General features: G+C 47.8%; 1 protein-coding gene and 1 pseudogene across 2 annotated transcripts; one reads left to right on the top strand and one right to left on the bottom strand.

The window, feature by feature from the left end:
* Positions 1 to 543: 543 nt before the first annotated feature.
* Ston1 (stonin 1) lies at positions 544 to 43,185 on the top strand. Of its 2 annotated transcripts, none has more exons than XM_028893072.2 (4): positions 544 to 643; positions 35,382 to 37,340; positions 41,732 to 41,934; positions 42,654 to 43,185. In XM_028893072.2, the coding sequence occupies exons 2-4, from the start codon at positions 35,429 to 35,431 to the stop codon at positions 42,726 to 42,728; spliced, it is 2,190 nt and encodes a 729-aa protein (XP_028748905.1). In that variant the 5' UTR covers positions 544 to 643; positions 35,382 to 35,428; the 3' UTR covers positions 42,729 to 43,185. The 2 variants fall into 2 exon arrangements, with proteins under 2 accessions (XP_028748905.1, XP_028748912.1); XM_028893079.2 differs by lacking the exon at positions 544 to 643 and adding an exon at positions 26,980 to 27,365.
* Positions 1,910 to 10,723, bottom strand: LOC114709372 (annotated as a pseudogene).
* Positions 43,186 to 60,948: the final 17,763 nt, after the last annotated feature.

The following is a 60,948-nucleotide window of genomic DNA, read 5'->3' as shown; positions in this document are numbered from 1 at the left end:
GGAAACCACGCTGGGGTGGAGGCATCTCTTCTCATCTTTCTGCCCTCTCCAGGAGACACGCAGGAAGGCAGGAAGCGCTTGCTGCGGTATTCCAGCCTCGGGGCACACAGCGTGGCCCTTCACTCACTCACCTGGTCATCTGTGACTGTGAATTTCACCCAGGGAGGAGGATTCTTAGCACGACTACCCACCCTTCGCTGTGGAACCGGCTGATTCTACTTTGAAGGAAAAAAAAAAAAAAGAGGAGGCACTCATAGGGGCCCCCAGAATAATTTGGTGACCCCTTTCTAGCTTCTGCGGGTGAACCTAGGTCTCTTCCTTTTGGAGACTTCAGACTTGCCCGGGGCAGCTAGCTGGCTTGTGGAGAGAAGCGAAGGTCCAATCTCATACCAGAAAAACTTTAGGGGATCCAGGGTGGAGAAAGGAGCAAGAAGGGTGGATCCTGCAGAGGAAGAGGGGGGCGGGGACAGAAGGAATGCCCGCGCGATGCCTCTCCCCACAACCCCCCCTGCCCAGCAGTCGCCCGGGCCCTCCCTCCCCTTCTCCCTCCCCTGCTCCCTCCCCTTCTCCCTCCCCTTCCTCCCATCTCCTCTTCCCGGTGTGGATGGCCGCGGCCAGAGTCGGAGCCCCAGCCGCGCTGCCCGTGAGTGAGGGACCGGCCGGAGGAGGCTTGACCCGAGCCCCTCTCCAGGGTGGGGGTCCCCGGGGCTCGCTGGAGTTTGGGGGCGGGGGCAGAGGACATCTCCTGGGCTCCCCCTCCTCGACATCCTACGGGCGTCCAGGGCCCGCGAGGGGCTGGGCCCCGCAGACTTCTCTGTGCCCTGGGCCTGACTGCAAAGAAAGAAAAGTCCGACTGCAGGGACAGTCGGGTCCGCGGGCGGGACCGGGAGGGACTGTAGGAACCCATGCGCGGTCCACCCAGACCTGGGCACCAGACCCTGTCGGGCCGAGCGCCTCGGAACTCAAGATCCCCACGCCTCCGATACCCCCTACAGTCTTCCTAGCTCCTGTTCTTGGTGGTCCTGTCCTCCTCTCACTTCGCGGGGTTCACTTCCATCCCCTCTTTTCCTCTGAGATGACCAGTCAGGCCGAGGCAGCCAGGCCAAGGGGTCGCGCACAGGCGTCGGAACACGGCCTTAATATTCGCTGCAGTAATGACACGCGCCAGGATTAGGCAAGTGGACCCTGTGGGTGCATGTGTTAATGAAACTGTATTCCTTGTTAGAACTCGACTACATGTATGGTTCGGTAGCACCCATCTGGGATATCTAGTTGTCTATTTGTCTCTTTTCTTTCCAACTGTTCATCGCCCCCCCCCCCAACAATGACAGTTAATCTAATTAGACTGCAAAGCTCATAAAGAAAAATAGAATGCTAGCCAAAAAATTCTGATCAGGGCCGGTGAGATGGATCAGGGGGTAAAGGTGAGTTGGATTGCCGGGGACCCTAGACAGTGCGAGGAGAAAACCCACTCCCTCACATGGTTCTCCATATCCAACCCATGGACCCTGGCACATGCCATGCCCCTCCCCCTGCTGCCACTTAATGAAAAACAAACAGAGAAGCAGCTGTTAGTAAATAAAATACAGAAGCTGGTCTCCCGAAAGTAAAGACCTCAGTCTCCACTAACAGTGTTTAGTGGGAGCTTGCTTTTTCAGACCGCTCTAACCCAGCTATTACAGCCTTCCCTCCGGCTAGAAGTTTTAATTTGCCTGACGTGCTTGGGCAGGAAGGCTGTTGTCTTTCCCCACGCTGGTCTGCCTGTCTGCAGCCATGCAAACAAGTGAAAGAATAATGGAAGAGACTAAAATGAGGAGGACCACAAACAAAACAAAAAAAGACAGTGCACCTAATCTGACTGCAAAGAGACCCTGGCTTTAGCTGAGTTCTGATTGGGTGGAAAAGCTGCTTAGTCTATTTGGGTGGTTTTTATGTCAGGTCCTATTATGGCTGAATCAGTGTTTCCATGATGGACTTGGTCCTCTGGGTGCTTCCAGAAAGCCTGCTGAGTCTTGCGTGGGACTGTGCAGACGGAGGCAGAGTAGTTTTTGTTGTGGTTCTGTTTGTGTTTTAGGGATTGAGTGAGGCTGATTGTCTGCTTCACCGACTCAGAGTTGCTGGAGGCAGCCAGGACCTCATCAAAGCTGAGCTGTGTGGGAGGAACTTCAGGGGAATGCTGCACTTCACTGTATGAGAGGAATACACCCTTTTGTCTATGTCTTGAGGGTGTGTTTATGTGTGTGTGGTGTATGCCTGTGTGCACGCATCTGTGGGTGGCAGCGGAGGGTATTGGGTATCCCTCTCAATCATCCTCTGCCTTATTCCCTTGAGACAGGGTCTCTCACTGAACCTGGAGCACTTTGTGTTTTTTGTTTGTTTGTTTCCAGTTGATTGGCAAACCCCAGCATCATCTTGTCTCTGCTCAGGCATGCCCCATTTTTGCCAAGTTGAATGTTTTATGTGGGTGCTGAGAATCTGAACTCAGGTCCTTGAGCTATTATCCCCTAAGGAAGACAAGCTTCTGAAAAACTTATTCTCTTTTTGTACAAACAACAATGGGATCATAACACATGTTGCAGACAACCTTTTAAAGCAGGTCAGGGTAGAAATAAAGATTTAAAGAACGTGGTAATGCAGAGACTCATAACTGCTTTCAGTACTGAGAAGAAGTAACTGCTGATACAGTTACATCCTCCCCTGCGAGGCTCAGGGAACATGGCCGAAGAGAGGGCGGATAGAATGGAAGAACTGAAGGATGGGAAGGCATGCCAAGAAAACCTATTTTTCTGAATGTGGGATGGATGATGCATCCATGAACTCATAACAACTAGTAAGGCTTCCTGCACAAAACTGGGCCATCAGCCTTCCGTCATGGATGGGGGAGGGGCTCATGAGGCCCCACCCTTCCCCGAGGAGCTACAGATAATGGTTTCTAGGGGGGTATTCCTAGTGCTGTAACTATTGGTAAGTTGTTCTTGCTCAAATAAATAACTCCCTATCCATTCTAAAACAAGTAATCCTAATAAAGTGAAGTGGAACACACACACACACACACACACACACACACACACACACACACAGAGAGAGAGAGAGAGAGAGAGAGAGAGAAAGAGAGAGATCAGAGAACAATGAGGGAGGAGATGATCAAAGTACATTTTATATACGTATGGCATTGTGAAGGAATAAATAAAAAAAGATTTAAAAAACTGAATTCATTGAAAATGGGGGGGGCACTTATTTTAAACAGGATACAACTCACTTCTGCCCAGTTTGACAGCCCCACATTTTTGTGAATCAGTAAGGCTTTGTCAATGGTCTCAGAGCATCACAAAGTGTTCGGACCTCCTTCATTGAAATGCGCGTCCTCAAGTGTTGAACTTGTATGGCCTCATTGCTTAGAAAAACAATGCCCCCTGATAAGAATCTTCCATTTCTTCCTCTTCCTGAGAGTTTTTAATCGTGTATCTAAAGTCTTGGAAGTCAACCTTATACTGTTTGGAGAAAAACTGCCCATCTGGCAATGTTCCCTTTTACACCCACCATGGAGTGAATCTAGTTTAAACAGAGTGGTCTGCACCTCAGCATGAGCTTTAAGGCAAGATGCTGGAGATGCCAGAAGACCACGGAAGGGTCCCTGACCTCAGGGTGAGCGTGTTGGATAGTGAGGTGGAGGCCAAATCTCCAAATAGCCAGGAGAAAGTCAGCCACCATCTGGCTGAGTCACAGGGGTTGGAAATATAGGAAGTGTGGGATCTACATCTGGAGGGAAGAGGGCAGGGTGTCAGAAGTAAACTCACCTGGAAGAACGCTCCGTGGCCTTTAAACACTGTGCTGAATACTGAAGCACACAGGAGATACTTAGAGCGCGGGAGTGAATTTAAATAGCAGGTTTTGGATTAGAAAGCACTAGCCTTTTGCTCTTTGAAAATACACCCGTAACAATTGGAATTATATGCTTTGAAATGGATGGGGGGATTACAGTTGCCTTTGCTTTTTTTGTGTGTTTGCCAGGGTTACTTGGCTTTTGACAGTAACGATAGCTAACATTCACCGAGTGTTAAACGCTTCACATGGAGTATTTCATTTTAAACGTCTTTGAGGAAAGAACTATTATTATTTCCATTTGGAGATTCAGAAACCAAGATTAGAGAGGAATTTGCCACGGCTGTTGGGGCACCAACTGTGGGAAGCAAACATTGAACTGGTGGTGAAAGTCTATGTACCCCAGTTACTGCAGTCCACTGCCCCCACACATAAACTATCAATATTATTATGGAAAAGTAGAAAAAGGAAATACTTCTTGCTGTAATAGAGTCAAATATTTTGATTGCTCATAAAATCTGCCTCCCAAATTCTTCGTCTTCCACTGTCCTTTCTCTTTGGAAGTCTTTGAGAATTGCTCCAGACTTACAGCACAGTTGGGAAACAGCTCTACCCCATGAGATGTATCCAGAATTCTCTGGAAGCTTCCCAGCCAGACTGGAGTTCCAGGAACCCATGGGATTCTGGTGCAGTTCCAGTATAAGGCTGGAATTTTTGAAGCAGACTAGGCAGATTCTGTCTCCGGAGTTGTCTGCTTGGGCATTCGCTGCTCTTTCCAGCAGTGTGAGTGGGATGGGGAGACAATCGCATTGTGTCTTGATGCTTAGCTCTATGTAAACAAGGTAGTGAACCAGCATCTGGAAGCCTGGCTCCGTGGGTAATCTCGTGCATTGGCAAGGTTGGCTGATGTTAGTGGCGATGGGGATATTCGGCATGACTCTGGGGCTCAATAGTACTGCCCACTCTCGCAGGCAGCCAGGTCCTCCTCTTTATCCCTCCTCTTTATGGTACTACCTAATTGCTTCAGGAAGATCAGTTTGTTTGTAAGCCCCACCCCCAAAAAAAAAACAAAAACAAAAAACAAAACCCTGCTGACTTAGATGTGAGAAGGATTTCTCTTTTCTACTTCTCAAGTTGAGATTTCTGGAAGGTTAATGGTTCTAATAATGGTGACCTCTTCATTGAAAACATTTTGTAGCCAGGTGTGGTGATGCAAGCCTTTAATTCCAGCCCCCAGGAGGCAGAGGCAGGAGGATCTCTGTGAGTTCCAGGACAACCAGGGCTAAGAGTGAGTACTGCTCTTGCAGAGGACCTGAGTTTGGTTCCCAGCACTCACAAGGTGGCTCCCAACCACTTGTAACTCAGGCTCCAGGGATCAGACACCCTCCTCTGGCTTCCGTGGGCACCTGTACTCACATGCTCATACCTACCACATACAATACAAAAAAAATCAACTGATAAATCTCAAAAAAAGGAAGAAAAATAGATCTAAGGCTGAAGGATCCTCTGGAATGTTAATATAGGACCAGCCTTAATAATCTTCTTCCCAGGGGCCCAGAAAAGAACCTATGAAAGGCGAGAATTATTTTTGGGAAAAGAATCTAAGTACACCGAGCTCTTTGTCTGTCTACTTTATTCCTCTGGGATAAAATCCTATCTCCACAGCTTCAGTTCTGCTCTCGTGCCTAGCTCCTTTTTTGCCTGATTTCTCTCTACATTTATCTGCTATTCCCTCTAAGTTCTACCTTAATTCTCTCATCTTAGATCATCTGCCTCATCTTGGTCTTTCTCATCTCATTCTTCCTCATCTGGATCTTCCTCATCTTCCATCTCATTCTTCTAGTTCTCTATCTACTTCTCCTGTTCTTTTCTCTCCTCTCCGTCTAGTCTTCTCTGAAAATAAAACTGCCTTTTTATCCCTTTGACCCTTATCTCTCCAGCTATTTCTGCTCCCGCCGTTTCTGGCAAGTGTACTCAGTCACTAGGCAACTTGGCTAGGCAACTTCCATCATAGCTGGATGTACCTGTAAGTTGGAACTGTTTAGTTTTGAGTTAATTGTTAAGGGTGGATCTAAAACTAGTGATAAGACTTTGGAAAGGAGAAAGTTAAGCTTAATTAGCACATCTGCCAGGCCTTCTCAAACAGGTAGTCTGGATGCTTAAGTCTATTCTAGAGAGTACAGAGATATCTCTGATGAGGTACTTTCCTCCGTCTGAGGATGGACCTGGCCGGATGCTGCCAATGATGATAATTACAGGGAGACTTGAACTGGGGTTCTGGCTGAGCATAGCTGTCAGCGCAGAAGGTTATCTAAATATTTCTTTAGTAGAGGGGGAAATGGTGCCCAATAAATGATGGAAAAGCACATGAGAAATTCATAGCTAATAATCAAAAACCAATATCACCAAGACTCCTTGAGCCTCAGCTTGATGTCTGGAAGACCCTTGGCTTCTTCCAGGTATTAGCTTGTCATAATCAGCTGAAATCCTACTTCATATATTTTTGCGGCTTGCAGCAGGATCCCTTCCCAAATTATCACACACATTATCAGAGATTTCTTTCTGGTCTTGGTGGTAGGAAGATGTATGTCCCTTTGAGAAGTTTGCCTGTGACCCCTACTGGGTGCTATGACTCCACCACTATTTGGTATTTATCTTTTCTCATTTGGCCAAAGGAAGCTCACAGCCAACTTCTGCTGAAGTAGCACTTTCTGGGCCTTTATTTTTGACAACTGGTGATGTACATTCTCTATTTCCTACCTATTCTCTCTCATGCTTGCTTCTATCACAGCATTTTACCGTATTTATTCAGTACGTTTAGGGGGCTGTTACTACTCTAAAAATACTTTTTATTTGGAATTATGTGTATGTATGTACGGTTGAGTCTAGAAAGGATGTTACAGGCCATGAGTCACCTGATACTAGAAATTAGGAGCTGGACTCAGATTCTCCACCAAGAGCAGCTTTCACCAGCCATCTCTCCAGTCCTGGGCATGGTGACTACAGATCCTCCACGCTTTTCATCTCGTCAGTGTAAATTTACAATCTCTGCTCCTCCTTTTGCCCTCCCTGCCTCCTCCCTGCCCAGGTTTTCCTATCTACCCCAGGGTGGCCTTAAACTAGCTTTGTAACTCAGGCTGATCTCGAACTCACATCCCTGTTTTCACCACTTTTCTCCCGGGATTACATGAAGTTCTCTTGTACAGGCTCCTTGGTAAATATTTGTGTTCCTGGAAGTATCTTTAGTTTTCGATCACTCGGAAATGGAGAACTCCATGTAAAAATTTCCCTCAGCTTGAGGGAGGAGCTGTGCTATTTTTTTGTCTTCCCAAACCTATTGCTGCCGGTTAGAGATTTGATGGCAAATGATTGTCATTTCAAGCAATTTGTCTTCTCCTCAATAGCCTCTAGGGTTGGTTTTTTTTTTCATTTTTTATAAGTATTTTTTTTTTATGATTCACCTGTCAGTTAGCATTTGTGTTTTCATAGTTGAGTGACCTTAGTTTTTTTCCCTTTGTCTTCCATACTTAAAATATAAATAATAACAGTTCCACTCCAAGTATTATTGAGGAGATAATGCACAAGAAAATGTTAGAATAGCCCTTGACATATAAGGAGGCACAAAAGAATTGCTATTACTGTTACTTTCACAATTTTAAAGGACTTTGCGTCCCCTTTGGATTTTACTAGCTTATGTCAATCAATTTTTGTTTACTTGCATGAGCACAGACATAGCAGATTCTATGAGATTTTTACTAACATTACATTTAATTTATACTGATGTCTTTCTCACAGAATTCTCTAAGAACTGAATCCAGGCATCACACATTCGACAGTTGAGTTACGTCACCAGCTCTTTTTACTCTTCTTTTGAGACCAGATCTCACTAAATTGCTCAGATTGGCCTTCACCTTACTCTGTATGTATCCCATGCAGGCTTTGAACTTGCAATCTTCCTGCCTTAATCTCCTTGGTAGCCGGGTTTATAGGCCTGCACCACAGGCCTGGCTTATACCGATATCTTAACAATGTTAGATGTTGCTGTCTCCGTAAGAAAGTATTTATCATCATCATCATCATCATCATCATCGTCGTGTGTGTGTGTGTGTGTGTGTGTGTGTGTGTGTGTGTGTGTGTGTGCTGTAGGTCAGCAGGTAACTTTTAGAGTTGTTCCTTCTCTCTTTCTACCTTTGCATGGGTTTTGGGGATAAAGCCCAGATTGTCAGGTTTACAGGGCAAGCTCCTTTACCAGCTAAAACATCTCTCAAGGTTCTTCCTATCTCTTTTTATTTAGATGAAGGAAAACTAGCAATTTCCATTGCAGATGTCTTATATCACTTCACAGTCATTGTTTCCTATAGATTTTTTTGTTGTCGTTGGAGACAGGGTTTCTCTGTGTAGCTTTGGAGCCTTTCCTGGAGCTCACTCTGTAGCCCAGCCTGGCTTAAACTCACAGAGATCCACCTGCCTCTGCCTCCCAAGTGCTGAGATCAAAGGCATGTGCCACCAATACCTGTGTTCCCATAGATTTTGTCCATATTTTCAATAACATTCTATTTTCCAATTTGCAATTTTCTGGATAATAGAAACACTTCTGGCTTAAAATTTTTATTCTCTTACCTATCATTCTCCCTGGCCTCTTTTCTTTACTCAGTAGTCTGTATAGGCACTATTGAATTTTCTATGTAATCACAAAACAACAATAATTTGCCTCTTGTATTTTTGAGATTTCCATGTCTTTTTCTTGTCTTATTACATTGGTAGCATTCAGTAGTGATATGTAGGCAACTTTGCTCCTTGTCTTTAAAGTGTTCTCTTAAAGATTCAGTAAGTATAAAGTTGGCTTAATGTTTTAGTAGATTGTCTTTATTAAATTAAGGGCTTTCCTTCCATTCTTACTATTTTTTTAGCAAGATAAAAATTGTATAACATCTGACTTTATGTACTTTTTAAAAATGATTTCTTATGGAAGTTATATGAGATGATCATATATTTCTTTCTCCATATTATAATGTGAAAAATAATATGAGCTAATATATCTACATGTATCAACACATATATACATACATAGATACTTAATCTTTGATTCTGTAGTCTATCATTTACTAATACTTTATTTAGAGGTTTTGTAAGTGTTTACTAGTGAAATTGTTCTAAAATTTCCTTTGGTTGGGCATGGACACCTTTAGTCCCAGCACTTGGAAAAAAGAGGCAGATGGATGTCTGAGTTTGAGGCCAGCTTGGTCTACATAGCAAGTTACAGAACAGCCACAGCCATGTAGTAACACCCTGTCTCCAAAAAACTAAAATACAAACATTTCCTTTGTTCTCTTATTCTTGTTTTGTTTTATATCAAGTTTAAATTAGTCTTATTAAATAAGTTGGGTAGCTTTTCCTCATGTATGTTTTTCTTGAACAGTTTATAAGATATAAAGATTATATGTTCTTTAAAAATTGATAAAACTAACTGTAAAGCCACTTAGGTCACTTATATAGCGCACAGGTGTCAGGTTTTTGATACCTTCCTGTTCTCTTTTCTTTTTTGATACGAAGTCTCACGTAGTCTACACTGGTCTTGAACCTGCTCTGTAACCAGGGTTGTTCTTGAATTCCTGATCCTCCTACCTGTACCTGCCAGGTGCTGGGAGTATGGACGTGTGTTACCATATCCTGTCTCCACACTGGTTTCCATGGTGGCCACACAATAGCTTATACTCTCACCAAGAGTGGATGAGGCTTCCTCTCTCCTCTCATCCTCACCAGCATTGGTAAATGGTTTTCTTGATGACAGTTGTTCTGACTGGGGAAGAAATGGGATCTCAAAGTGGCTTTGATTTGCATTTCTCCCGTGGCTCTGGATGTTGAATACTTTCTTAATGGAATTAAAAACCATATTTATTTAAAGATTTTTTTCCTCTGTCTGTGTGTGTGTGTGTGTGTGTGTGTGTGTGTGTGTGTGTATGCGCGTGCGCGTGCACAGGTCAGATGACCTACATAGAGTTGGTTCTTGGCTTCCACAATGTGGGTTCTGGGGTTTGAACTCAGGTTTTCAGACTTTTTTGTTTGTTTGTGTGTTGGTTTGTTTTGCTTTTCCAGCTTTATTTAGAAAATCAAATCCAGGTTCTGCCCCCCTCCTCCACCCCAGCCATAATTTAAATAATTTAGAGACAGAGTGGGAGGGGACAGAACAGAAGGAGAGGGAGAAGGGTCCCTACAGTCGCCTTGGTGCCCGCCTCTTGCTCAACTTCCTGTTCATGGCAGCTTCTTATCTCTCTCCCCTGATGTTTATTGGGACTCTCAGCTCCTCCCAGGACCCCTGGGGTCATGGGGTCAGTGAAGGAGGATGCTGCTTCACTGGCCAGGTCCCAGATAGCCTCAACCCTTCCGGCTGCTGGTGCCGCTGCGCCCCGGTGGATGTCTGTCAGGCGACGCCCCAGGCAGCATTCTCTTCACAGTTCTCCAGAAGTGGGCAGCCTGCCTCTCCTTGAGTGCAGACTCTGGGTGAGGGTGGATCAGCAGGCTCTTGATGGCCAGCAGCACATGCCGGATGCCCAGCTCAGCCATCCAGTCCTTCTTGAGCACGTTGGCACAGATCTCACCCTTGGCACTGACATTGGGTAGAAGATCTTAGTCAGTAGCCCTTGGGTAGGGAGGCGGGGAAGTCCTTGTCCAGTAGGAGTTTCCTACAGAACAGGCCTCCAGCATAGGGGTCCCCTCAGGGCCTTCGATGGTGACCTGCAGGGCGGTGAGGTGCTCCTCATTGATGCCATCAGGTGAGTTATCTCCTTGGACACTAGATAGATGGTGTGGGGAGGCAGATTCTCCAAGTTGGAGTTCATGATGGCTGGAAACAGGGAAGGGGAAAGTGTCTTTTATCTGTTTAGACCGTGAATGCTTGAAAAATATTTATTGGCTATTTGCATTTTCTTCCTTCCTTCCTTCCTTTTTTTTTTTTTTTTTTTTTTTTTTTTGAGAACTGTTTAGTTCATTGACCCATTTATCGATTGGTAGTTTTTTGTTTTTAATTTTGATGTATGGTTTTTGTAGCTCTTTGTGTATTCTGTGTAGTAAGCGCTTGTCTGAATTCCAGGTAGCAGGATTTTCTCTTATTCTGCTGTCTGTCTGTTCCCTCTGCTGATAAAAGTATGTTTTGCTGTGCAGAACCTTTTCAGCTTCATGTGACCTCATTTTGTTAATGCTTGGAGCTATTTTCCATGCTATTGGGGATCTGTTGAGAGTTTTTTTTTTTTGCCTATACTGTATCCTAAAGTGTTTTCCCTTAGCTGTTTCCAGTACTTCTAGATTTTTTTTTTATTATTTATGTATATCTGTGAATATTTCTGTGAATGTGTGATGTGCATACCCATGGAGGTCAGAAGAGGGTTTCAGACCCCCTGGAGCTGAAGTTACAGGTAGTTGGGGGGCTAGGAAACGAACGAGTCCTTTAGGAGAGCAGTAAGTACTCCCAACTGCCCGACTGTCCCGCCAGCCCCCTCTTCTTAACCTTGAGGAAACAAGACTGACCACAGCTCTCTGCTCTCTCTGACCCCGCTTCAGCTCCAAGTCACAAGGGAAGACAAATAGATGTTGGAGTTGAGCAAAACTGGATTGTAATGCTAGCTTTGCGGCCGCCCAGGTGTGCATCCTTCAGCAAGGCACTCGCGGTCTCCGCAGCTCAGCTGCTTCCTCTATAGAAAGAGCAATAAGAAAGCCTGATAAGTGTATCAGAATCCATAGGGATCACAGGAAATAGTGAGCCCTGGGCGTATGTTAATATCCACACACGGCAGTCACCTCCCGTTGCCTACCCTCTGCGTAGACTGTTTCAAATGAGGACCGTGCTTCAGGGAGTCTAGCCTGATGGGCCATGGCCACACCTCCAGACAGCTCGGTTTTCTCGGTCATCAGTTTAGATGCTCTTGGATGACTTCCTCGAGGTTTTGACTTGGCCATTGGCAACCCTCACCATTCAGCTGCTGGACTTTTCATCAGGGTGATTGTGGCCACCAAAGGACAGTGTCCCCCTAATCAGAACCATCTCCTGGTTTTATTTGTTGGTGGTTTTGTCTCTTAAGGAAACCAAACCCTTAATTTCATTATTCTTGTGAAAGTTTTAAATGCACCAGTTCCTCGCTGCTTTGGGCCCTAGATTTTCCTGGCGGGGTCATGAAGGAAGGGCCTGAGACATGGGAGAGTAGAGAATGCATGAAGACATGACCAGGGGAGGAGGAACTCAGCTTGAGAATTTAAGACCAAAGACGTGCCTGTTTTATAACCGTCATTTATCAGGGGCCGCTGGCATCTGTATTTAGCTCAGAGAATGCTGAGCTGTGCAAGAGTCGTATTGGTAACTATGATGATGGAATGGTGAGGTGGGTCAGTGGGGCAGGGATTCACCATCAAGCTAATGTTGAACTGAATCCAGTCCTTGGGACCCACGTGGTGGAAGGAGAGAACCGACCCTACAAGTTGTCCGCTGACCGCTGATAGACCGCCCCACCCTCAGCACACAAACAAATAATTATCATTTTAAAAGGAGAAATAATGAAGATGATAGCTAGGTCTGTTCTGAAGTAGAGGAAAAGATCACTATGAAAACAAAATCTAATTGGAATTATGGATATATTTCCATTTAAATATCTGTGGCTCGAGCATAAAAATAGCTTTTCCACTGCGGAGCTCGGCCAAGGGCTTTGTGGAAAGAGCGCCGAGCGTCTAATGGAACACAGCCACGACCCAGGAATTCAGAGGCAGGCTGACACACTGGCTGCTGCTCATCCCTTGGAACGCTCCCCCCCCCCCCCCCCCCCCCCCCCCCCCCCCCCCCCCCCCGTTCACTGCAACCCATATTCAAAGCCAATTTGGAGGGTTAGAAAAGTAAAAATGAAGTTACAAACCTCATCTTTTTCTTTTTCCCTTCCCTTCTTCTTCCCTTCCTTCCCTCCCCTCTCCCTCCCTCCCCTCCCCTCCCTCTCCTCTTCCTCCCTCCCCTTCCCTCGCCTCTTCCTCCCTCCCCTCCCCTCCCCTCCCCTCTTCCTTTCTGAGACAGGGTCTTATCGCCCACCGTGGCTCATCCTGAATTCCTATTCCCCCTGTCTTCTCCAGAGCTGGGCTTTATAGAAATGAACCACATGCCTGGCTCAAACCTTGCTTGTGTTGGCCCTGTGTTAGCATGAATACAAACAGAGAAAGGGTTTAATCTTCAACTCTTTACACCCAGAGAATCCCGCCTCCGTGCGGCTGCAGGCCTGTCACTCACTCGTGGCTTGAAGCAGACCCTCCTCACGCGTGATGTGAACATCCCAGGGCCTTTGCTGGGCGTGGTTTGGGTGTCCAGTCCTGGTCGCTCTAAAGCAATGTCCATCTGATCAGGTGCTCCTAATTGTAAGAAAAAAAAAAAAATCTTGTGGGAAAAGTGATCGGGGCTCTTCTGAGAATCAGATGGGAGAGTCAGGGCCCTCCGGGCAGGTGCAGACTTGCTGGGACTGTCATTTCCTCCAGTGAGAGGAGAAACTCCGTTTGCCTGCTGACCTCATCCTCGTTGTCAGCCATCTTTGAGGGTGAGCTGTCTATGTGCTGGGGCTGGGCCACCCTCCACAGCCCCCGCTTGTCAGGGTCTGCCTCCTCCTCACCCACACATCCCCCTCTTCTGCCAGATGTTTCTACTTAACTGTTCACATGTGCACATCCTGTGCGCCAGCCTGCCTGTCTGACAGGAGGGGGAGCCTCCCCCAGCTCCCACGGGGGCGCTGGAGAGGCTGTGTGACTTTAGTTACAGAGATGCAGCTTCTCCTCGCGTGAGACAGGCGCTCACACCTGTGCTCGTCTCCTAAACTGCCTGCCTGAGCTGTTCATTCTCCATCCAGCAGCTCACCCAGATCCTTAGCCCCTTCTCTTCTAGAACTTTCCTAGTTGTTTTCTTTTCTTTTCTTACTCTGGGTTGCTGGACCTTCTCACTGCTTCCTGGCCCTGGACTTTGCGTTGTTTGGGACGTCTCCCCACCTTTGGATGTGTGTGGCCAGGCACTCAGCCACCCCCTACTTAACCACTGCTGGTGCTGTCTGTTAGCAGTGGTCTCTGGGACAGAGCCGCTGTGGGGCGCCACGAAGAGTCTGGCAGAGTTTTGGGAGAAATTGTCCCCAAGCTGTGAGAGGTACACACGATAGACAATTTCTTATTTTGTTTTAGACTTTGAATAGAAGCATGTAGGGCAAGAGTCATCAGGTCCAACCCCAGCTTCTCTCGTGAAGTCTCCACCCACCTCTCCTACTTTTAACCTGACCCTGGCCCTCCCTTCTGCCCTCAGTACTGTTATAGCATGTGTTTCAAAATCTCAGTCTGAAATCTATCCACCCCTCCCTCTCCTGGCCTCCCCCCCACCCCCACACTCTCTCCAGGATCTTCCTATGCATCCTCTTTCTCTTGGCCTGAAACTCTTTATGTAGACCAGGCTGGCCTCGAACAACGGCACGTGCCACCGTGTCTAGCTGCTGTTTATTTATCCCTTTTTAAAATGTTTTCTCTGGCTCCTCATAGTATTTAGGGTAAAGTCCAAGTTGTTATTGTGGTGTCCTTGCCCACCCACGGGTCTTTTTGGCGTTGCCTCCTGTCTCCAACTGTGCCTCTCCAGCCAGGGTGGGGCTCTCTCGGCCTCTGTCTTGCACACTTGCTCTGTTTTGCCTTATTAATTATGTCAACCTTCATGGTGCAGCTCAGACGCTGTCTTAGTTACTGTTCTATGACTGTCAAGAGACACCATGACCAAGGCAACTTAATAAGGGAAAAGCACTGTGGGCTTCCTTGCAGTTTTAGAGGGTCAGTCCATTGTCATCAGTCATGGCGGGAAACAGATAGGCGTGGCACTGGAGCAATAGCTGAGAGCTTTACATCCTGATTTGCAGGCAACAGGCAGAGAGAGAGAGAGACAGAGAGAGAGAGAGAGAGAGAGAGGGAGAGAGAGAGAGAGAGAGAGAGAGAGAGAGAGAGAGACAGGAGAGACAGAGACAGAGACAGAGAGAGACAGAGGAGAGAGACACAGAGAGAGAGAGAACCTGATGTGGGCTTTTGTAATCCCAAAGCCTACTTCCAGTGACACACCTCCTCCAACAAGGACACACCTCCTAATCCTTCCCAAGCAGTTCCACTCCCTGGTAACTAGGCATTCAAATATATGAGCCTGTGGGGGCCATTTTTATTCAAACCACCACAGATGCCTGACTCTTCCTGAAGTCTTTTACAACTCCTAAGGGACAGGAGCTTCAACCCCCCTCCCTTCAGTTATGGACATTTAAAAACTTTCTTAACGATGAATTTATTTTGTGTATGTGTGTATTGTGTGTGTAGGCACACATGCAGAGGTCAGAGGACAATTTGTGTGAATCAGTTTCTAATACGCAGATTGCTGAGACTGAACTGAGGCCATCAGGTTTGGTGGCATGCACCTTTCCTGGATGAGGGCCGAGGAAACTTACATTTGTACCTGCCACTTTGTTAGCATTTGAGGGTGGCCCTTACAGGACAGAAAATTCTCTGACGTTGCATACTGTGAGTGCTTTCATTTTAAGGATGCTGAATAATCAATCATTGTTGAATGTGCTCATGCATGAGAGAGTTAGCACGCATGCATGCACACGTGCATGCACACACTGCATGAGCACCCTCCCCAAGACACAGATCCCTAGGGGAAGATTATTTCAACTCTTAAAATATTTCCTAAACACATATCACTGTCTCAGTGGGTTACTGTTTATATAAAAGTGGACAGAATGCATAAACATGCAAAGTAGGGAAAAATTAGCCCTAATCATACTCAGAAGACAGGCACAACATAGCCTTGCTCCCACTTGACTACAACAGGAAGAATATGGAAAACAAAGCTATCTCACATTCATCTTTTTAAGCTGTACTATCTTGAGATCAACCTCTACCTTTCTGGGCCCCTCCTGCTCTATTTTTCGAGTGAAATTCGAGAAAACGCAGCCCGCAATCCCTGTTGAACGTTCTAGAGTTGTCTCCTAGAGACAAACAACTTGCAGCCCTCTGTTCAAGTGGAATGAACTCGGGGCTGTCCACTGTTGGCCTCATGACAGTCCCTCAGCTTTGGCGTGCAGTGGGGTAAGAGGCCCACGGCTGTGGAGCGAGCACAGAGTTCATGGGTCGGCTGTGTGAGACGCTGGCCAAAGCAGAGGGGGCAGCCGTGTCTCGTGACAGGGCGAGGTTAAGGCTCATGGCGGTGTGTGGTTAAGCCTCGCCACTGCCCGAAGGAGGGTAGAGGGGGTAGTGTGCTGCTGGGGGCAGTCTGAACAACCTTTCTGCTCTGACGAAGTATGGGAAGACCCAGTGTTGGTCATCATCAGCTTCTTTGGGTTAGCTGAAAGGTGGGTAAGGGAAGACTGCTTAAACCCAACATAGATGGATCCTGGAGGATGCATAGACTAGAGTTAATGTGAGAGAGGAGAGTTTAATCCTGTCTAAATGAGAATGAAATGAACTCACCCAATAATAAGGTTTTTATCACTGAGAGTCTATGCAGCTTCTGGCTAATTCCTCAGGAGGGATGTCCTATTAAAAATTCCTAGCTAGGCAAGGTGGCTCATGCCTTTAATCCCAGCACCAAGGAGGCAGAGACCAGAGGCTGGCTGGGGCTCAGGGGCCAACCAGCCTAGCCTAATTGGTGAGCTCCAGCTCTCTGGGAGAGATTCCAAGTCAGCAAACAGGTTGTATTAGTCACCTTTCTATTGCTGTGATAAAATACAGCAACCAAAGGCCACTTAAGGGAGAAAGTGATTACTTGGGCTTATGGTTTTAGAGGGAGGAGAGTCCCTAATGGCAGGGAGGCGTGTCAGCAGGAAGGAGGCGTGGCAATAGGAGGAGGCGGGGCTGCAGGAGGGAGGCGGGGCTGCAGGAGGGAGGCGGGGCTGCAGGAGGGAGGCGGGGCTGCAGGAGCAGGAAGGGGAGAGATCACATCCTCAACCACAAACACAAAGCAGAGAGAGGGACCTTGGAAGTGAAGCAAGCTATGACCTCCCAAAGCCCGCCTCTGATGACCTATTTCTTCCCAGACTGAGCCACCAATGGGAACTGAGTGTTCGAATGAGGGTTATTTCTCATTCAAACCATCACAAAAGCGGAGAGTGCTGGATACTGACACAAAAATTCATGTCTGGCCTCCACACGCATGTGCACACAAGTTGCCCTTTGACTTCCACGTGCGCGCGCGCACACACACACACACACACACACACACACACACGGAAAAAAAAAATTCCTGAATTATGAACTTGGAATAAGTTAAGGACCTTTTAAAAAAGTTTTAATTTTAGGAGACCCCCCCCCATAAGATAAACTCTCAGATCTCATGCCTCTTCCTTTTGTGATGTGATCTGGCGAACCTTGCTGTCCTGGTGACTGGCCTTTGGGGACTCTAGTTGTGTCCCCCCTCCCCCACCCCCGCCCCCAAAGCAGAGCTCTCTGAATTGGACTTAATGTGTCAGGACATGGCCTGGCCAGGGTTCTCTGGGGACATTCCAACAATTTGTACTTGCGGTGAACGAGGCTTCCTGCTCTGAGCTGAGCTGTACCGGTGTCTCAGATGATGCAGGCCTAGTTTGCCTCCCTTCAGCTTTTCTCTGCTGGATGAGTGTCTAACCTAGGCCCTGACTCTCAGACTTGGAGAGTCCATTCGAGGAACCACCCTGGTAGCTTTCTCAAAGCCACACACTTCACCCAAAATGCCTGCCCTTCCGGCTCCTTCCTCTTTCTCCTTTTATTTTTTTTTCTTATCTCCCCTGTCTCTCCTTTCCGTGCTAAATAGTACCACATTTCTACATGTCCAGGCTTTATTTTTTTCCGTCCCTCAAGTTCTTTGCCTTCCCAGTTTGGGTAGGAATGTGGGTGACTTGCGAGCCCCATTGTGCACGCGGAGAAAGATGCCCAGGGAGGGGTCACGTGGAGCGCTTAGTTTACTGGCAGCGCGACGGCCAGGACGCAGTTTCCCGACTTCCCCGCCGGCCTCTGGCCTGGACAGCACGCTCTGTTTGCTAACAGCACGATTCACACTGCAGCAAAGCCTTTTCTCTCTGTGTGGTCATCGTACCAGAAGAATTTGCTTGGGAACCATTCCCAGGCTCTTAGAGACACAGAGTCTGAGTCCGCACGGAAGCCGGATAACAGCAGCGCATCAGTAGCTCCCGATGCTTTGGACTTCCAGGGCCACACTCATCACGCTGTGTAATGCTCCCCAAAGTCCCCGAAGGTTGAAAGCCTGACATTTTACAATCAAGATCCGAGGCAGGTAAAGGAGACCTGAGCAGAGTTGCTGGTTCCTAACATAAGCCTTCCTGGGAGGTAGCCTCACTTCAGGAAAACCATGAAAAGGACGGAGCTGTTTCTGCCTTGTGTGAAAGGCAGTGTGGAACTTGGAGGCAGACCTAGGGTTCTGGGTGTGGCAGTTGGTAGCCGATGTGGCATTTGGAGGCCAGGAGACACAGTAGAACTGATGTGGTCCCTCTGTAGTGAGGAAGACTGCTGTCCCAGGCACAACAGGGCACTGTTGTGTAACTCAACCTGGGTGGTCCACTGTGCTACCCTCCATGCTCTGTGCCATTCCAAGGATCAAGCCCCGCCCTTGACCCTCTAATGGGAAGATGAGGCTCTACTACCCCTGTGCCCCGGGGAAAGCTGCACATGGACCCTCATCCTGTTGGCTCAGCCTGGACCTTGCATGTCTCCCTCACCAGGCTTCTACCCTTGTAGCCAGCAATCTTTTCTCCGCAGTGGCTGCCTACCTGGTTCTGAGCCCACGCTGTGAGAGCCTGTGCTGCCGGGGGTGAATTTCCCCAGCCATCCATGCTGCCACAGCCCCCCTTTTCCTTCCCAGAAATAAACAGCTGCTCCCCTGTGTGTTCCTGGGTACAGTCCTCCACTCCTAGGGATCCTGTGAGGCACTCTGGGATCAGTGGAAACTTGCCTGGTGCCAGGATCTTTACCAAACGTTTCCTGGACTCTAGGTCCTTAGCCTACACTGGGACAAGGAACCCAGATGTGAGGAAGACCCCTCAGTCCCAGGCCCGAGTGGAGACTTGAGGAGACACCCAGCCTTTAGTAACAAAGTGTTTTGGGGAGCTCCAGCCTGGATTCTGGGCCAGTCACCAAACACACCCGCTCTGAGCTGTCCTGGGAATGCCCTGTGCGTCTGCCAGACTCACCAGGTCCTGAGAACTACCTTGGGACTTTGCTGTCCTAGCCTTTGACTGCACCGATTTAATAACTATTGCTACAGAGCAGAGCGGCTTTCATCAGTGGTTGGATGGAGGAGCAAATGTGGTATATCCACACAGCACAGTATTATACAGCCTTAGAAAGGGATGGGATGCCGATCCCCGCTTCAGTATGAGTCAGACTTGAAGACATTATGCTAAGAGAAATAAGCAGACTCAAAGGACAAGCAGTGTAAGGCTCCAGTCGTGATTGGTCCCAAGAGTAGTTAAAGTCACAGAGAAAGGAACTGAAGTGGTGGTTACAGGGGCTGGAAGAGGCAGCATGGAGTCACTGTTGCGTTAGTACAAAATGTCAGTTAAGAAAGATAACATCCTGGGAATGGATGGTAGCAGTAGTTGTGTGTGTGTGTGTTCTGTATGTCGGTACAGATGCACATGTGTTACCATGTGTTTGGAGGTAAGACCTCTTTGGGTATTGGTCCTTGCAGTCCATGTTGTTTGAGACGTGGTCTCTTTGCTGCTGCATAAGCTAGGCTTGCTGGCTCTTGGACTTCGGGCGACTCTCCTGCCCAGTCTCCCACCTCCTCGTAGGGGCATGTTGGGATGAAAGGTACCTGTACTATTGTGTCTGGGTTCTCAGGACTTGAACTCAGGTCATCACATTTGCATAACAAGCATTTTTACCCACAGATCTATCTCCCCAGCCCACAGATGTTCTTATGTGCATTGGTGTTTTGCCTGCATGTATGTCTGTGTGAAGGTGTCAGATCCCCTGGAACTGGAGTTACAGACAGTTGCAAGCCACCATGTGGGTGCTGGGAATTGAATCCAGTTCCTCTGGAAGAGTAACCAGTGGTCTTCACCACTGAGCCATCTCTCCAGCCCCCCCCCCCCATGTTCTTAGTAACACTTAAAAATGGTCAAATGGTAACATTTACGCGTATTTCACCACATAGGCACACAGCACAAAAGGAGAGGCTTAGAGTTTCTGCGCTGTCTTCTGGGTCTGTGGATGAAGTGGGCTCAGCTGGGGGGTCCCTGCTCAGAGACGCCCCTGTGACTGAAACGATGATGTTGGAGAATGTGACGCTGAAGGCGTCATTATCTGTCAGGACACCCAAACCGCTGCCTCCGTGCCTTTGTCCCAGGGCTTCGGCCAGCAGGAAAGTGACATTCTCCCTGTGCTCTGAACCATCTCTTCCGCCATACCGCATCTGTTAGAGCCACCAGGGGCCACCCAGATTCGAGGCGACAGGAACAACCTTGCCTGATGGACGAGGGGCAAGGTGACCCTTGGAAGAGCAAGAGTGGAGTTGTTCTTGTGCCCTTCATCTTGGAGAAGCCACCAGCCCGCAGCATGCTTGCTGGAGTCCTTGAGAGCTCAGGCAGCGAGGGGCCCCCTTCTCAGTAGGCCGCTTCTTGAGGGAGCGAATCCTCACGGTTTATGGGATTTTGAAGGCATCTAAGCAGAGCTGTTAGAATGCCTTACCCCTTCTTACCATTGGCCTGCCGACTCCCAGGCCCAGCAGCATGGGGAACTAATACAGGGGGCCCTCTGTGTGAAATGAGGAAGAGAAGATTGGATTCATGGTGGGGAGATGGGTGTGGCAGGAGCCTAGAGCTGGGAATAGGACTGGCCAGCAGCCAGCGGTCAGCAATGAGAGCTGGCTGAGCCTTTATTCTGCTGGGCTCGATCCATTAGGAGCTTATGGGTCTTGCTGGGCAGGGCCATGCAAAGGCACCTCAGGTAGCCTTCAGACAGGCTTCCCGAGCAGGAGTCACCCAGAGTTCAGAGGCAGAGCCTGCACAATCAGAATATGAGCTCCTTGAGGTTAAACAGAGGTTAATGGGGGAGCCCCTGTTTTTGGCAGATCCAGCCATTGGTGTCCAGTTACACACATCTGGCCTGTCTTTCCATGAAAAATAATTTCAAAGTCTTCAGTACCTTCTGAAATATGATACAATTAACATATGCTTTGCAAGTGTTCCCCAGACCTAGAAATATGGATATTATTAATATCTAGATTTGGGACCAAGACCTCAACGGAGGCTGATCTTTGATGCTTGGCTTGTAACTTGGTCCTTAATCAATGCTTTTAAAAACAAAATCTCTCATTTTGCCATGGCTCAAGCCACTACATATTCATGCACATTTGTGGAATTCCTTGGGGGTGTTGGGGACAAAAGCAAGCACAGTTTTGTTCTCTCGTTTGGTAGGTGGAGCTGATGTATAGATGTGGGTGTTTCTGGTCAGTAACAGGCAGGTCTAGTCCTGGAAAAGACTCAGATTCATTTCCTGTGGGACACGCATGCAGCCATGATTACCCAGGACCCACCTTAGTGATGATCAGCACAGGTAACTGATTTTGTTCCCGGGGTGACTAAAGCCACATGGCAGAACTTCCTCACACTGGTGTTGACGGACACATGACCCAAGTCAACAGAAACATGGGCAGAGCCTAATCACCATTTGGTTGACTGTTGCGTCTCTACCAGACCAGACACTTCTCTCCTTGAAGTAACTGCCTGGGCCAGGGAGCTTGGCTTGCCGTCCATTCGCAGCCTTCCATGGGTGTTAGCAGAGAACAAACACATTTTATCCTCCATTTGTTGTTTTCTTTGGCTTTTCTGCCAGGCTAGACGCTCCTTAGGAGCAGGATCCTGTAGTGGAGGCCATCTTTGTGGTCTCCCTTACTGCCCCCTCACAGACGCTAACTGTCCCAACTGCTCAGTGCGCTGCAACAAAACTCCTCACCTCGGGAGAGCTCACACAGTGGAGATACTGCTCACAGCCCTGGAGCCTGGGAGACCCCAGATGAAGGTGAAGATAAGCTTGATGTCTGTGTTCCGCGCTTTCACAGGGTAGAACTTCACAAGCTCCGTAGGGCCTCTTTATAAAGGTACCCAGTCCCACTCATCAAGAGGAGGGGCTATCAGGACATAGTCACCCCTCCACAGGCCCCATCCCCCAGTGCTGTCACACTGCAGATTAAATTTCAGAATAGGAGTGGATGTGTGATGGGAGGCAAGTGTTCAAATACAGCTGTAACATCATCTCATTTCTCATGCGAGGAAACTGCACCCCAGGATGCTAACACTGAACTCTCTAACTTTACCTGTTACCGGCCAGGCATACAGGGCCTGTGGTCTCTGGGGTGCATAACTCAGAAGCCAGAACTTAGGGGGAGCATTGCAATCTCCACTCAGTGAGAAGCCGGGGTGTATGTGGTACACGCGTGTACCAAGACATAGTGCTACATGCCCCAGAGCCCAGCCTCCAAGGGTCGCCATCCTAGATGACTGTCCCTGCCAACCACAGTTCTTAAGTCACACAGGCTGCTCACAGGTGAGCAAAGCTTGCCATGTGTTAGTGGGGAAAATTCCATTTTAGAGAATTAAATATCCTTTCTGGGCCATTTAGCTCCTTGGCTTTTCTCAAAAAGCTAAAACAATTACATGTTAAGACAAAGTGTTTTTATACTATTTATATCAATTTTTATAGCTAAAGGATTGGTTTTGGTTAGCCCCCCACTAAAATTTTCAGTCTGAGGCTGGCGAGTTGGCTCAGTGGGTAAGACAACTTGCTGCCAAGGCTGAGGACCCGAGTTTGGTCCCTGAGACCCCCAGGCTTTCAGAGGCCTGTCCAGCAGGGAACGGCCCAGCCTTGCAGCCCTAGAGACCTGCCTGTGGGCTCAGAACTCCTGCGGGGCCTGCAGACAGTGACCCCTTCGCTTCTAGAAGGCAGCTTCCTCCCAGACCTCACCACCTAGTAACACAACTCTAAAGTTGCCCTCTCTGTTGTCCCCCAAATTGTCCTACACACTCTTGTGGCACATGAGGGTATGCACATGTACACGTGTACACACACACACATACACACAGTATTAGTCTTTGTAGATTTTTAGACTTCTAAGATTGTTTGCTCATTTTCAGGAGGGGTGACGGGCTGCAGGGGTGAAGGGGAAGGAGATTTGCCTATTTGAATATCCATGATGCCTGATCATAACCAGACCCTTTGCAACTAGTTTTTGTTTTTGTTTTTTTGAACTTTTTTTTGAACAACAAAGCCCAGGAGCCGTGGTTCTGTGGTAACCACAGGGACCCCAGAAGACAGTGCTCTTTCTTATTTCTCTCTATTTCTCTTTTCCACTCAAGAGCCCACGAAAGCCAGATGCCAGAAGGCTGCCCTGTAAGCAGGCTTTGTGTGAGGCGCCCACCCCAGCAAAGAATGCTTGTCTGTCTCCTTCTGATGGCCAGGCTGGGTGGAATTTTCTGGAGAGTGGGCAGCCTTGGGGTCCTTTTAACCCGGCTCCTGAGGGTAGAAAGAGGTAGGTCATGAAGAAGACCATTATTAGGACTGTCAGGAACCCGTGAGCATGGGGAACAAGCAGCCTCCTGAAGATGTAGACATCCCGTGGACCCGGCGCCCATGGAGGCTGAAGAGGCCACATGTTACCTTTGCTCTGGAAGGGCAGCTTGGTCTTCCTCCTCCCACCTTAGACTCCCCAGACCTAACCACCTAATCATGAATCCCAGATCTTTGTTGTCCTTGGTCTCAGCCCAGCATTGACCTTGGCCTTCCGGGGTGTGTCTCTCTCCTTTTCCCTTCCTGTCGCTGTAAAGTGGCCCAGCTTTAACTGTGGGTGCCCTGTGGCTGGTTCCCTTTCTCTACTGCCCAGGGCAGCAGGCTTTAGTGTGCTGGCCAGATGGACAGGGACAGGAGCTCCAGCTGTGGCTCCCAGTGCCCAGAGGATGCCTTTGCACGCTTGCCCCAGTCAAAGGCGAAAGTTCGTTCCATGTGGAAGTTCCTTGGTCCCTTGTCTGGGAGAGCAAAGGTGAGCCTATCCCCTTACCTGGGCTGCCGTTGTGACCAGGAAGGGACCGTGGCTGCTGCTTGTCCTGAGAGCTATGCTAAAAGCCCAGTTCAAAGACACCGCTGCCAGCCCTGAGCCAAGCCTCAAGGCTGTAATGGAGAAGTTAGCAACAGACAGAGAAGGCTGAGGTGATCTGAGTTAAAGTTGGCTGTGTGTGCTCTAGTTCCGTGTTCTGACACCACGGAGATTGTCACGGAAAGCTACGTGTTTCCCCCTCCCTGTGGAGGCTCCTGGAAACATGAGCGGGCTTCTTGAATTCATGAGAACATGAGTGTTGGAAGAGTTTGTCACGAAGAGACCTGTCGATCTCTTATATCAGGACTTTAAAGGACACTGGATACTGAGTCTTTTTTTTTCCTGTCTTTCTTTTTATTTCCACCGCTTCTACTGACTTCTTTCTTGGGGACGTGGTGTCCTCAGCCTGTCAGGTCTAGGGGCTAGAAGTCTGGGCTCAGGATGCCAGCACGGTTGGGTGTGGCGAGGGCTGCGGATCGTCCACTCTCGTGGACTCATGGTAGACAGACCGTATTAGCTACTCTTTCACTGCTGGGACCAACTACCAGGCAAAAATAACTCAGGGAAGGGCTTATTTTGGCTCACAGTTCGAGGGTGACTTAATCACTGTGTCAGGAACATGAGGCGCTGGTCACGTTGCATCCACTGTCAGGAAGAAGAAAGATGAACACTGGTTCTCAGCTCACTTGTTCTTTGTTGAGTGTGATACCCCAGCCCATTGATGCTAACATCCACATCTATGGTGGCTCTTTCTTTTTCAGTTAAAAAATTCCTAGAAATACTCTAACAGACACACCCAGAAGTGTGTTTCCATGGTGACAGTAAATCCAGTTAAGTAGATGATGATTAACCATCACATACAGCAAGCCGGTCTCTGCTCTCCTCCTCTTCTTGTCTGTGCTCTTCTTTTACACTAATCCATTCATAAGTGCTTGGTCACCTCCATTGACCTAGTCACCTCCCAGACACCCTGTCTCCAAATGCTGTCCCATTAGGATTAAGGTTTCAGTGTATGAATTTTGTGGTGATACAAACATTTCGACTATAAGAAAGAAACATTCCTGAGCAGGGATTCAAGCACCCAGGAGCCGAGACAGGAACTGTGCCATCATATCCTGAGGCCGGGGGTAGAGCACAGTCACGTGTTAGGCTGAGTAGAGGCAGCTACGGGTAGGACTTCTTACCAATCTGGGCTAACACTTCTCCAGACTCCAGGGCTCTTTACCTCCTCACTAGAAGAAGCAAGTGTGTGTTCTGAGGGCTAAAGGCAGAGGGCAAGCAGGAAGGGAGAGAGGGGGAGGAAAACTTACATGGACACCTGCTGGGAGACAGTTATATTCATTTCGTGTCTTACGATGGTCTCGCTCTGTAGCCCAGGTTGACCTGGGAAGTTCACTGTGTAGTCCCGCGTGGCTGTGGGTTCATGGCACTCTTCTTGTCCTAGCCTCCCAAGGGCTGAGATTACGGATGTGAGACCCCATGCCCGGCCTGGGAAGTAAATGTTCATGGTGCCATTGTACAGGAGAGAAAATTGGGCCTCCAGGGCTTTTGCTTTGCATGTTTCTGTAGCATGTATGATAGTGCTGAACGCCTGTTCGGATGTCATGATGAGAAAAATAAAAATATTAGGGCCAGGCATGCAACCCTGTGGTAGAGTTCAAGCCTAGTACAGGGGTAGAGCCGTGAATTCTAACCCTGTACCACAACACAAAGGGATAACAACACCCCCCAGACAGCTCCCCTCCCACCCCAAACAGTAACAATTTAAATCATAACGCCTACCCAACTCCAAATTTTTGTTCATATGAAGACCCCTCTTGGGGGCAGTTTAGTTTGCTGTCTGCTCACACATAAGAGCAAGAATGGATTGGTGTTTTGTTTGTTTTCAAGACAGGGTTTCTCTGTGTAGCAGCCTTGGCTGTCTTGGAAGTGGCTTTGTGGACCAGACTGGCCTTGAACTCACAGAGATCCACCTGCCTCTGCCTCCTGAGTGCTGGCTTTAACCAGGAGCAGGGGAAAGGTAGTAGCAGTTCAATGAAGCCCTTAGCCAGCCAGCATGGACTTGTGCAGCCGAGGTGGGACCCACCAAAGCAGGAGTGGGTGGATCACAGCAGCCTTGAGTGTTACAAACCTGCTTCGGCAGATGGAGTGCCTGGCCTCCCGTGGAGGCTAGGGCCTGCCTCAGGAGCTAGTAGATCCACACAGTCTTTAGGTCGCCCTGAGTTTCCCCGGGCAGGCACTCTGAGGGGGCCTGTGTCATCGGAAGGATGAGGCCCCCAAACACTGTAACTCGATGGGCACAGTTGACGGCGTTCTTTTAGAAGCAGGCTTTGGACTTGTTAAGAATCTCCTAGAAGAACAAACATCTGTCTCTACTCTCGAAGTTGAGGAAATGGGTAAACAATAAAACAGGCTTCAGAAAAGAGCCAGGACCCAAACACGGAAAAGTGAAGGTTAATTGCCACATGGGAGTGATGGGCTGGGGGATGGAGCTGAGACCAAAGCTGGTCATTTTTGAAGGCTCTGCAGACCATGCTGCGGTTTAACATTGTGCAAATGGTATTTCCTGTCACATGAATAAAACACCACACATGTTTGTGATTGAATAGTGCGGGCTGTACACCATGTGTGATAATAATACGGCTCGTGCCGCCCCCACCGGCGCTTTGCGTGACCTGGACGAGGGCAAGGCACGCTCGTGCGCCTTACCTTTCTTTTCTGTTCCAAACCCGTGGTTTCCCCTTCAAGGGAAAACTCCTCTGGGAATGATCGTCGCACCATCACAGCAAATGTTTGGGGGAAAATCGTCATGATACCCTCAAGTTGGACTTTGCTTCCCTAGTACCAAGCCTGTAACAACAGCCAGCGGGGGTCCCCGGCCCTTCCACGGCACACGCACCCAAGGGCTCCGCAGAGGCAGCCGGCGTCCAGCTGGTTACAAAGATGCTTTGGAGGAGTCTGGCAGGCAGGAATCTGAGAATTCCTTATTTGGGAGGGCAGCCAATGAAACCACACAGATATTGACCTTAAGACATTCTCTAGATTGTGCAGCATTGTTACAGAGGGGAGAGGCACAGAGGAGAGGCACAGAAAGCTAAGCTCAGCCTTGGCAAAAGCAGGAGGCTGGAGCAGGAGTCCGCCTGACCTCTGCAATGGGGTCCGGGCGATAGGTGATGCGGGCTACGCATTCCTGAGCCCCCAGGGACCTCTTCAGCTTCAGTCCTCTCCCATCACCTGGCACTTACGGAGGAGCCGATATTAGGGACCAGTAAGACACAGACACACCATGATGTGGGGACAAAGTTTTTAGCCACAGATGACCTGGAATGCTGCTTCACCAGCCAAAAGCCGCCCCCCTGCCCAACCGGGATTTCAACAATCTGCAGAAGACGGTAGAATTTTGTATGTTCCTTTGAAAAGCCAAGAAAAAAGGAAGGTAAGATAGACGTGCTGAGAGCAAAGAGCCGCAGGATAGAGGCAGCCCAGGGCAGTGTGGAGGGTAAGGAGGACTGTGTAAGGGGTAAGACGGAATTTGGACAATGGGTTAGTGCACCAAGATGGCGGGACAGGAAGCCCGGCAGGCTGTTATTAAAGCCAATCTCAGAAAAGAGCCTGACTGTGGCTGGGATGTTGTTCTTGAGCAGTCTTGGGGGAAATCTGTCCCAGAGCTTGCCTTTCCTATAGCCCGTCGGTCCAAGAGTGCTTGTAGATGAGAAACAGGCTCATCGCTGGCCCATCCTTCTGTTTTGGAGTTCCTGGCTCCAGGAAAGGATGGCTGCAGCTGGGAGCTGTTTTCTAGTGAAGGGTGTGGTGGTGACGGGACACCCTGCCAGGGGGTCTCCGGATCTTGGGAGTATGTGACTTTGGCATCAGACCTGGTCCCAGCCAGGTTCTTCCTTTTGCTAGCTAGGTGACTTTTGGCAAGTAGCCTAATGTCTCCAGCTCCTCTGAAGCTGCGGGTGTTAACAGAGACATGCACATGCAGCCTAGACAAGTCCTGCATGGCAAGCGTTTGCTTAACCAAACAGAATGCTTGCAGCTTTTTTCCTGACTCTAAAATCCAACAACTCTTTGAACTGGGGAAGGCTACATAGAGATTCACTTTAGAAAAAGGTTATTTTGTCAACAGTGTCTTGAGTTCTGTGCTTTTGCCAAGTGTTTGTAGGTAAAGTAGAAAATGCCCTTACACATGAGACATGATCCCTGCTTGAAGAAGCTTCCTCCCGACTCTCAAAGAATATATGGTGTTTTCCTCTGATGTGAGCGTTTTTTATCCCGGGATGCTTTCTGGAGAGATGATTTTTCTCATCTTATTCCCAAGGCATGCTGCAATGTTATTGTAGCGTGGTAAGGCATTGCTGCTTTTATCCCTGTGCGGCTTGTATGTATGGTGTGTGTGTGCATGCACACATGTCAGTGTATGTGAGTGCAGGTGCCCATGCCACATTGTGAGTGTGAGGACTGGACAACAACCTCTGCCTTCTACTCGGTTTGAGGCAGGGTCTCTCTTGTTGTTTGCCTCTGTATTCACCAGGCCAGGCTAGCTGACTATCGAGCTTCTAGGGATTGTTTTTTTCCTACCTGTCACCTGACCATAGGAATGCTGGGAAGCCGCCCGGCCCCCCACTTCTGTGCCTGGCTTTATATGGGTCCTTGGGGATTCAAACCCAGGCCTTTAATCTTGCTCGGTAAGTACTTTACCCAGTGAAATGTCTCCTCAACCCGGGCATTACTATTGTTTATTTACTTGGAACATTTCATGGTTATCTCTGTAATAATATAAATGTTTGGTTTCTTAGCTGGCAGAAAGCGGAATGCTTTTCAATGTCTGCTGTAAGCTATTCTGTTGCTCACACACCTTTTAGAATGGGGGGTGGGGTGGGGATAATTATTGTGTGAATCCTTTAATTTGGAGGGTGTTAACCTCTTGGCATATCTAAGTGGGCTTCTGAATGCACCTGCTTCATATGTTGAGGGGGCCCGTAAGCCATGGTTCTCTGTAGCCTTGTTTTCCCTGACGCGAATAGTCAAATACAGCTACATTCACTCGGTCTCAAGTTCAGTCAGCCTGAAGCTGCGTTGAAACAGGCTGCTGTGAACAGAGTGTCTCACAGTTTTGCAGAGAAGCAAATATCTCCCTTAGGAGTCTTAAATATCAAAAGCAGATTGCTAGAAATCTCCACCACAATAAATTATCTATCTGTGCCCTAGACAGAATCTTGGTGTCTTGCCCTACTTCTGGGCCTGACTGGAACTGTGTTCTAGGAGTCTGCCCATCATTCAGATGGGCTGAACACAAACTTCCCAAGGGCTGAGGCCACAGAGAGACATGGCTTGCCTGGCAGGGAATAAGGCTGAGCCGGCAGCGGAATCTTTTTTTTTTATTTTATTTTTTTATTTTGGTCTCCGAGGAGGGTAGCAGAGACAGAAAGGAACTGGAGTTCCTGGGCCCTGAACCAACTATATTGTAGACCTCAGGAAGATACCCAAAGGAAGTTTAAATGAAATGTTGCCCATGCACAGCTCTGTCAGTGACGACACCCGGGGATAGGGTGGGGAGCAGGAGCGTGTTCCGGTCCAAATCAATCTCGCCCCAGGTTAAAGGTTAAAGGGAGGCTCAGCCTTCCAGGGCTCTGAAGCGGCTGGAGTTAGGTCGCTCCTGGCCCCAGCTCCCAGCTGGTGAGATCCCTGGTGCTTCCCAACCCTGTCAGAGGCCCAGGGGTTCTGAGCCAGGCTCTGGGGTAGGGGTGGGGGTGGGGGTGCTTGAGGAAGGAAAGCGTTGGGTGGAACTGGCCCCGGTTGTTAACATTGCACCAAATGACTGGAGGGGTTGTGGGACAGAGGGATGAGGTCATCCCGAGGGAGGGCGGCAGAGGTAAGAGAGACGGCCAGAGGGGTGGTGGGGACAGAGGGAAACAAACCCGCCACCCACTGCGCTCCTGTCTGCAGAGCACCCGAGACCGGCCGTGGCTTGGGGATCGAGGGCCCTTTGCACGGATTTTGGGTTCAAGATCGTAGGTATTTTATAAAGTGTGCTAAAAAAAAGGGGGGGCGGCAGAGGGAGGGCCATTTACAAAGCAATGGGGCTGATGTCCTTGTGCGTATGATAATCAGTCTCTTTGTCTCACAAAGGGCACACAACACGGAAAAATAAACGGCACCCTTTTCCCCCAAGTTACCCAGGGAAACGCGAGGGGGCAAATGGCAGGCGTGGATCCCAGCAGGGCTACGCTGCGGTCTCGCTCTTCTTTCTTCTGACATAATAAACTCGGCTGGAGTCAATATTTGCCGGGCGTCTCGCCCTCCGCAGGCCTGGATTCCCTCTGAGGGTGGGGGTGAGGATGGGTCTGGGCCTCTGGACCTCCTAGCCGCTCTGCTGGTTTCTAGGGGCCAGGGCTTTGATCGTTGCGTCTGCAGGGCGGAGCCCGACAGTGAGGTGCCCCGGGGTGTGGGTTTAGAGCCCCCAGGAATGCTTAGAGTCACCGCAGCCGCTGTCCTCAGCCTGGCCCCGGGCTCCCTCTGCTCCTTCTTTGTGTAAGCTCTTTTCCAAGCTTGAGTGATTACACACGGCAGGGGACCCAGAGAGGAAAGAGGCCCTCCTTACTCAGGAGCATCGTGCCAGCAGGTTCTCAGTTTTCCTGTCCAGTCGGGGGCTCCTGGGGCTTTGCTTTATGGCATTTTTAGAAGAATGGTTAAAAATAATGGATGCAGCTCAATGGTAGAACACTTGCCAAGAACATCCAAGGCCCCGGATTCGTATTCCCAGAACTGGGTTATCTCAGCACTGAGGCCCTGGATCCGAGTTGGGAATAATATTTTTGCTTTTGAAAAACAAAAACAAACAAACAAATAACAAAACAAAAAACCCCCTAACCAATTGGATATCAATTGCCATAGAATTGTAAATTTCCAATTTTAGAGCTGGAAAGGGCCCCAAAGATAGCTCCAATGCAACCCCTGATATCTGGAGAGACTGCTCCAATGCAACCCCTGATATCTGGAGAGATTGGGCACATAGCCAGCCCCGAGGCAGAGCAGTGACCAGGGTTTGAGTGACCTCACTGTTTTAGTTGGGGTTTCTATTGCTGGGACGAAAGACCATGACCCAAAAGCAAGTTGGGGAGGAAAGGGTTTATTAGGCATACACCTCAGTCAGGACCGGAACCCAAACAGGGCAGGATCCTGGAGGCAGGAGCTGATGCAAAGGCGGTGGAGGGGTGCTGCTTACTGGCTTGCTCAGCCTGCTTTCTTATAGAACCCAGGACCAGCAGTCCAGGGATGGCACCACCCCCATTGATCACTAACTGAGAAGAAGCCCTAGAGCTGGAGTTCATGGAGGCATTTCCTCAGCAGAAGCTCCTTCCTCTCAGACGCCTCTACCTTGTGTCAGTGGACACACAGAACCAGCCAGTACTCTCACTAATCTCAGGGATGTGCTCATTACAGCTCAGTCACGGCCTTTGGTGTCATTAGAAAAATTTCAATAATTTATAGCCTATCAAAGGAGATGGCGTATGCTCAGAAGAAATGATCACAGAGAGGGCAAATTCACAAAGATAGGGTAGGCTAGTGATTCCCAGGCCCAGGAGAAAGGGAGAATGGGGAGTGTCTGAAGTAGGTCTAGGGTTCGTTTTGGGGGCCAGAGCAATGTTCTGAAATTGGTGATCATGGATACATCACCGTTATTATTGTAAGAATCACTTAGGTGCACACTTTCTTTCTTTCTTTTCTTTTCTTTTTTTTTTGGAAGGGGGCCTTACGGTGTGTGAATTGTATCTCAATGAGTCCTGATTTTGTCCCTTACTGCTGGGGTGACTCCAGGCTGACACAGGGGTTTTGCCCCTTACTGCTGGGGTGACTTCAGGCTGACACAGGGGTTTTGCCCCTTACTCCTGGGGTGACTCCAGGCCGCACACAGGAATGTTGGTTTGCACAGCACAGGCTGTTTCATAAGCCATGAGTCATGAGTAGTAAATATTTGAATAGTAAACTTCATATATGGGGGGGGGGGTGCTGCCGTGCCTTATAAACTCACGGGATTTTTAGTTTCCCACCACATTTTCCGCTCCACTAACAAAATGGCTACATAGTAATAATGCCAATGAAGACTTAGTTATTCATATTCCCAACCTTCCCGTCTACTGCACACGAAATCTATCCTTTGTTTAAGTGAATAGTGCAGAACATCTGTCTCGCTGGTTGGTCTGCCCACAGCCTCTTACAGTCCTTTTTATTTTTGTGACTTCTACTGCAATGTCTTTTATTTCTAAATTTGAATCTTCCTTTTTTCCCCATTGTTCATTAAATTAGCTATAAGGATTTATCAGTTGTCAACAAAACTATATGCACTGGCTGAGCCCCAGGTCTCCCTAAATCATCTTTTACAACTGAAATGCCATGCTCTCTGAACGGTGATTCCCCATCTGTCCTTTTTCCAGGGCCTGGCACACACCACTGCACTTTCTGCTCTGAGCCTGACGTCAGGTATCTTGTGTAAGTGGGGCCAGAGTGTCTATGTCTGCTGCTGGCTTTCACCTCAGATACAACACTCAGGGTCCAGGAGTGCTGCAGCAGGTGTTAGAAGGAGTTTTTAAGACCCAGTAATATTCCCTTGTTCACATTTTCTTCATTCTTAGCGGCTTAGTGTGTGTGTGTTTAAATAATGAATTCAGTGTTTAAGGGTGCTTGTCTGGCTTTGTTATCGGGGTGAAGCTGGCCTCATAAAACAGGTTGGAAGCATTCCCTCCTCTTCAGTTTTTGGGAGACTTTGCAAAGGACATTAATTCTTCTCTGAGTGTTTTGTAGACTTTGGCAGGGAAGCCATTTGGTCCTGGGCTTCTCCTTGTTGGGAAGTTTTCCGTGATGAGACCAGTCTCTCTCACTAGTTAAAGGTTTATTCAAACTTTCTATTTCTTTATCTCTCTCTTTCTCTTTTAAAAAGATTTACTATTTTATGTGTTTGGTTTTATTTTTTTCCTCCTGTACCTGTGGAGGTCAGAAGAGGTCATTGGAGCCTCTGGGATTGGAGTTCCTGATGGCTGTGAACCACCATGTGGGTGCTGGGAACTGAACCCAGGCCTGTGTAAGAGCAGCTGGTGCTCTTAACCTCTGGGCCGACTCTCCAGCCCAGATTTTCTGGTTTGGCGTTGGCAGGTTGCCTGTTTCTAGGAATTTTAACCGTCTTCCTCAAGCTTGCCCCCTTGCTGGTCTGCTCAGAGGCTCTTACAAGCCTTTCTGGTTCTGTGAGTTTCGTGGCCATGTCTTTTGTTTCTGATTTGGAATCTTCTCCGCTTTCCCACTAAATTAGCTTAGATCTATCCGTTTTCAACAAAACTGACTCCAAGGCTCGCCCTTCTGTATCCCATCTTCTTTTCTCCGTCTCACTCACCTCTGCTCTGGTATTTTTTCCTCTGCTAACCTCCTCCTAGCCCGTCGGTTGGCTAGCTTCTTCAAGCGTAAAGCTGTGCCATTTCTTTGAATCCACCACCATTATTATTATTGTTATTATTATTATGATGATGATTATTTAATGGAGGTGTTGATTGCTGGAGACTTCCCTGTTAGCATGGACTGTGAATTTTAGAAATCTATATTCTCATTTTCATTTGTCTCACGGTATTTTCTAATTAACCCCTCCACCCCTCAGCTTTCCTTTGGAAATTGTGTGACTACACAATGTCTTCATCTGTTGTTTAGGTTGTCACTTTCCATATATACTGGCGAATCTTCCAGCTTTCCTTTTGCTATTGACTTTTAGGGCTTTCCCGCCCTGTAGTAGGCAAAAATACATTACTTCAGTCTTCATAAATTTAAGGTTTGTTTTGTGGCCTATCGGGACCTACTCCGGCATATGTTCTGTGTGTAGGAGAAGGTTCTGCTGGAAGAGGTGTATGGCCACTCCAGTCTGTGCTGGAGTGCTGTGTATGTGTCCGGCAGGCCCATTTGGTGGGAGGGATTGGTCAAACCTTCTTAGTATAAAAAGAAAAACACCCCATCCATCCGGACACTACCTCTATTATAAAAAGTGGGATACCGAATGTCTTCATGTTATATTTAGCTGTCTCGTCCCTCCTTCAGGACTGCCGGCATTTGCTTTTCTTTCTCTTGGCATTCTGGTACTAGGTTCCAGCACATTTACAATTATTTTATCTTCCTTGTGCACTGACCCTTTTATTGGTATACAGTGTGCCTTTTGTGCCTGCAACTTGTAGTTGTTATTATTATTATTATTGGTTTTCCAAGACAGGATTCCTCTGTGTAGTCCTGGCTGTCCTGGAACTCCCTCTGTAAGCCAGACTGGCCTCAAACTCACAGAGATCCATCCGTCTCTGCCTCCCGAGTGCTGGGATTAAAGGCATGCACCACCACCGCCCGGCTATTTGTTTTTAAAATATTTTATATTTTTATTGTAGGTGTGTGAGTATTCTGTCTACTTGCATGTATGTGCACCACATGCATACCTGGTGCCCATGGAGGTCAGAAAAGGGACTGGTCAGATCCCATGGAACTGGAGTCAGAGACGCTTGTGAGCCGCCATGTGGGTGTGGGGAACAAACGGGTCTTCTGTAAAAACAGCCAGTGCTCTTAACTGCTGAGCCGTCGCTCCAGCCCCTGTGTGTCTTTGTTTTATGAGACTGAGGCCTGCCCTGTGGCTGAACTAAATAAAAGTACGAGCTGTACTCACTAGGTAGCCCAGGCTGAATTGACTAGGTTCCCCCTGCCTCAGCTTCCCACATCCTGGGATTAGGCATGCGCCTCTGTGCCTGGCATCGTAACTTTTTGACATGAAGTTTGTTTTGTCTGATGGAAGTGTGACTCCTGCGGTAGTTAGCTTTCTGTCACTATAACAAAATACCCGAGACAATGAACTTAGAAAGAGAGGAAAGACCTATGTTGGTTCACGGTTTTAAAGGTTTTAGTCTCTGGCCAATTGGCCCGTGACCCTTGGGTACATCACAATGGGAGTTGGAAAGGAGGTAGCCCATCCACCCCACGGTGTCAGAGAAAAAGGGGGGAAGGTGGGATCCCCACATCCCCCTTCAGGGGTCCACCCTCCACTGACCCAGCTTCCTCCCATTAGGCTCTCCTTCCTAAAGTCTCAGTTGTGCCAAGGGCTGAGGACAGTGTCTCCAATGCATGCGTCCTGGGGGACAGTCAGACCCACACTCCGGCCTCTGCCCTCCCCACGCTACTTAGGTTTCCATCTCCTTCCGTCATTTTCAGCTGATGTGTGTTCTCACCTAAAGCAAACTCCGGGGCACCCACAGAGTTAGGTCTTAGTGTTTTGTTCATTCATGTGCCAAGAACGGCCACTTGTAAGCTTTTTTTTTTTTTTTGCACAGAGTAAACATGTGTGCTTTCCACACCCAGGTCTTTGTCAAAATGAAAGAACTCTAGTATCTTGGTTTTTAACCTTTATTTTTAACCTTTAACCTGTCTTTCTCCTCTACAGAGACAATGTCCCTGACCATTTGACCAGACCACAAGCCCACCCTGAAGATGTGTTCTACAAACCCAGGCAGCTGGGTCACCTTCGATGATGACCCCGCTTTTCAGTCTTCTCAGGCGAAGGCAAAGGATTTCCCTCTGGAGACCCAAGGTGTTTGCAGACCAAATGGACTGAAGCTGAGCCTGCCCGGCCTCAGGGACCTCCCTAGCGCTTCCTCCTCCACCAGCAGCACCCCACTATCCTCTCCCATGGTCGACTTTTACTTCAGTCCGGGACCTCCAAGCAACTCTCCTCTCTCTACACCCACCAAAGACTTCCCGGGGTTCCCCGGCATCCCTAAACCAGGGACTCATGTGCTTTATCCTATTCCAGAATGTTCTTCAAGCAGCCCCCCCTCAACAGTGGGTCCTCCGTTATCGCTTACTAAGCCAACCTGCTTACCCCATGCATCGTTACCCAGTGACCCCTCATGCACCCCACTGACTCCTAAAGCTGGTCTTGAAGATGACGCCAGCCCTCAGCGGGCCCGAAGCGAGGCTCTGCAGTTCGAGTATTTTCGAGAGGACTGTTCTTTCTCCAACCCATTTTGGAAAGATGAAGGTAGCAGTTCTCAGCTCTCCCTTGACTCCCCGGCTAGCAGAAAGCCGTTCTCATCGAGGGACAAGGAAGTACCCATTGATCAAAAAAGCCTAAACCAGTGCTCACTTAGCTACATCTGTGAGAGGCTTGAGCACCTGCAGTCAGCTGAGACCCAAGACCCTCTTGGAAACGCGTCTATGCAGAGTCCCTTTGCTGGAGACGCCGCCTCTTCTTTTGTCCCCCACACGCTCTTCCGGAGTCAGCCCAAAGCTGGATGGTCCTTCATGCTGAGGATTCCCGAGAAGAAGAACATGATGTCTTCCAGGCAGTGGGGACCCATTTTCCTGAAGGTTCTGCCAGGAGGGATTCTGCAGATGTATTATGAGAAGGGGCTGGAAAAGCCGTTCAAAGAGTTCCAGCTCGATCCACATTGCAGACTTTCTGAACCCAGACTCGAGAACTTCAGCGCGGCCGGGAAAATCCACACGGTGAAGGTGGAGCATGTGTCTTACGCAGAGAAAAGGAAATACCATTCCAAGACGGAGGTGGTTCACGAGCCTGACGTAGAGCAGATGCTGAAGCTGGGGTCCACGGAGCACGGTGACTTCCTGGAGTTCCTGACCACTGTGGAGGAGGAGCTGGTAAAGCTGCCCGCTGTTGCGAAACCAAGGAAGAACTACGAGGAACAAGAAATTTACCTGGACATCGTGGACAACTTTTGGGGCAAAGTCACCAAAGAAGATGGGAAGTTGGTTGAAAGTGCTGTGATAACTCAAATCTGCTGCCTCTGCTTTGTGAATGGGACGGCGGAATGTTTTTTAACCTTGAATGACCTTGAACTCCAGAAACGAGATGAATGCTATTTTGAGAAAGAACCAGAAAAAAGGGGGATTGATATTCTTAACTACCATTTCCATACATGTGTGAAAGCTGAGGAATTCGAACAGTCCAGAATCATTAAGTTCATACCTCTGGATGCTTGCCGGTTTGAGCTGATGCGTTTCAAAACCTCATACGAAGGGGATGAGCTTCCGTTTTCTGTGAAGTCCATAGTGGCTGTCCAGGGGGCGTATGTGGAACTTCAGGCCTTTGTCAACATGACCCCGGGGGCTCAGAAGTCACCCCCTGCCAGTTCCTCAAGGTGCTGTGACAATATCATGATTCACTTTCCTGTCCCAGCCCAATGGATCAAGGCCCTCTGGACCAGGAACCTTCAGAGGCAGAAGTCTCTGAAAGCCAAAATGAACCGTCGGGCATGTCTGGGGAGTTTACAGGAACCTGAATCCGAACCTGTCATTCAGGTCACTGTGGGGTCAGCAAAATACGAGAGCGCCTACCGGGCAGTGGTGTGGAAGATAGATCGGCTTCCGGACAAAAACTCAAGTAAATATCCGACGCCTAGGCTGACTTTCACAGGGAACTGCTCAGCGTTTTCACCACGTCCATGGCCCCAAAGCAGGCAGAGGTGGACGGTAGCTTGAGAAGCCGAGGGAGGGCTCGTCAGCACAGCTAGGTGGGAGGTGGGACATTTAGCCAAACAGCTGGTTTGTTTGTTTTCTCTTGTGTTAGTGCTACCCGATGAGTTTAACTTCCTGCCTCTTTAGTATCAAAAGAAATGGCAACCTAGTTAAGAGATTTTCTGTGGTGGTTCTGAGGAAATGTTTATAGGAATGGAGGGAGGGACGGAGGGAGGGAGGGAGGGAGAAAGGAAGGAAGGAAGGAAGGAAGGGAGGGAGGGAGGGAGGAAGGAAGGGAGGGAGGGAGGAAGGAAGGAAGGAAGGGAGGAAGGAAGAAGAGCCTCCTCTGGCTCCCAGGTAGAGCATCACCCCATTCTCCAGGATTCTGTGGTTGACGCTGCTCACTTGTGAATGGGCTGGACCAAGTCCTCACTGTGGTGCCTCTGGGTAGCTCCTTCTGGGTTGGTCTCATCTGCTGGACAGTTCTGGTTTCATTTCTGGTGAGCAGGGGTCACATGCCTGTCTGCATCTCCCTAGCATCCAGAACAGAGCTGGATGGAATCATTGTAAATTTGTGGGAGGAAGGCGTGAGGGCTGAATCCTCCTCTCATGATCCATTCTCGCCGATCCAATCAGTCTACACCATGAATTCTGGGAAAGTCAGCTGCCATAGATGGGATCATTTTCATTAGAAATGTGCAGTTATTACTTCCACTCTACACAGACACTATGTCTGGTCCCAGAGGCTGCCCCAGCACCAGTGGAAAACAGCAGAAATCAGGGTGTCACTCAGACCTCAGGGGTGGTCTTGGAGTCCAGGAGGGTCTCATCTCATCTGAAAGCTACCTGCCAGCTTTCCTGTTTTTGTAGAAATGAGAGGCAGGATTCTGATTTTGTCTACCGTGTGAGATTGAAAAAGGGACAAATAGATTTCAAAATTGATCTCTGAGAACATGTTATTAAGATCTCCAAACCGCGTCCCCCCACCCCCCATAAAGACACGGAGAAAGTTTAACCTGCTTCAGCAGCCTAGTTATCAGACAACCCCATGAGTGATCTCTGTGGATTATGATAGTCACTGACATGCCCACCGCACGGGAGCTGAGTAACCCGTACCATCACAGGCCATTATGACCAGACTACACCAGCACCACCTAGCCTTGCCCTGAGCTGTCTTGGCCATGCCATGGGCAAATATTGTGGCTGATCAGAGTCATGTCAAGGCTGAGTGAAATGTGGCTCCTGGGAAGGAGAGTGTGAGGTATCGGGTAGGATGACGGGCTGGGGACTCCCGTTCTGCGCAGGGCACGGCTTCTCAGTCTCCCAAGTTGGTGTCTGGTACCTGCTGAATCCTGTCTGTAACTCAAAGTCTTGTTGGTTACATCAGCAAGCTGCAAGTCATGGGCAAGGACCCAGTCCAGGAAGCAGGTCCACCCTAGGCTGGGCCTGCTCTTCCTGCCTACATCACTCAGGTCTGTAGGGATGTGGTCCTCACCCTAGGAACACATGAGGTTCTCCTGGGGAGTGACATACATACTGGGGGCCTTGACCCTCCCCAGAGATACTGCTGTAAAATGCATGAAGGGATCTTGGCATTGTGGTTATTTAAAATAGTCTTGTGTTCAAAACACCTCCAGAACTCTCTCTAGTAAAAGTGCTTCCTTTGATGTTCGCAGCACGGAGAAGCCCAAGGTGCACTGACGTTCCCTGAAGGACTAGAGAGGTTCTCGGGGACTGTGAAATGGGGGTGCCGACGTTCTGATCTTTGTCACCCACTCTAGGCAGACGCGCACAGGAAAGGTTTGACTGAATACCAAACAGATGAATGAATCCATCAACTCAGATTTCCCCAAGTTGGCCCCAATTTCTTCTCCATACCCCAGAGTTCTGCTGGCGTGAAAGCAGATTAAAAGCAAAAGAGCTCGTTGATCAAGGGGCAAAGGGTGAGAGCGGAAGACGCTGGATTTAGATAGGGGTTTAGATAGGGGGTTGTGGGGAGCGAGACTCACCAGCAACTGCAGCTTTGGCCTTCGCTCGCCCCCACCCCAGCCCCGCCCCCCGGCCCGCCCCCGGTTCATTTCTGCTTCGCTCTTTGTCACCAGTATCTCGGTTCGATCCCTCGCGATTTGTTCGATCCTACGTCAATTTTCTTCAGCTCTTCTTAGTGGTCCAGCTTCAGATGTGGAGTATGTTGTGTCAGGAGATTGGATATCACCCGGACCTAGAAAGCCCCTGTGGTTCGCTCTCCCGGTCCTGAGCGAAAGAGTAATAACTAAAGCCCGCCAGTGCCCCCTCGTGGTCGGTCCCGAGATAACAGGCGTTTCTCTGTCATTCCCAAGTTTGACAAGTGTCTTTTAGGCACGGAACCTGGTCTCTTCAGCTCCAAGTTTGAATAGGAGTGTGTTAGTGAACAGTGCAGAGTGGCCAAAAGACACCAGAAAACTTGGGAGAAAAATACTCTTACCACCAGCTTTTAAGGAAAGAAAGACCGAAGTGCCAGTTCCATCATTTAAAAAGTATTACATCTTTAAAGCAGATGTATTTCCCACCCCCATTTTCACTGGGAGACTTCCCTAAGAAACTTTTCTTGTACAATATAAACATCAAATGGAATAAACTCCAGTATCACTTTCAAGTCTATGTAGGTAGAATACACAGTTCTCTGACTGGCAAACTATAGTAACTGATACGTTAGCTTTAAAATCAAACAGCACTCGGCAAAGTATAAAGTTCAGCTGGTACTTCTGCTGGTGGGTGAGCCTCACAACAACCTTGGAAGACCCTCGTTGGGGAAACTGAGGCTCAAAGAGTTAGGTAGCTTGCCTAGGGTCATAAGAGCTCTGAAGTAAACCAAGAGTTCGTGTTCTGTCACAGCCATAGAAGGGAAAGGCCGTGCCTGAGTGTTAAGTGAGCTACTGCATCCTGGACGCTGCCTGACGTCCGGACAGGATGAGAGATTATGAGGACCCCACTCCTCCATGACTCCCCCTCCGTGTGTGTGTGTGTGTGTGTGTGTGTGTGTGTGGTCTCGCCTGCAGTGACATGGGCAGCTTGTGGACCCTCAGAGGCCACTGTGGTCCCATCCTCTCTGTTTTAGCGCTGTGGAGTGAGCACTGGCTGGCTGATTGATGGGTGACTTCTCCAGGCCCTTTTACAGCTTCGGAATTCGATCAGTCTCTCTACAAGAGGCAGGTTGCAAGGAATGAAAGGCAACTTTTCTTTTAAAGTAAATTTAGGAAAAATCTTTTAAGCTCATGTTTTTGTGCCTAGGGCTATACTCAGATGAAAATGTTTTGTTCCCCCCTTGGGCTGATTCAGTGGCACAGGAGTTTAATCTGGCGTTTGAAGTTACCGTATTTTTTTTAGAAGTTACATTTATTTAAAGACAGATTAAACTGGGCACAATTAGATGCCATGAACAACGTGACAGGACCACGGGGCACTTGTGAAGTGACTACAGGGACACACACACTTTACTGTTTTTTGTTGTCTTAGGCTGGCCTCAAAGTCAGATGTAGTCTGGAATGAACTTGCACCCCACTCTTCCCAGCGCCGCCGCCTCTTAGGGGTGGCATTGCAGGTGTGTGCCTGGCTCTGAAGCACTAACCCATCAGTACTCCCTCCCCTCCCCCACACTTTCTAACTCCCACCTAAGCTCTCCGAGAGACCCAAGACCCCTGGGTCCTGCGCAGGTTCCGGCACAGCCTAGGGTACCTTGCCATGACAATTCACTTCACCGAGAACAAATATTAGACTGAGATACCGGAGGCCGGGATGCCCATCTCTCTGCTGTAATCTGTTCTCGTAAGAGCTTTTTAGGACAATGAGTGGGGATTTCAGTAGTGAAAAAAAAAATCCATTCCACTGAAACAAAAATGTGTTATATCAAAACTTCAAGCCTAACTTTTAAAAGTCAGGCTTTCGAAACTATACGACCTAATTTGAAGTCTGTCTTTGCATTATCTAAAAATAAACACTGGTTTAAAACAATGATAGGGGAATTATTGGAGCTTGTTCAGTCTACTCAGGAGAAAGGTTTCTCCTGAGTATTGTGGTCAAATAACTCTGTTTCATATAAATATTGTTCTTATCTTTTGATTAGAGAACCTTTGTGACATTTGTGACTAAAAGCCATTTTTAAGAGTCCATCTGTGTGGGGACAAGAACTAATGCTCCAAGCATGACTCTGGGTTCTTCCCACTTGACACACAGTTGATGTTCACGGCTGGGATTTTCACTACAGCGAGAAGCATGTGATGTAGAGGACTACTCCTTTGCCATTGGATCATTCTGACTCTTTGCTTTGGTTTCCTCTAGGTCCCGATCAGCCCCATAGTCTGTCATACAAACTTGAACTTGGATCAGACCAGGAGATTCCCTCGGATTGGTATCCGTTTGCTACTGTCCAGTTTTCAATGCCTGAAACCTCTGCCTCGGGGACAGAGGTGAGGTCTCTAGGAGTAGAGAGCGACGTACAGCCTCAGAAACACACGTCTCAGCGGGCTTGCTACAACATCCAGGTACCCCAAGAGCCCTGGTTCAAGCGAGGGTTTCTAGATCTGGGGTGGGGCCTGGCCTGGCAGGAAATACTCAATTTGCCCCTTAAGAATGAGTCAGTCAGTCAGTCAGTCAGTCAGTCAGTCAGTCAGTCTGCCTGTGTGTCTCTCTCCCTTTCTCTCTTCTCTCTCCAATGATATTTGACAAGGGAAAAGCTCAGTGGTCAGTCATGATAACTTAGTGGCCACCATTGACATCTGTTGAGAAATCTGTATGCGTGGATCCACTGATTTCTTTCCCTACTGATACAGTTAGTGAGGGGCAGCTGGTATACTGTGCCCTACCCTCTGCCCCAAAGCTGCCCCCGACCCTCAGCAGCCAGGAACTGTACTACAGAGGAAATTGGGTCAGCCTGTCCCAGTGACGGGGAAATTCAGTCGCCCGAGGACCACTGTAGGACCGTTCCTATGACAGCTTCCCAGAGCACGGCAGATTGAAAATAAAAATTGTGACGAGAGCTACCATTCCAGAGAGCTTCAGCTTTGATTCTAGAAGGAAGGATTTGGGGGCTTGGTTCCCGCAAAACAAGAGCGCCTCACTACTGAGCTGCTGTGGATCCGTGGACGGGCTGCGTCTGTGTCCACGGGGCGAGGCGGTTAGCGAATCCTCAGGTATAGACGGTACCAAGAGCCACTGTCCGCCTTGTCTCTAACACCGCCAGTGCTCTGTTTCCCCCTAACAGGTTGAAATAGAAAAGAAGTGGATCCAGATAGATGGAGAAGACCCAGATAAAGCCGGTGGCTGTGTGACTCAGTAGATGATGATGCCCCTCAGGTCAACCCACAGCTGGAGCAGGAAGTTCTGGTACAGTATGGTGGGACTGAGTTCTGAGTACTGGCCTTAGGCCAGAGATGCAGCAGTGAGTCTGGAGAAATGTCCGCTCCAAAGCAGGCCGTCTGCATGTTACTCCTCTGATATATTTCTGCTCTGGGGATATGAGTGGGAACGTGTCCGTGACTTGTGCCGGTTACGTCTTGTTGAAAGGTAGGGGTGCTCTTAATTGATGTGAGACCTGCTGGCCAGTTTGCCTGAAGAATATTTGGGTTTGGATTTACCCAGTGACTTTGTTTTGTAATCTGGGTTGTGTGATTCCCCATCTCTTCTTGCTTTCTGTGTTCGCGTGCTGGTTTGCATGAGACTGGCCCCCATAGGCTCATATATTTGAATGCTTAGTCATGGGGAGAAGAACTGTTTGAAAGGATTAGAAGGACTAGGAGGTGTGGCCTGATTGGAGTAGGTGTGGCCTTGTTGGAGGAAGTGTTTCCCTGCGGGGTGGGCTTTGAGGTTTCAAAAGCAATGCCAGGCCCAGTCTCTCTCTCTCTGCCTGTGGATCAGGATGTAGTTCTCAGCTACTGCTCTAGCACCATAAGTACCCTCAAGCTCCTAGGGTGCTCCTGCCAAGATGATAATGTACTAACCTTCTGAAAACATAAGCAAGCCAGTCAGCAGCACTCCTCCATGGCCTCTGCATCAGCTCCTGCCTCCAGGTTCCTGCCCTGCTTGAGTTCCTGTCCTGACTTCCTTCCATGATGAACGGTGCTGTGGAAGTGTAAGCCAAACAGACCCCTCCTCCCCAACTTGTTTATGTCATGGTGTTTCATTGCATCGATAGAAACCCTAGCTGGGACCGTTAGCATGTGGACCACCAAGAGAGGCAACTGAAGGAGACAGAACCCCAAGTACGTGACGTCTCCTCTCGCTCAGCCCTGAGATGCAGTTAGGTGAAGAAGGATGTGGAAGGCATGGTTGAAATGGAGATTTGGATGTGCCTGTGATTTTTGAATTATCTATGCTCCTGTCCTGTGACAATATTGGGGAGTCATCCTCGGCAGCATTTGCTACCTGTCTTTCCCTTGCTGTGGGGTCATTTTCAAAATGTCATGTGGGATTTATGATCCAAAGAAATTATTTCCATTAATATACATGATTTGGAATGAGTCCCTATGATACAGTGCCTTTTGGTCTGGGGCGGGGGGGGGGGGGGCGGCGGCGGGGGAGGGTGCGGGATTCCTTTCAAAATGAGATCAGAATCACTGGACATAAATTAAAATATTTATTTACATTAAAGATGAACTTTTAAAGTTCATGAATATGGTTTTCCAAACGTAGCAATGCTAGGACTGTGTTTGGCAACAGTGTTTCCTGTAATTAACGCAACTCTCTTGTTAGAGGGCTAAACCCCGGACTCTCTTGTTAGAAGGCTGAGCCCCGGACTCTCTTGTTAGAGGGCTGAGCCCCGGACTCTCCTGTTAGAGGGCTGAGCCCTGGACTCTCCTGTTAGAAGGCTGAGCCCCGGACTGATTCTGTGTGCTGGTGCTGCCACTCTTCGGGTTGTTCAAATTCATTGAGAGTGTTTTCTTGGACTGGAGAGATGGCCCAGCCGTTCCAGGCTAGGCTCACAACCAAAAGTATGAAAGTGTTTCCTTTGGAAGATGTGCAAAGTCAAAGACACTGTATAATTCTAGCTATTTGTCTACAAGGAGATGATAGTTCGACTTCCGAGTGGGAGGAACGACCTGATGGTCCTGTGTCTAGGGAGACGACAGTGGCGTTAGCAGCTAGAACTCTGCCTGGGGTTTCCTTGAGGACTTACCATGACAAGTCAGAATGCTAAAATTGATAACATCTATGGTCTGAAGATTTTTTCTTTTTGTCTGAATAAAACAGAGTCCTCCGTGCCGTGTTCACACGCACTCATCCATGCCGAGCCGTACCCGAGACTGGAGGCTTTCTTGCCCACTCTCTAGGCTTGTTTTGAGTCAAAAAGTGATGTGCAGCTGTTCCAAACCAGATTTCCTTGTTGGCCTACAGAATTTATTTCACGCATTTATCTTGTGTTACGTTCATTTTCATCTATTCAGATAGATTAAAACAAACATTCACGATGGTTTGTATCAATCAGATTTTATTGTTCTTCTTTTACTGTGGAGGCACAGCAAACAACAGACAATGTAGAGACGGATTACAGCGCTCTATTTTAACTCCGTGGGATACGTCACTCACGTTTGCTAGAGGCTGGTGGCTGATGGTTGTGAGCGCGTGTTTTATAGCAATCACACCCTCTTTCCCTATCCTCTGGAGCGGGCACACTTTCTCTTCCGTCTGCTTGGAACAAATATGGAGACCAGCGAGTAGGGACGCTGGAAAATAGTTAGCTGGGTTAATCCCATAAAGAACTCCCAGTGGATGCAAATGAACTTGATGCATATTCATATCACAAAAGAAATCCAACCAAGGGTCCAAGGCATCCCTCCTCCCGCCTCGAAGGTTGGCTAGTGCGTGTGGGTCACACCGCTGGGGTCTGTAAGTCACAAGCCACCCAGACCTCAGGACCATCTCAAGCTTCAGGAACAGAAGACTGCCACAAGCCCAAACTGAGTTTCTGGAGCAATGCGGAGAGCATGAACAGCGGGGTGCAGCAGCATAATTGTTAATTTGCACATCTATCAAGGTCCTCAGCTACCCATTACTTAGTGTTAAATTAACATTAGGGATGAGAGGCTTTTTTTAAGTACAGTTCTTCTGACCTTAGAAATGGCTGGAGGTCAAATGTGACTCCTGAGCTCTGTGTGAAAACTTACCAGGGCGTTTCGATGGTGTAAGAAGTAAAATCTCTTCCAGGAGGCCAGCAGTGATCTTCAAAAGCCCTTGCTTCTAAAGGAGGCCGGGAGGGAATTCGAGAAGAAACCCTTTTTTAAAAAAAAACATTTTAATTTAGATAGCTTCTTTACGAGTGTGAGCATTTTGGAGTCTGCGGCCGATGTCAAGGACACCATCGGGTTATAACTTTGTTCTTCTGCCTTCACTGGCCTGGTCCGTTCATCTAGCCGGCAGAGGCCACATTAACTGTGCTAATAAGTTCAGGAGCTGATCGTTACGTGATCAGTTGTGCAGGTCTGAGCGCAAGAACACTTCCCGTGTTGGTGGTTAATCAGTTACAAAAGACGAATGCCGTGCCCTCCAGCTCGCCTTTAGGTCTGGTGTGTATGTCGGAGAACTGTAGTACCTTTCATTCAGGAGCTGTGTTTATGGTCGAGCCCCTTTCTTTACAAATTCACTTGGATGGTTTTCCTTAACAATGACTGTTATGTTTTACTCAAAATATGACTTTTGTGACCTGTCATTACAAATACAGAACAGATTGAACTTTGATAATCATGTAACAAAGTATTTTGTAGATTACCTATTGATTTTTATAAAATTAAAGATGTATTGCAAATGGTTCTTACTGTGCTGTGGACTTTTATCTTCTTCTGCAAGGCCTGGGGCTTTTTTTTTAAAGGTATTAAAACAATTTCAATAACCTTAAACAATTGACTCTCTGTCAGATATATGCACATAACTTCACTATTTTGGAGTTCCCTGATGTGACATCTTGGCATAGCCTAGAAAAGGAATATCAACCAAGTCTTTTGGGTCACATTATAATAGCTGAGTCAAAAGGTGACTTATTTTGTTATGTGTGTGTGTGTGTGTGTGTGTGTGTGTGTGTGTGTGTACGCGCGCATGTTTGAGCATACGAGTGCAGTGCCTGTAGGGGCCACAAGGGAGACTGGATCCCCAGCAGCTGAAGTTACAAGCAGTTATGAGCCACTGGACATGGGTGCTTAGGAACTGAGCTCAGGTCCTCTGAAAGAACAGTATGGATTCTTAAATGCTGAGTCATTTCTCTAGTCCCAAGAATGATTTTTTTTTTTGTTTTAAAGATGACGTAATCAGGACACATAAAGATAGGAACTGAGCTGAATGCCTCCCTCCCGAGGACTAACTGTCATGGTACTAGGGGATATCCTGCAAGCTTCCAAAGGAGGGACGCAACCAGCAGTTCTACCCAGCTAAGATGCCTAGGCACGAGATGAGCAACCAGCATGGCAGAGTAGCTCATGTAGTGCAGTAGGGACATGCATACCAACAGCTCTCTAATTGGACTTAATACCTGTTCAATAAGAGGGAAACTGTGCCTGGTACTGGAGTCCTAGCTAAATACTCAGTGCTGGTGAAGTCATGGATATTGGAAGAGAACCTACAACCTCTGCTTTACTGAACCAAAATAATCCCTAATGACAATCTAAGCATTTGTCTCTGTCTTACTCAGTGTTCTCTTGCTGTGAAGAGACACCATGACCACTGCAACTCTTATAGAAGAAAGCATTTATTCGGGCTGGCTTACAGTTTCAGAGGTTTAGCCCATTATCAGCATGGCGGGCAGCATGGTGGTGCTGGAGAGGTAGCTGAGAATTCTCCATGAGGATTGGCAGGCAGCAGGAAGAGAGAGAGAGAGAGAGCCTCTAAGCCTGGCTTGAGCTTCTGAAACCTCAAAGCCCACCCCTGGTGACACACTTCCTCCAATAAGGCCACACCCACCCCAATAAGGCCACACCTCCTAATCCTTTCAAATAGTGCCACTCGCTGTGTATTCAAATATATGAGCCTATGGAGGCCATTCTTGTTCAAACCACAGCAGATCAATGTAGTCCAAACCCCTCATCAAGGAAACTTTTTGTTGCAATAGATGGAGACCACTATAAAAAAAACATAACCAATCAAAATGCAGAGTTGTGGAGTCAAGTCCCAAGGGATAGATAAATCTACAAACATTCTACACCTGAGGCTCAGGGGGCATTGCCGAAGAGGAGGCAGAAACATTGTAAGAGCCAAAACACGAGTTTGCTGTGAAATTGTTTCCCAGTGACATTGAAGCTGTACCCGTCAAGTCTCACCAACATGACGGCCCAAACACGATGAGCTAGACAAAGATGGCACCAACAGACATGCCAAGTGGACAGGGAAAGGCCCATGAGGCCTCAACCCGACCTAAAGAACTACAGGCAACTGAAGAAGACTGGTAATGGGAGGCGTGGCTTCCCCAGAGAAGAACATACCAACTAGTTATCTGGTACCAAATGATCAGCACTAAAAACATACATGCAGGTAAGGCAGCATTATGCTGATGGGGCAGATTACATTTAGTGATGCATATTTATATATACATTATACATGCAATAACAATGGGAAAAGAAGCCATGGATTTAAAAAAAACAAGAAGGGATATACGGGATGGTTTGGAGGGGGGAAAACAAAGGGAGAAATGTGATTATAATATACTCTCAAAGAAAGTAAAGAAAAAACAAGGATGATAGAATCACGGCACATAAGGATCTGAAACCAGCATATGTACAAGATTTTATTCTATTTGACTCATTAACTACTGAGGGAACCTCTGAGATGTGTTATAAATAGCTTCCAGAAGCATCAAAGAACAGAGACACACATAGGAAATGAAAGAACTTCTGAAATGAAGTCACGAACATGCTAGATCAATGGTTCTCAACCCGTGGGTCATGACCTTTTTGGGAGTGTCAAACAGCCCTTCCACAGGGGCTGAACAGCAGATACCCTTTATATCTGCTGTTCACATTATGATTCGTAAGTGTCTTAGGGTTTCTATTGCTGCGACTAAACACCATGACCAAAAAGCAAGTTGGGGAGGAAAGAGTTTATTTCGACTTACACTTCCACATTGCTGTTCATCACTGAAGGAAGTCAGGACAGGAACTCAAACAGGGCAGGTACCTGGAGGCAGGAGCTGATGCAGAGGCCATGGAGGAGTGCTGCTTACTGGCTTGTTTCCCCTGGCTTGCTCAACCTGTTTTCTTATAGAACCCAAGACCAGCAGCCCAGGGATGGCACCACTCACCATGGGCTGGGCCCTTCCCATTGATCACTAATTGAGAAAATGCCTTATAGCTGGATTTCATGGAGGCATTTCCTCAACTGAGGCTCCTTCCTCTCTGATGACTCTAGTTTGTGTCAAGTTGACACATGAAACCAGACATTACAATAACAGTATCAAAATTTCAGATATGAAGTGGCAATAAAAATAATTGTATGAGGGCTGAAGAGATGGCTCAGAAATTAAGAGCACCGGCTGTTCTTGCAGAGGTCCTGAGTTCAATTCCCAGCAACCACATGGCGGCTCACAACCATGTGTAATGAAATCTGATGCCCTCTTCTGGCCTGCAGGGATACATGCAAGCAGAACAGTGTATACATAATAAAAAAGTAAATCTTAAAGAAAAAAAAAAAAGAAGTGGGTCTTCCCACTCTATATTAAAAAAAATAATTTAATGGTTAGGGGTGTCTTAGGGTTTCTATTGCTGTGAAAAGACATCATGACAATGGTAACTCTTATAATGGAAAACATTTAATTGGGGCTCGCTTACAGTCAGAGGTTCAGTCCATTATCATCATGGTGAGAAATGGTGGCATGCTGGTGCTGGAGAGGGAGCTGGGAGTTCTATATCTTGTGCAGGCAGCAGGAAGTGGTCTGAAATACTGTCCAGGATTTTCGCATGTATGAGACCTCGAAGCCCACCTCCACAGTGACACACTTCCTCCAATAAGACTATTCCTATTTCAACAAATCCACACCTCCTAATAGTGCCACTCCCTGTGAGATTATGGGGGCCAATTGCATTCAAACTACCACGGGGGTGGGGTCACCACAACATGAGGAACTGTATTAAAGGGTCACAGCGTTAGGAAGGTTGAGGACCCCTGTGCTTGATGCTCTGAGCCACCACTGGACAATGATCAATAATTCCTCCAACCCTAACACAATTAATTCGCATTTCTGTGGACAAGGATCATGTTCATTAGTATCAGTTTTCTTCAACTTACAGACTTGATAAACAGTTCTAAGATAAGCTGTGCTGGGAAGAGGAAACCTTAATTGAGAAATGCCTGCATACGATTGGGCTGGAGGCAAATCTGGGGACATTTTCTTGAATGACTCATGTGGGAGCGCCTAGACCATGGTGGGTGGTATCACTCCTGGGCGAGTGATCTTGGGTCATATAAAAAAATCAAGAGAGCAAGCCAGTAAGCAGCACCCCTCCATGGCCTTGGCATTGGCTCCTGTCTCTAGGTTCCTGCCTTGACTTCCTGTCCTGACTTCCCTGGATGATGGACTGTGGATGGGAAGGGTCGGGTAAATAAACGTGTTCCTCACGGCACTGGAAACCAAATTAAGACGTAAGTAAAAGTGTTGACGGCTTCAGTGAACCGGCTAGATAGGCCTCCAAAGTTCGTCATCATTTTCCTTTTCTTTCCCTTTTTCTGAGACAGGGTTTCTCTGTGTTATAGCCCTGGCTATCCTGGAACTTGCTCTGTAGACCAGGCTGGCCTTGAACTCACAGAGATCTACTTGCTTCTGCTTCCTGAGTGCTGGGATTAAAAGCATGTGCCACCACACCCAGGTAAACATTTTTTCTTTTTAAGAATTAAAAAATTACATTAAGAATTAAAAAATTACATCCTGTCTGTCTGTCTATCTATCTATCTATCTATCTATCTATTTATCTATCTATCTATCTATCTATCTATCTATCTGTCTTCTCTCTCCTCTCTTTCTTCCCTCCCTCCCTCCCTTTCCCTCTCCCTCACCCCCCTCCCCAGGTACCCCAGGGATTGAACTCAGGTTGTCAGGCTTCATGGCAAGTACCTTTACCTGTAGGAGCATCTTTCATCTCTACCATTTTTTTGACAATACGACAAATTTTGTCTACAGAATAGAAGTTGTAATGTATAAATAATGTGTATTTAAAAACAAAACGAATTTTTTAAAGTTCAGAAAACCATTGTTACAAACTGCTACAGAGGTTGCTTGGGATAAGGTGGAGAGCTGAGTGGGGTCTGGGTAGGCCATGACAGACAAGGGGGCAGCTCAGTGCTGATTTAAAGCCAACAGGAGGGGAAAGGCTCTCCATCCCCCGTCTTATCAGAAAGCAGGTATTTGTGGAATTCAGTTTCTATTTACTTGTTAAGACTGGTATCAAAAACAGCAAATGAGGGACAGCGAGATGGCGCAGTGGAGAAAGGTGCTTGCTGCCAAGCCTGATTACCCGAGTGTGTGTGTGTGTGTGTGTGTGTGTGTGTGTGTGTATGTACGCGCGCGTGCTCTCTCAGGTGGGGAGGTTGAGAGAAGTCTCACTGGCTCTAGCTATCCTGGAACTCACTCTGTAGCCCAGGCTGGCTTCAAACTCACAGAGATCCTCTTGCCTCTGCCTCCCGAGTGCTGGGATTAAAGACGTGCACCACCATGCCTTGCGGATTATCCAGTTTTATCCACAAGACCCACATGGGGAAAGAATCTACTCTCCTGAGCTGGCCTGGGACCACCATATGTGCAGTGTGGCACACTCCCCTATATATAAATGAGCAAGCAAAAACAAAACAAGAACAACAACAAAAACCAAAAAACAAATAACAACCCCCCCCCAAACCTCCCCCAGACCCTGCGCCAGCCCTTCGTAGGGACTGGCATTATTTTGGACACCCCTTGCAGGCAGAAGGCTTTGCTCAAATTGTTCTGAAGCAACCAAAGGGCTGGGCGGCATGAACTATCTATGTCTGTTCTCCATCAAATAGTTCCTCAGACCCCCATCAATTAGTTCTCCCCAGCTTATCTTCACCTAGTCTGTCCTGCCCCGTTTGTGTAGATGGACAGTCATATCTATGCTGTGGATATTGCTCTGTATAAATAAAATGCTGATTGGCCAGTAGCCAGGCAGGAAGTATAGGTGGGACAAGCAGAGAGGAGAATGCTGGGAGGTGGAAGGCTGAGTCAGAGATGCTGCCAGCCGCCGTGATGGGAAGCAACATGTTAAGATACCGGTAAGCCACGAGCCACGTGGCAAGGTATAGATTTACAGAAGTGGGTTAATTGAAGATATAAGAACTAGATCACAAGAAGCCTGCCATGGCCATACAGTTTGTAAGCAATATAAGTCTCTGTGTGTTTACTCGGTTGGGTCTAAGGGGCTGCAGGACTGGCAGGTGAGAGAGATTTGTCCTGACTGTGGGCCAGGCAGGACTGGAGAAAACTCCAGCTACATATTTATGTCATGTGTTCTACACCTTCCCCTTTTCCTGGGAGTAGCTATTTCATCCCAAGTCCCCTTGGGACTAACCTTAACCCGGGGAGCTGGTGTGGGACCATGTGCATTTGGTGAGGTGTTGGCATTTACCAGCGTGGGTCATCCTGGGCGAGCATGTCATGAATTTAACCTGACCATCTGCATATTTCCCTGGGTTTTATGAAACAAGGATGTTTTTCTTGTTATAAGTAAATTAGTTAAGTCCCTGCTATGGCTGGTGTTGAAATATGAATTCACCTATAATTTTTGGAATATTGGGGTGAAACCCAGGATCTGACACAAGTTGGTAAGCACTCTGCCTCAAATTATATCACCCACAGCCCATAATTAATTAAAAAAAAAGGATGGTTGCTGGTTATGGAGCAAATAGCTGAGTTCCAAAATAAAACCTGTTAGTAATAGGGTGCCTTTAAAATCACTGCTGTCCGTGTTTTGAAGGATTAAAACTGAAGTGAAGGAAATGAAAGTCGCCATTCCTCTGTGAGGTTCGCCACTTACCCTCCAGGTATCGGCACTGGCGTGGTCTTCCAGACCTCAGGAGGAAATGCCGCTTTTAAAGTAACGCGATTGTGTGTTGACCGGTCCCTAAGAAACTGTCTTTGTTCTAGCCACAACCACTAAGAAGTCCAAAAAATGCTACTTACAGTACACACTGGAAACAGTAGGTGGCGCTCTCAGGCAAGCCGTTGCCACCCAGAGTCGGGAGCGGCGTCTGAGCTTGGTGCTTGTATTTTGATTAATAAAAGATCTTGAGGGCACTTTATAAGCATTTCAAAGCATTGTGAGTCCGGTAGAGCATAATTAAAATTAATGCAGTAGACAGTCTCTTTAAAGTATTCCTAATGCCGTGTCTAAAAATGCTGTTGAATACAATTTACACATCCCAAAGATTTAAATACTACGCTTATCTCCAAACATTTCTAACTACTAAAGGGACAGAAAAATAATGTCCTTTTTCTTCATTTTCAAACAAATGCTTTACAATCAGTTATATGCTAAATCTTCCTACTGAAAAACACGCGTGAAATAGTCCATCAATCTTTTTTCATGTGTCTCAGGGCCGGAGCAAGCAAATGCATGCTCGCCAAGTACTCCGGGCTACCTTGACTCAGGGGCGAGCCTTTTTTCTCTTAGTCCTTAGTAAGTTTTCTCCCACACCCAGAGACCTTCCTAGGTGGATATAATCATTCCTTGACAAAGCGTGTCTGAAACGTTTTTCTTTCTAAAATTCTTCACATCATGAGTAAGCCTGTAAACGTAGCCGAGCCATCCCTGAAGGTGTTCTCCACACCGTGAGGCCGAGAAAGGCTGCCGTGTCAACTCGAGGGACCTCAAAACGCTGTCATTGCAATTAGACGTCTTGATGGTCATTCAAAGGCTTGTCGATTTACCATCTTGTGCCTGCATTTTCTTAGCTACTGGGGACAGGCAATGACAGTGAATTTCTGCCAAGATATAAAGGGCATATAACACGGGAGGACTCAGGCAACCAGCGGATAGCAAGTCGTGATGATTGCTATGCAGAAAAATGAAGCAGGCCGAGGCGACAGAGAGTGGCCTAAGGAGGTTGCCATGACATCTTAGAAGAGAAATGGAGCCACCCAGATCCTGCAGGATAGAGAGAGCCCAGCAGAGGGCGCTGCAGGAGCGCGGACGCCGGAACGGAGTGCTTCTCACAACAGGTGCAGCTCCCAGGGTGGCTGGGACACCCCAGTGAGCTGGAGGAATGCGGAGCAGATCTGAGAGGTCGTGAGTGGGCTGGGATGGAGGTGAGCTAGGGCTTTCTGGGGAGTTGTCAGAACTTCAGGCGTTGTTTGATGTGCAGAGGTAACGAACTCTATGTTAAGACACGCTGTGAAGAGGCCGGATGATTGATGCAGGGACTATACATGTAGCAAGAGCAGTTACGAGGTTACTGAAATAACCCAAGATTTCTTTATTTTTTCCTGTGTAATTGATAAAGAATAGAGATTTATTTCTCATTGTTCCTTGTTTAGTCTGCTGGGGCTCCATCTTTAGGAACGGGATTAGTGTTCCTTTAAAGACACTTGAAGGGGATGTTTTTTTTTCCCCATCCTTCTGCTATGTAATTACATAGTAAGGAGGTACTGTTGGTGAGGAAAGGGCCTATAACAGATAGTGCACATGTCTAACCACCTTTGGACATCCCTGCCTGCCTTTTCATCTCTTCAGCTTGCAGGATGGATTTCAGGATGTGAATCCCAGGAGGACACAGACATTTGGCTCATAGCTGCGGGACTGAGGCGATGGTGATCAGGAGGCGATGGGAGAGGGAGGATGCTCAGATTCAGAGCACATTTGAGCTATAGAAGGAACCGCACTTATTGATGGATCGGATGTGGACTCTGAAGGATAGAAGGAAAAGGAAGATGATGCCTATGTTTCTGGCCTGAGCAACTCAAGAGTGGAGCTGTCTTGCATGGAGAAGGTGATTGGGGGAGTATATTTGCAAGAGTAGGTAGCCAGGCAGAGACAGTGGGAATGGGGGGAGAAGCGGCTGCTGTGTGCATCCACCTCCTTTGCGGTTAGGGACATCCTGACTCCGTAGGCTGAGAGTTGGATGGGAAGTAACCCAGGAAGGCACAGCTGTATCCTGGTAGTTATGTCTTCTGACTGTGAAGATCCCCCTTGTGACTCCGCATCCTTGAGACAACGGTTTGGCTCTTCCCACCATACCAGAAATTAATTAAAAGATGCCAAGGTACTCTTTCAGTGAGCACACAAGCCCATCAAAGAGCATCGGGATAAGCACGGAAAGACATCTTGATGCTGGGGCGGGCACAGCAGAGTGGGATGAGACAAAGATGGTACCCGAAGGGAGGAACTGAACATCGCAGGAGGCAATCAATAGGCCACATGAAGCCTGAAAACCCATGGTGAAGAACCTAGTGGACTGACTTATTTTTAGCCAACTAGTGTTTTGCTGTTGGTGTGTGTGCCCTCATGGGTGTGGGCATGTGTATATTATAATGTGATGCAGGGATCCGAGGATAACTTCAGATGTTGGTCCTCAGCTTTCCGCCCTGGTTGAGACAAAGTCTCTCATTGTTTCCCACTGTGTACGCCACGACAGCTGGCCTCCGAGGGTCAGAGCCTCTCCTGTCTCTGCCTTAAATCTGAAATGCTTGCACCAGGCTTAGAGGCATTTGCTGCCTCTGGCTTTGTTTGTTTGTTTTTGTTTTTAAAGCCTGGGTTCTGGGAATCTAAACTTAGGCTACCAGGCTTGCCCGGCAAGTGTGTTTATCTCCTGACCCGTCTCTCCAGCCCTGACTTATTCACAGTTATTGGATTTTATCTTACTTCCATAACTCGTGTTACGTTCTTTGCCTCATTTGTTGTTAGAGCTGAGTAGGAGAAGTTCCATGTCTCCTTGGCGCCCACGCCATCCACACCATGTACCACTCACAGGTTAGGGGCTTTGGGTGTGACAGCTTGCATTTCTTCAGAACTTTGATCGACTCTTGTTCATGATGTCTCAGTCATTACAATTTCAAAATCGTTTAGTCGCTGCTTCAAATACTTTTCCATTTTGTCTTTACTTTTTTTTTCTTGATCGAGCTTAGTGGGGTCCATGTCATGTCTTGTTAGACAGTAACCTTACTTTATGTTTTGTTATTAAATTCAAAGTAATGATGAAGTAGTTTGATGGATTTCAGGCTCCAGAATACACATAATTTCTTGCAGGATATAAAGATGTACAATATTTAATTCATAGTTTTTCTTTTTTTTTAAATAGAATATTTTTTTGTCGACAATTGCATTCATGTAAACAATGTATCTGGATTACAGCTGCGCTCAGCTCCCTGCTTCCACTCCCCTCCAGCTGGCCTTGAAACACCTTCTTACCCCCTTCGTGACCTTCCCCTGCCCCCCTTGAATCCCGTTGGTGCTGCCTGCTGGGGTGCTGACTGATTCCTTTGGTTTGATCTTTTGCTCCACAGCTGCGGTGAATTTGTGAGCGTGGTGGCCACGTCCAGAACACAGCGTCGCAGAACACTGCGCCCTCTCTCACTCTTAAATTCTCTCCATGACCCTTTCTGCAATGTTCCCTCTTTGGCGGGATGATGTAGATACAGATGTCCCATGCAGGATGAGCACTCAGTTCTCACTTATTCTCTGCCCATTGAACAGCTATGAGTCTCTGCATTAACTGCTGCCCACTGGAGAGACAAGTTTCTCTGGCCAAAGCTGAGGGCAGTACATTAGTACTATTGCATGAACATAAATATGTAGAAGGTAGCTTGACAACATTTCCCTTTAGTAAGATAACAGTAGTGGATTCCCTCTAGGACCTATGACCTCTTACGTCCTGGGCTTTTGACCAGGTTTGCAGTACTAGACATGAATTTCCTCCTGTGGAACAGTTCTCAAATCCAAAAGCAGTTGGTTATCACGATAACGTTCACACCCCTATTGCACCAGAGAGCACAGCTTTCCCGGCAGGTCAATATTACAGCTGCTGAGTTTCTCCCAGTCGCTTCCATTGTTGACCCTTCCAGTGATACGAAAACTAGACAACGAAGTTTTCAGTTCAGTTCCAGCTTGACTTCATATGTTATCTTGGAAGAAAGAACCTCAGTTGAGAAAATGCCTTCCCTCAGACTGGCCAGCAGACAAGTCTGTGGGATATTTTCTTGGTTAATGGTTGATTTTGGGCGTCCCAGCCTATTGTGGGTGGGGCCAACCCCGGGCAAGGTCGTTTTGGGTGCTATAGGAAAGCAGGTTGAGCAAGCCTTGGGGAGCAAGTCAGTTAGTGACATTTCTCCATGGCCTCTGCCTCAGTCCATGCCTCCAGGTTGTTTCTGCCTTCAGTTCCTGTGCTGACTCCTCTCAGTAATATGTAGCATGAATCTTAAAAGTTCTTATTAATAAAATCAAACCCGAGGCCAGTTATTGGGGTCAATGCTGGTAGATCAGAGAGACAGAACAAGCCACAGCTATCTCACCTTGCCAGTTCCTCAGCTGGTCCTGTTTCCTCAGACTGGAAGCTTCTGTGTCCTCATCCCAATGGCTTTCAGCTGAACTGCTGCTTCAAAGCTTGAATGCTTAACCAGCCAAAAGCTGAACCAGCCAAATGCTTAACCAGCCAAAAGCTTCTAGTTTCTGGTCCTCACGCCTTATATACCTTTCTGCTTTCTACCACCACTCTCTGGGATTAAAGGCTGGCTTTCTGGGATTAAAGGCATGTGTCACCATGCTTGGTAGTTTCCAATGTGGCCTTGAACTCACAGAGATCCAGAGGGATTTCTATCTCTGGAATGCCAGGATTAAAGGCGTGTGCTATCACTGCCTAACTAGTGGCTTTTCTGTTCTCTGACCCCAGATAAGTTTATTAAGGTACACAATATTTTGGGGAACACAATACCACCACAGTAATAGAACTGTAAGATAAAATAAAGCCATTTCTCTCCACGTCCGCTTTTGGTCATGGTGTTTATCACAGCGATAGCAGCAGAGGTGGCATTGAGTGTGAGGTGTCTGGGGTGACACCTCTGTCACAGGAGGCAGGGCTGGCTGCAGCGTCTACTGAGATCACGCCAGATGTGGACCAGGTGTGACTCCGTCTCCCTTTGCGCTTTCTAACTTCCACCTGCAGGGGAAACGCTGATGATTCTCAGCTCCTAGGCACGTACTTCTCTGTATGTAGTCCAGGGGTTGAGCTCAGCAGCTCATACGTAGGGTCTGAAACGTGTGACATAACACTTGCAGGTTCTCAGAACAGCATAGCGTCACTTGTAACAGATCATGGAAGTATTTAGAGTCATTTCAAAGCTGTATAGCAAAAACAATTTGCTACTAAAATAGAACAAAAGCTAATTTAAAAATATTATAACTGGGCCTGGGGAGATGGCTCAGTGATTCAAATTCTTGTTCTGTATGTGTGAAAATTAGAGTTTGGATCCCCAGAACCCATGAATAAAGCTAGGCAGTAGTCCACCTGCAATCCCAGCATACATCTGCAATCCCAGTTCACACCTACAATCCGAGCACACATCTGCAATCCCAGTTCACACCTGTAATTTCAGCACACCTGCAATCCCAGATCACACCTGCAATCCCAGTTTACACCTGTAATCCCAGCACATGTCTGCAATCCCAGCTCATACCTGCAATTTCAGCACACCTGCAATCCCAGCTCACACCTGTAATCCCAGCTCACACCTGCAATCCCAGCACACAGAAGGCAGAGACAAGGGATCCCTAGAGCCTCAGAAAGTGAAAAAAAATACTATCACTATAATGCAGTAATGTTTAAAGTAACCAAATAAGACTGAACGAACAAAAATATATCTTGCAATTCACAATCCATTTTACTCTTTCAAATTTATAAACCACAAATAAACACTCCATGAAGTCACAGAGAATGGCAGAATTGATGCACCCTAAGTTCCACTGCATCGTGTTTACAATGGCTGTTTATTAGTCCAAGAACCATTAGTCCAATGGTTTAAATCCAAGAATGTGTAGTGTCAAAGAGAATCAGGAAAACAGTAAGGAGAATGTGTGAGCCATTCCAGAGCATTCCAGACTCCCTAAATGAACATGTGTACTTGAGTCCTGAATGAACAGGTGGATATTCATGTAAACACAAAAATTACTAAGTGCTAAGAAGATACACTTGTTCAGCCTTATGTGAGTTCTTAAAACTCCTTAGCAAGTTCAGCAGCCATTTAGAGTGGGTGACAATAAGGGGATCAAGGAGGGGGTGGCAAACATTTTATTGTGTGTGTTGCTTAGAATCAAAAGCACGTGGTGATAATCGATTGTGGACTGACTTTGAGTTGATTTATTATCACGTTTCAATTATCAAGAGACCATCCATCCCACGATTGCCTGAGTCAGGGTTGAATGCCCACACTCCCATCCTTGGTGAATTTATACATATTAACAGTAGCTCAGTGGTGAAAGGCAAATTAATGATGGAGAGAGAGAGAGAGAGAGAGAGAGAGAGAGAGAGAGAGAGAGATGGAGAGAGAGAGAGAGAGAGAGAGCGAGAGTCCAGCGCTGTGTCTCTGAGCAGAGAAGAAGGAAGGGGAGTGAAGGGCACTAGCGGAGGGGATAGATGGAGGAGTACCTGGTCCAGAGGAGCACCTGCAGACTGCATGCACAAGGTGCTCCTCCACTCCCTTCCCAGCAGTGGATCTGGATCCATAGCCAGGGTGTGAGTTTGTCAAGCAGCCCTGCTGACTGACTGGCTCCAGTTTTGTTTTCTTGGAAATGTTGATCATCATTTCCAGTGAGTTCTTTCATGGTGTTAACGCTTGAAGACTCTTACAGTTTGACGTGAATGTCCCCAACAGATTCCTGTATTAGACTACTTGGCATGCAGCTGGTGCTGCTGCTGGGGAGGTTGTGGAACCTTGAGGAGGAGGGGCCCAAGCTGGAGGAAGTGGGTCACTCTGGGCTGTGTCTTGAGTAGTAGGCAACCCTGCTTCTGGCTGGCTCTGCTTTGTTCTCTGCTGGGATGTGAGCCCTTGGGCTGCTATGTGCTCCCCTTACTATGGAGCCGCCCATGCTGTGCCTTCCCTGCCATGATGGACTGTGTCCCCTCAAACTGCGAGCCATTGTACATCCTCTCTTCAGTCGCTTTCTGACAGGTATTGTCACATCAGCAAGAAGGGGGACTGTAAGTGTTACAGCTCTGGAGCGAAAAGTATCCTGACTTGTCAGATTATACCTACAGCTGTGAAGGGAAGAATCCTGGATACCTACACTGTGAGGAGAAAAGTGTCCGGACTTGTCCGGAAGTCAGGCTGTACCTGAAGCTGGGGTGCAGGGGGGATGGTCTTCCTGCAGGATGCGGCAATCCTGCTCCTCTCTAAGAGAGAGCCTTTACAGCTGTGCTCCTCTCTGCCCGCCAAGAAAGTTTCCCAGCAGAGGTATCTGTTTCTTTCTCAGCTCTGGTCCAAGATGTTACTTCTTCCGCTTCACTCTGCTAAGAGGAAACCGCGGCAGGAATGTAGCAATCTGCTCCCGCTCCTGAGAAAAGTTGTTACTTCTGCTCCAGTCTCAAGGGAGTTTCCCAGCGGAGGTGTCCTCTGCCTCTTCCGCTCTGCTTCCCTGAGGGAGCTTCCCAGCAGAGATTCTTCCCTGTGCCAGTGGAAAATCTTCACCCAAAACTCTTTCAAGAGATGTATTTGGGAAGGAGGAGTCCAGGAGAGTGGCTGCCTCTGCCAGGGTGGAAAAAGACAGCCCACAACTGACCAGGCACAGGGCATTTATAGGGAGAAGATTTTCAGTGAGGGAATTGGTCAGATTTTATCCCCTTGAGCTTGGACAAGCTCAGATTAGCTAAATTTCATGATCAGGGATTGGTTAGTTTTCTTGTTCAGGGATTGGTTGATTTCATGTTCAGTTGGTCAGGGGCAGATTTGGCTCTGGTTTCAGGGCCAAAGTGTGTTCCTTTGGTTCTGATTTCCGGGCCAAAGTGATTCTTTCACTGGCTCTGGGTTCAGGGCTAGGGTGGGTTTCTTTTACTGGCCCTGGTTCCAGGGCCAGGGTGGGTTTCTTTGGCTGGCCCTTTTACCCTACAGTAACTAATAAACTTACCAACTACACTGACCCAAACAAGGGCATTCTTATGACTTTGAAACTGATATTAACCATTCCCTCTAAGGAGGATAATTAATGGGCAATTTATCTCTGATTGGTGAATGTTCTAGATCCCAGTCTCTCTTTCAGTCTGTCTTTTCTGGGGGTGCTGTAGGCCTGGAATGGCTGGGAGGAGTTGGAGGTGGCGTCTCGCTGCGGCTCTTGTCTTTTCTTTGGCGCTTTATTTTGATATTTTCACACTGTTCAGAGTGAGTTCCACCCAGAGGTCCTGAAGTGCCGTGAAAAGGACAAGAAAAGAGCATCTCCAAGAGTGGCATTGTTAAATGCCAAGAGCCGGCCTCTCCACCGGATAATTCTGAGAGATTCTGAAACACTTGCCAAAGGCTTTGCTAAGTACTCATTCTGGAAAAGGACACACTCCGTATTAAACTAGAGCTGGGGCGGGACATGCGTGGGGAGATCTGT

The sequence above is a fragment of the Peromyscus leucopus genome, chromosome 22, assembly GCF_004664715.2.
Source record: "Peromyscus leucopus breed LL Stock chromosome 22, UCI_PerLeu_2.1, whole genome shotgun sequence".
Lineage (NCBI taxonomy): Eukaryota > Metazoa > Chordata > Mammalia > Rodentia > Cricetidae > Peromyscus > Peromyscus leucopus.
This window is presented reverse-complemented; position numbering and strand designations above follow the sequence as displayed.

Coding starts and splice junctions, on each gene's coding strand:
- Ston1 (XM_028893072.2), top strand. CDS start 35,429: ATGTGTTCTACAAACCCAGGCAGCTGGGTCACCTTCGATGATGACCCC. Junction 37,341..41,731: donor GCTTCCGGACAAAAACTCAA/GTAAATATCCGA, acceptor GGTTTCCTCTAG/GTCCCGATCAGCCCCATAGT. Junction 41,935..42,653: donor GGGCTTGCTACAACATCCAG/GTACCCCAAGAG, acceptor TCCCCCTAACAG/GTTGAAATAGAAAAGAAGTG.